We start from the raw sequence: 60,948 nt of genomic DNA on the forward strand, positions 1-60,948 counted from the left end.
TTGGTCACGAGGGTTACAAAAGATAAAAACAGCCTGGTCCTTAAGGGGTTAACATGCTAACAGAGGCCTGTAGAGTCTGAAATGTAACTCTTGTTTTTTTCTTCTCTGAGCATTGCACGGTCTGACCTTGGGGTGAATTACCTGGGATTTCCACTTTTGGCAACTTTAAGTGTTTTCCACTTTTGAATAATCTTTCTCACTGTAGAATGATGCACTTTAAATTGTATGGAAATGGCCTCCCAGATAGATGGGCAGTGTGATGGAGACCCGTACTCGGACTGAGTAGCTCTGCCTTCAGATGAAAGCTTAATTGCTCAAGGGATTAAAACTTCCTATTCCCCCAATCACTAGCTGAGTCCGAGAGGAAGCCGGCCCAGAGTTCCATAGACGCCACCACATGCTTAATGTACCCTCAAAAGAGCAACTTGGTGGGGCAAAGGGCGTCCATAGCGACGTTGTTCCAATTGTTGGCAGGCATCGCCGCTGTTCCTAGCCGCCGCACAGTTCCATGAATTTGCGGCAAGGTCCCGGTCAGGCGCATCGAGCGTTTCCTGGCTTGTAGAGCCCCCACAGCCAACTAGTCCATGGGAGTCTGGTTCCGGCAGACCAGATGGGGTTTCTCAGTCACCCTGTGCCCACCAATGAGCACAGGGTTACTTAGACATAAGAAGGGACTGGGTAGGTAAGGAGTTTCCCCAGAAATCCAACAGTGCCCCCCCAACTCAAAGATACCCCCACAAGTCCCCGGCTTTAAAGGGTTAACGTGACAGGAAGCAAAATTCTTATGTAAGCAGTAAGGTTGTCTTCACACCTGGTCTTGTTTTGTTGAATAAATCATGACACAGCATAATATGTCATTTTCATGCAGAGCCTGTGTTGGGCTAACAGGGGTTTGGCATTGGAGGGATTAACCTAGCCAGATGTCTTTTGCAACCAACAGCTTGCCCTCTTAAGCCACTCAGACTGACCAACACCTTGTACATACCAGAGCCCTTCCATAAATTCAGTCAGGTTCAGCCTCAGTGACCATAAGTGGTAACTCCCCTATGATATGGAATTTAGGGTGATTGTCTTCTATGCTGAGTTTGGGTCATCTTGAGGACACCATGGGATCTGTCAATCTTAACAAATGTTAATACCGTATTTGCTTGATTATAAGGCGAGGTTTTTTCAGAGCAAATGAAAAATACCCCTCGTCTTATAATTGGGGTCGTCTTATAATCAGACCTCAAATAGGTCTGACTATGAGACGACTAAGATCCAGCTGCAGGGGACCTGGATCCTTCTGCCCCCCCCCCGCCCCACTTACCGGTACTTTTGAGTCCCCGGTGTGTAGCTGGGGCAGGGGAACTCTGATCTCTGACAGTCGGGGAAGGTCTGCGCGATGGACGCAGACAACCCCTGCTGCTAGCCACGCCTCCTTCTGGCTGCAGCGTAAGTGCGTGGGATCTACACGCTGCCCCGGCTACATGACAGGGAAGTCAGAAGCACCGGTAAGTTTGGGGGGGGGCGTGTAGTGTTAAATGGGGGGCATAAGGCATTTCTGGAGGCAGAGTGCTCTGTGAAATGCCTTTTAACCCCCTTAATGCCACTCTGCCTCCAGAAATGCCTTTTTAACCCTCTATATGCCACTCTGCCTCCTGAATGCCTTAAACCTCCCTATATGCCACTCTTCCCCATAATATGCCTTTTAACCCTCTAAATGCCAGAGTGGCATATAGGGGTATAAGGCATTTCTGGAGGCAGAGTGGCACATAGGGGGTCAAAAGGCATATCATGGGGCACAGTGGCATATAGGGTTAAAAGGCATATCATGGGGCACAGTGGCATTTAGAGGGTTAAAAGGCATATCATGGGGCACAGAGGCATATAGGGGGTATAAGGCATTTCTGGGGCAGATGTGCATAACTGGGGGGCAGGTTGGAAAATAGAAGGAAATAAAACCAAAATATTTTTCTCAGTCATAGCTTTTATTAAAAAAAATAGTTTAGATGAATTAACATTTACTGGTAAAACTTTTTTCTAATAGGGTCGTCTTATATTCAGGCTCTCTTTTTTTTCCTAAATTAATATTCAGATTTGGGGGGTCTTCTTATAATCAGGGTCGTCTTATAATCGAGCAAATACTGTATGTAGTTTGATACTAAGGGCTAGGCCCCTCTCTGTGACAATGGAGGGGCGGAACATCACACATCACATTGACTGTTTTTTGGAAAAGCGGAGAACCTTTCCTGGAACTTTCTATGGATTTGGAACATCGCTGAAAATCCTCTAACTCAACAAGGACATTGAGGTTCCCCCAGATGACCTTTATGGGTTTTGAATAATTAGGTTTTTTTGTATTTCTCCTTGTTTTATTTTTACAAACTGTATCATATAAATTATCATCACCTTTGTGCATATAATTTTTGTACATAAGCATCAATTAGCTGGACTTACCATGGCTAACATGGTAAAAACCTTTTGACCATACAGACATGGGGAAGCGATAGGGAAAAGGGGAGAATGAGAAGAGATAGTGAGAAGGAGGGATAATGAGCAATAAGATGCAGGTCAAGAAAGAGGAGAGATAATGAGAAAGGTGAGATATTGGGAAAAGGTTGAGTGATAATAAATAAGAGGGGAGATAGGGGGGAAATAATGAGAAAGAAGAGAAATGGAAGTAAAGTGGGAGAAAGATGAGAAGGAATGAGAGAGATGGTAACATAAAGAGGAATGGAAGAGATGAGATAATGAGAAAGGGGAATACAAAAAAAGGAGAGAGAGAGAGAGGGGAATGATAAGGTAAATAAGAGGAGAGCTAAAGAAAAATTGGGGAGAGATAGAGGGAAAGGGGAGTTTCAAAGAGAAGAGGGAGAGATAAACAATAAGGGTATAGATAAAGGGAGAGATGGGCAGAAAGAGAAGAGATAAAAATAAAGAGGAGAGAAAATGAAATAGGGGAGAATTTATGCAAAAGGAGAGTATATGTTTTGAAAATGTGTAAGTTAGAGTAAGCATGTGTAAGACCAAGCAAGTATGTGGATGCAACAGCAAATGTAAGCCAGGATGTTTATGTGTAAGGGTAAGTATGAATGTGCTTTTGTATGTATGTGTCAGGACTCAGGTGATCAGGTCGGGTAGGAGCCCATGCCCATACTTGAGGTTCAGTCTGTAACCCACGGTGCATGATTATGCAAACAAAGACACCACAAGCAGAAATCCAAGTAATGCAGTGTATTTTATGTATATAACAGGACCAGCAAATAAGGGTAATACAATCTAAGCAAGAAACCAGACGTATGGCAAAATAAATACCGGTAATAAGTCTTTTGGCAGGGAGCCCGCTTGGAAGGGCACGAAAGGCACACAGCCCGCTTGGAAGGACACAAAGCAGGGAACCAGGAACAGTACAGGTGCAGAGCCACAGCAGAAAGGTCCATAGACTTCAATACAAAGGCCCTGACTGAAGGGCAGGGCAGGTTCATAAAGGAAGGGTAATCCAGGTAACAAGGCCCAGCTGGATGTGTTAACTAGGGCTCAACCCAGGTAAAAAGGCACACCTGAGTTCTGAGTGCTCCAGAGGGCGGCCACTAGTGGTAGCAGATTTAAACGCCACAGGTATAAAAAAAAGCCATGGTTCAGGCAGCGAAAAAGTGGTTCCTGACAGTATGTGTGTATGGGCAGGCATATTTGTTTATGGGTACACATTTATAAAGGTGGAGTATATGTGTGTATTTTGACAGTCTATCCATTACTTTTACTAATTGGGCCTAAAGGGTATAGAATGAATAAAGGGTGCAATGACCGACTGAGAGGACTGTTTGGGTGTATGTGTATATACAGCATTTCATAGTTGCCCCTCAACTGTTTTCCTGTCCTACCATGTGACTTCCTGAATATGATTGCAGGTAAAGTTAAAGGGTCAGGTGGGGGTCAACAGACAGGGACAGGTGCTTCTTCAGAACCTTGCATGGGGCTGGTAGATTTCAGTGTTTTACGCAGGAGATGGTTATCTGTGGCTGCTACACTCCTTTTGGTGCATTCTACAGTAAAGGCTAGGTAAAAGGTCTGCCTGTCTGTAATGTCTCTTTACGCTCAAGGAGACTGAAGACTAGACTTATTATTATTATTATTATCTTTTACTAACAAATGCAACATTGGACAAAAGAAGCAGAAAACGGATGTGCACAATGCAAAAATCTTCATCCATTTGTTCGCCATCACAGCCGCCATTTTAACTACACGAAGAGGAGAATCTTGCCATTTTAATTAAACTTCTTCTTCGTGTTTATGAAGGGATGTGGGATGGATTCCGTCGAATACGAAGAAGGCAAAGGACGAAGTTTGTCGAATACGAAGATTTTCCCCCCGAAAACAAACATAAAAATTAACACATACTTTCCACTTAGTGACTAATACAGGACTAATACAGGTAAAATAGAAGGTCCTTGCGAAATTATACAAAAAAGCACTATGGATTCTGTAAATCAGAATATGATGAAATCCTCGAACTTAGAATAAAAATCTGAGAGACCAAAAAGACCTTGCAGTACCTTTTGAGAAGAGTTCAGTCTTTAAATTGATGGAAATAAATAATGCAATATTTATCTAGCTCATAATGGAATTCAATGAGGATGCAACTGTTTTAAGAATCTATATAAGGTTAATTAGCTTGACTGACTGCAGGAATACTAAGTAAACTAATATCTGTTGCAGAGTTCAGCAGAATCCAAATGTCCAGATCAAAATGATGGTACCAATGGTGTGAGAAGGAAGCCAAAACAGAATAAGAGTTAAAGCCTCAGAAAACAATATCAGCTGGGCATTGGGAATAAATTATCTGGAGCCAGAAACTAATGTACCAACAAGGGAAGCTACCAATAACTCAACTAGACACAGCTGCTTCAGAAACTGTGCAAGGATGACAAGACCGACAGAGCCTCCTGGTGGCAACATGGGAATGTGAGCAACCTCTCAGAGTTACAGCTTTTGATCCTGTAGCTCCTGGCTGGACAAACAGCTTTCCCCACTATAGCCACCTCTGGCTAGCCTCCATCGTGTAAACATTAGTATACGACACACATATATTAACAGCCATGCACAATCACGTTACCTCTTGTTGTTGGAACCTTCTTTCTCTAAAACCTGGCTAGTCTTATGTAATACTGCTTCTGTTGCTGCTCTTTTGGTAGCCTCCACCTCACTCACATTCACCAACTTGATGCAAGAAAGGGTGGTGTAGGCTTCCTGCTTTCCCCAAATTTCACTTTCAACATATTCCCCTGCACCATCACTCTCCTTTGAGGTTCATGCAATCCAGCTATTCAAACCTATATATACTGTTACGTGTAGATGTCGTATAACACCCCTTTCTTGATCTTTCTTGATCATTTCTCATCATGATTCATGTCCCAGTACCTCTTTAATATCCCTTCTTTAATCATTTGAGATTTCCCAGTAATCACAAATTTGAGTCTTGTAGACTCTGAATTTCTCAAACAGTATACTAAATCCCCTACTCACAATGATGGTCGCAACCTTGAATTTTTTCTCCCCTTCCCCACTCCCATCACCACCTTTTATCATGTTCTCTCGCTTTTCCTCCTACTCCAATTCACATCCAAACTTCTCCTTCTCTCTCTACAACGCCAACCTTGCATGCGACACTGACCCAACATCTTAGACATTGCTCCTGTGCTGTTGAACATAACTGGTGGAGGTCTCATTCCGCATTTGACTGGCTGCACTATACACGCTACGCTGCATGATCAGAAGTATGTGGGCACCTGACCATGACAGGAACTGTATACGAACTTGTTGGATATCCCAATCCAAAACCATGGGCATTAATATTGAGTTACCCCTCCATTGGGACATCCCCTCCAAAAAGGACATGCTCTCCTCACCCTGACCAGATACTCCCGAACCAAGGTTGGCCCCAGATAGCTCAGAACCCCAGCTATGTACCACATTTTTCTGTCCTAGCTCCACAGGGCCCCTAAATAATGACCCCGGAAAGAGTGACATTATGTGCATATGAGCATTGCTGGCTATGCAGGCCAGGATGTCTAGGCAGGGTATTGTGTTTTTAACTTAATCATGTTCTTATCTGATTTTCTTCTGTATGTAAACTTGTACGTTCAATAAACCAGTTCCTGCGTCGTTTTATATAGATATTTTTCATGGCTCCAGTGCTGAGGAAGCAGCGCGTGATTGAGATGTCTGCCAGGGTACCAGCGAGTTCATCACACGGGGGTCCTGTTTCTGTTGGATCCGAAGGTCTTCATATAAATTACCGTATTTGCTCGATTATAAGACGACCCTGATTATAAGACGACCCCCCAAATCTTAATATTAATTTAGGAAAAAAAGAAAAAGCCTGAATATAAGACGACCCTATAGGAAAAAAGTTTTACCAGTAAATGTTAATTCATTTAAACACTTTTTTTAATAAAAGCTATGCTTGAGAAAAATATTTTGGTTTTATTTCCTTCTATTTTCCAACCTGTCCCCCAGTTATGCACATCTGCCCCAGAAGTGCCTTATACCCCCTATATGCCACTGTGCCCCATGATATGCCTTTTAACCCTCTAAATGCCACAGTGCCCCATAATATGCCTTTTAACCCTATATGCCACTGTGCCCCATGATATGCCTTTTAACCCTATATGCCACTCTGGCACTTAGAGGGTTAAAAGGCATATTATGGGGAAGAGTGGCATATAGGGAGGTTTAAGGCATTTCAGGAGGCAGAGTGGCATTAAAGGGGTTAAAAGGCATTTCACAGAGCACTCTGCCTCCAGAAATGCCTCAAACCCACATTTAACACTCCCCCTCCCTCCTCCAAACTTACCGGTGCTTCTGAGTTGGGGGGGGGCGCATAACACAGGAGGGTCCAGGTCCCCTGCATCTGAGCCCCAGGTGCTTAGTCCGGGCAGCATGTAGAGCTCCACGCGAATCGCGTAGAGCTCTAAGCACCGGGGACTCAGAAGCACCGGTACGTTGGAGGGGGCATAACACAGGAGGATGCAGGTCCCCTGCATCCTCCTGTGTTATGCCCCCCCCTCCAACTTACCGGTGCTTCTGAGTCCCCGGTGCTTAGTCCGGGCAGCGTTTAGAGCTCTACGCGATTGTATCGTGTAGAGCGTAGAGCTCTACACGATACAATCGCGTAGAGCTCTACACGCAGCCCGGACTAAGCACCGGGGACTCAGATGCACCGGTAAGTTGGGTCGGGGGTTAACACAGGAGGATCCAGGTCCCCTGCATCTGGGTCCCCAGTGCTTAGTCCGGGAAGCGTGTAGAGCTCTACGCGATTGTATCGCGTAGAGCTCTACACGCAGCCCGGACTAAGCACCGGGGACTCAGAAGCACCGGTAAATTGGGGGGGGGGGATTAACACAGGAGGATCCAGGTCCTCTGCATCGCTGCGGGGGATCTGGATCTTAGTCTCATAATCAGACCTATTTGAGGTCTGATTATAAGACGACCCTGATTATAAGACGAGGGGTATTTTTCAGAGCATTTGCTCTGGAAAAAACCTCGTCTTATAATCGAGCAAATACGGTACTTGCGGTTTGTCCAGGACAGCCCTGAAAAAAAAGTCCCAAATCCAGGACCTCATTATTTACTGGAAACTGCTGAGCCGGTGGTGGGGTTCAGTGGAGCCAAGGGTGCTCCTTTAATATCATAGCCCAATCTAACAAAGCTAGAACCCATACAAATCAATTATATGCAGTTGCTTGAGAACATTATCAAATGGTTTTTAAGCAAGGAGGGAGAAACAACTACAAAAGGTCACAAGATAAGTGATTAATTAGAAGAGTAATAACATGAAAAAGGGATATTTGGCCCACAAAATTTAAATGAATAACAAAGGATGAAGTTAGAAAGTGGAGGATGGACCATACAACCATTTCATTTTTAAATAAAAAGGAGAACTTGGCATACATGTATTGGAATAGATCCACTATTCATTAAGCGTTCTATGCCTTTTACATTCAAACTGAACTTTATTTGGATATATAAAACTGACAGAGCAACATTTCATCAAACCCCTGCTGACCTGTAAGTTTGACTGACACAGTAGAAATAAAATTAACAATATTATTTCCCCTTCTCATACTGCTGATAACTGAAGTGCAAATGTATTAAATAATGTGTAAGACCTACACGCGTTACTTGCCTCAACGGGGTAGAAGCATCCATAAAGTATAAACCCCATTCCAATAACCAAAAGACAAGCATCTTTAGTTGGCAAGTGATGACCACCAGACCCACATTTGAGATGTGTAGATGCTGACATACTGGTGTATTAAGTGTGTACTATGATTCAGCAGGAAAAAAAACAAGGTTACTATATACACACACACACGACACATCATTCTTTATGTAGGGCTCTGGCACAAGCTCCAGATGGTGATCAGATTGGGCGATTTTAGGATTACAGAAAATATCCACGGTTCAGTTAAGTCAGCGCTGCATGTTCCTGGTTGACAATTATTTAGCGGTAAAGAAAATCAGCCTGGATGTTTGCCCCAATCTCAGCCTCCCATTTGTCTCCGTTGTTTAGCAGTTTCTCCTTGTTGTACAGAAGTTCCTCATGAGTTTCTGTGCTGAACTCAAAGTTGGGGCCCTGTAGACAAGAAGTACAGGGCTCAGATAACAAATCCACAACCCTTAGTTGTATCTAACTAAAAGGATTTGGAACACTTTCCCAGCAATTGGCATAGAAAACAATTACACTGCCTCTCTTACAATATTTTTCTTCTACCATTTTATGCATGCGCCAACCATACTTTGTGAGAGTGTTGCTCTTTGTTGGGCAGTTGCCATATAGTTTCACCAAAATGTATGCCAGTCCCAACTCATGACATACACTGCTCCATCTAAATCGAGCTGGGTTGTTTTTGTTTTTTTTTGCACAGCCCTGAACATTTTTATTTTGTCATAGACTGCTCCTAGATGGGAGGTGGACACATGCTTTAAGCAGTTTTCACTACATCAATCTGTTTTCCTCCTGCCTCCAAGCTAACCCCTAGTTTTTCTGTAAGAGATACTACACACTGCACAAGATCCTAGTTAAACATTAACCTGATAACGCCTCCCTTTTAAACCTGCCATTGTAAATACAGCTGTCCCCCCCCCCCATAACCCTGAACATTTTAGCATTAAAATTGCACTACATAATATAAGAAAACTGTTCTGCATTTGTATCATAATATGCTTGCTTCAATGATGAGTACGTTGTCTGTAAACTCCTTTGATATTTCACTGCGGCTGGAAAGATGTTACTCTCTTGCGAATGTTGTCCTGTACCACATGTGCCGCGTGGTCATAAGTGATTTGGAGATAGCATTGTTACATTTTCTTATGAACAGATGCAAATAAACAGATTTAAACAGAAAGAAGAAAGCCTGGTCAACTTGTGGTTATTGTAAAGTCTGAACACTGACAGCTGGAGCCATTGCTAGAATCTCGCCTTCAAACATAATTCCAATGAATAAAGACCACATTTCATTCAGTGGATTCCAATGGGCTACTACAAGAGGATATACTAAAGATTAACAACATTAACACATTGCTACATCTGTGCCAGCATGTCTTAGAGAGTCTCGCTCTTGTGAGTTTATAATCTGCGAGGGAATAAGACCAAGGTAAGGGAATGTTAGGTCCAAGGATTTAACTGTAGTGATAAGATGTGCAGAAGTCAGAGCTGTGCAAAAAAAGAACCGTCACACCACAAAGGAGGACGACAACTACAGTTTCTACAAGTTTTGTTTTTTTCTTTATGCAAAACGGATATTACTGAGCTCTCAGAGTTTGTCAGTGAAACTAGAGAGTTTTAAACCTGAGGAACAGCAAAGGGGGACAGGAACCGCTAATGTACTCACTTTTGTGGATTTCCACCATCAAAGACCTTTTGTAAGCAGATGCTAACCTTAATGATGCCATAGCGACATCACTGCGGCCCTGCATTCATGTCAGGACTTCTGAAGGGGGTTTCTAATTAATGCACCAATGTTTCTGCTAACATGTACAGAGCTTTAACCCCTTCAGTCCCCTATGGATGCACATGTACGTTCTAAAAACATCATTCAATAAAGCTCTTTAGGACGTACATGTACGTCCTGAGTTTCTTGCCGTGGCAGGAAGATGACAGCCTTGTCCCCCTGTGAGTATTGCTGGCTTCCAACTGACCAATCATTTGTAACGGCTGCTGGAGCATGATTGGGCATTCCCTGCTGGGAGAAGGTCCCCTGCTGAGATATCCTACCGCAACACACACACACACACACACATTCCCAAAGCAGGTCAGAGGGATTGCAAGAAAGAGTGAAATTATTTCTCTTGCCACAAGTTGAAGGAGAAAACATGTGCATAAAATGATGGGCATAAAAACATTTTAAAGGTAAGGCCCTAACCTTACATCTTAACAAAACCCACATATGGTGAAAACAGATCTGGGACTGAAGGTGTTAAGCGTACTGTCTCTGCACTGTGTTCCACATTAATCTACCATCATGCAGGTTAAATATTGTGTTCTTCCCATTCAAAGTGGCCATTGCTAACTCAAATCAATGCCTTTAAAATATCCTACAGAGATGATTAACGGAATTGGTATCAGTAAATAGAAAAAGGAAGAAAAAAAAAAAAAAGCATCAGACTATTACCTCAACAATGGCATCTACAGGACATGCTTCTTGGCAGAAACCGCAATAGATACACTTTGTCATATCAATGTCATATCTTGTTGTCCTACGGCTTCCATCAGCTCGTGGTTCTGCCTCTATTGTGATTGCCTGCAGAGATACAGACATTGTATAGCAAAAAACCTGAAGAAGATCAGTGTTCTCAAACATCAATTCAAATCCAATATACCTGAGCAGGACAGACTGCTTCACAGAGTTTGCAGGCAATGCAGCGTTCCTCACCAGATGGATACCTGCGCAACGCATGCTCACCGCGGAAGCGAGGACTGAGAGGGCCTTTCTCAAATGGATAATTTATGGTAGCTGGCTCCCGGAACAAGTAACTGAGAGTCATTCCTAAACCTAGAATAGGTAGAAAACGGTTATCACCAAAACAGACATGTATCTTCTTGACAGATTTATGTATGCATTGACATCTTAAGCACGGTTACCTCTGAACAGCTCCGTCCACAGCAAGGTCTGGGCAGCCCGGTCAGTCACCGACTTCAGATCAGTTGCCTCTTCCCTAGCATTGACATATTCTGGGGTGCAAAGGACATGCAACATGTAAAAGTGCCCAGCACTGGCGCAAACCAAATTATTAATTTTGCACATTACAACAGATGTACCATATTTAAACAATGTCTTCTGGGAATAACTTGAGTAGCTAAGGGGATGGATGAATCCTTCCAAGATTTATAAAACAAAACTTATTTTCTTTATTCCAAGAACACCAAATGAAGCTGGGTGGGGGGGCATAAAAAAGAAGAATCCCAGCAAATACCTGAACAGAAGGTGACACTGAATAAACTGAGCCTTATATCCACACGTAGGGTAATATAACTTGAAACATTGTGAGTGGTATCACCTTCTCTGCCCCTTTTTCCCCTTGATGTTTTGTAACAAATTACTCACTGTACGAAAGCGTTGGTGGTGTTAGACTCAGTGGCCTAGCCAGTATCTTACAGCAGGGAGTGCCTAGGGGAAAAACAAATACATATCCAATGAATACAACATTTGTACATCCCATCCCCTCTAGATATTAAGCTTGAGCATGTCCCTCTTTATTGGTTTGTCTTAGTCTGTCTAGTTTTGTCATACCATTTGAATGTATGTACTGAAAGAAGCGTAAATTGTTGACACTATATAAACAAGAGATAAACATAACAGCAATGTGTGGGTTGCTACAGTTTGTCAAGGTTCGGTATGTAACAGAACCAATGCATCTAAATACAGCCGAGAGTGACGTCTGAAATATCAAAGCATGTTTTTTCTTTAATCGTACAGTTTTGCAAGAATGTTGCTGGACGCATCCCCAGAGCCAAACAATAATGTCCCTTAAAACGGTATTATCGTCGTAAGGAACGTCTACAAATGCATCCCTTTCTGTATCCCAAATTGGTTAGACAGCCTTTTTAACAAAAGAAAAATCGTGAATCTCAAAACACAGACCTGTTTGCTTGGCAGCGTTATAGATGAGACGTACAGACAACATCTTCGCAACTTCTGCAGCAAAAAAGGACAACACTGAAGATTAGTTAATTGTAATGAATGCATGTTTTGTCAATGTTTAAAGGGACACTCCAACCATCATATGTGCTTTAACGCATGTGACAGCTGTCTTGTATGAGTGTGGAAGGATTCCCTAGAATCCCACAAAAAACATTTGCATTTGACATAAATGGTCTCAGCGCAAGAATCAGCGAACAGCAGAGGCCTTATTTATTTTTTGAAGAATGCACACAGACTTATTTAACACGCATCCTTCTTTATTGGGGCTGACAGAGAGGGTAACCTGCCTCCTCTGCGGGCTGACCATTCTCACCAGTGATTGGTTGCTTGAACCTGCCAATCAGTGCCAGAAAAATGCACAGATTGAAGTCAAGGAGGGGAATTTGCAGTCTCCTCCTTACATTTGGAAGGCAGCATCATAAACATGTGAAGGTACCTCTCAGCTGTCACATACATTATAGTGCATTTAATGGCTGGGGCATTTGAGTAAATAAGCCGCCAGCTTTCATAGGTAGAGTGCAGGACGTGTCAATGTTCTCAAAACTTCTCATGAAGTAATTACATGGTTAAGGCTCGCAGTAAACCGGCATTATCAAGTACATGGGTCACCATATTCTGGCCATGACAGGTCGACAAATACAAAAGTGACTACGCGGAGAAAAGACCGTCATTCCAAAGCTGTCAACCGTTATACGGTAAATACAAAAAGCTGTGGGTTCACTGAGCACAACCCTCTCATACACAACACATAGGACGTACCCGCAGAACCTCCGGGCCGCCGGTGTGCGCACGCGCCCTAACCTATTCACTTTGCGTTCCACTGAGCACGTCCTTTGCGAATTGGAAACGGGGTTATCGCCTTACACGGTTAATTTCCTTACACAACTGCGTGTATGCAACAGAATCTCAGAGAACTAACGTATCGCCAATTTACAGCCCTAAAGTCAGTCGCTAACGGGACTTACCTATGAGTCGGTAACGACCTTGTGCACTGCAAAAGCCACTAGGGCCTAGATGTAACCCTATTGGCTTCTGCCACTGTCGCTTCTCTTTGACAAGCTACGTAACAACACTACATCTGCGTTTTCCATTTGCTAAACCATAACCCCACCTTTTTTAGTGGGCCGAACCAATTTCTCTTGATGTTGATTGGATCGCTTACCACTCACTTTATTGGCTAATTGCGTTGTACTTCAAACGAGAAGGTTTTGCGCTTTAAAGTTGAGACGTACGTATCGCTATTGTAACTTTATACCTGAAAACAGGCTAAAGTGACTATTAAAGCTATAAATACGTTTGCTGTGTGAGGAAATCTTAATACTAGTATATTACTAATAAATAGTTACAGGTGAAACACTCTAAATTATGAACATTGTTCTCTGATAGACCAATGCAAAAAAAGAAAAGTAAAAAAAAAAAAAAAAGCCCAAACACGTTGTATCCTCCTGTATCCTCGTGGAATAATAATAATAAACTTTTTGAAAAAAAATAAATAAACGAAATATATATATATATATATATCAAAATTAAAAGAAAAGGCAGTCGGTTTGCAGAGCAAGGGGAGCGATGCAATATTTAGATTAAATAACAAATCTTGGGGATGCTAATGATTTCCGATAAAGTGTTGACATGTTAGTGAAGTTCCTTCAGGGTAACCCACAATATGCTACCCGGCGTGTACAGAGAGTAACCTACCATATGCTACCCGTGTACAGAGGGTAACCCAAAATATGCTACCCGGCGTGTACAGAGGGTAACCCACCATATGCTACCCGTGTACAGAAGGTAACCCAAAATATGCTACCTGTGTACAGAGGGTAACCCACCATATGCTACCCGTGTACAGAGGGTAACCCACCATATGCTACCCGTGTACACAAGGTAACCCAAAATATGCTACCAGTGTACAGAGGGTAACTCACAATATGCTACCCGTGTACAGAGGGTAACCTACAATATGCTAAATGTGTACAGAGGGTAACCTACAATATGCTCCCCCTGTATAGAGTGTAACCCACAATATGCTACCCGTGTACAGGGGGTAACCCACCATATGCTATCCGTGTACAGAGGGTAACCCACAATATGCTACCCGTGTACAGAGGGTAACCCACAATATGTTACCCATGTACAGAGGGTAACCTACCATATGCTATCCGTGTACAGAGGGTAACCCACAATATGCTACCGGTGTACAGAGGGTAACCCACAATATGCTACCCGTGTACAGAGGGTAACCGGCAATATGCTACCCTTATACAGAGGGTAACCCATAATATGCTAAACGTGTACAGAGGGTAACCCACAATATGCTACCGTGTACAGAGGGTAACCGGCAATATGCTACCCTTATACAGAGGGTAACCCATAATATGCTACCCGTGTACACAGGGTAACCCCCAATATGTCGCCCGTGTACAGAGGGTAACCTACAATATGCTACCCATGTACAGAGGGTAACCCAAAACATTTTTTGCATATATTTCCTTTTTTACTATTCATTTGTTTACTGGTCATGGTTGGCATTTTGTATTTTCTGCCTTATTGTCATTTGCTGAGCATAACTTGTATACATTTTCATGATTTGTATAAAATATATATTATAATGCATAATAATATTCATTCTGAAAAGCTGAGCCAAGTCTGCCTGATGTTCCCCTTTTCTAGGAGCTCAAAGTGGTTGCTGACTGCTGTATGTAAGCGATTCACAGGGTTTTGCGGCAGTCCCTCCCTCACGTGCCCCTTTTCCTCATTTCTCCTCCTTCTTATACTATTCACCTCCCATTTATTTGCTTCCTCTTTTGAAACGGTTGTCTGGATCGCTCTCTAAGGGGATAACAACTTGTGAGACAGGTCTGTCACCAAAAAGGTAGGTAGCTGCAAAGACACACCTGTGGAAAATAACCAAGAATTGCCAGAGACAGGTAACCGGAGATAGTTTGTGACGTATTTTTGCCAAAATGGTGCATGTCTATCTGTGTGTTAATTGTACAGGCAAGATTTTAATATGTTTTGTTCTGTCTTATAGTTCCCTTGGTCTTTTGGAGCCACGACTCCCATGAAGCTCAGCAATCATCCTAACAGAAAAGTTGTGTGGTTAAACGTTAAAGGAATTACAGTGCCACAGCAGCCAGAGAGCGATCTGTTTGCAGTAAGTGTGTGTATTTATGCAGTATATATATATATATATATATATATATGTGTGTGTGTATATATATATATATATATATATGTCATTATCGGGACTAGGCAAGGATACTTGTTAGCACCCCTGCCCCTTATGTTTTTTCATTAGATTTGCCTTGCTGTATGACTTTAGAGCTGTAGGACACACTTATACACTTGCACCAAACATTCTGAGCTCCTATAAAAGAGTGATATCATAGAGGAAAAGGGGGTCACGTTTGGGTCCCAAAAGGGAGCTTCTGGTAAAGCAGCCCAGAGGCTGCCATCAATTCGGACCTGTCTCTCTAAAAAGAATACTCCACTGTGCAACTGTATGGCTGATGCTAAGATCGTCCCTGGTACTAATACTAAATGTAAAACCTAATACTATTTATTTAAAGGCACATCGCATGCATTGGCTGTGATCGATATGGCTCAGGTCTATCACGATGCATCTATCAATGGGGTGGCAGCAGATGGTGCAGGGGTTCTGCAGCTGGCAGATGACACTCCTGTCCTGGATGGAGCCAATGCACAGGTATGTCGAGGGTACAGTTAGTGTCCTGCTAACCAACACTAAGAATCTTTGTGCAAATGAGTGATGTTTAGATTTTTGGAAGTTGCAAGGAGATGCCGTAGTGTGAGGCCATCAGTTGAAGTACAGCCAGTGCAGCTATGTGTGGCTCAGGCTAGGACCCCCACAGTTTTGCACTGATCTACTCCCCCTACCTTGAATACTGACAGTTTAAAGTCCTTGACAACCCTACTGAAGAATAATGCATATTAACCCCTTCATACCCAGAGGTTTTTGGTACCTCAAAGCCCGGAGCAATTTTGCCATATTACTAAGGGACATCTTGAACATGTTGTTAATGCCAGTGATGTCACAATGACATCACTTAGCTCACTTTATTATTATTTATTTATTGTATTATTTTAGTCTTTTTTAAATGTTAAAAAAACACTTGTGATCCCCTTGCACTGATCACACTGCATGGGGATCACAGTCTGTGATCAGAGCCTCATTTGAGTGATTGGATATCCCAGCAGGGTCTACACAGATGACATTCAGTGTCCTCCGATGACCTTCCGGGTGACATACGCAGTGACGCGACCTGGAAGGGAATGCCCGATAGCGTGATCAGGCATTTAAAACTGTAACAGCTTTCCGGCGTTTGCGCCGGAAGCTGCTACAGGAGATCGGGCAGCAGAAAGCCAGCAACGCTGGCTTCTGCTGACAGGTGGGAGTCCAGGCTGTCAAACGAGGGCAAGAAGGGCAAGACGTATCGGTGCGTCCATATGTGTTTTTTTTAATGCGCTTTATGGACGTACCGGTACGTCTATAGGGGACTGAAGGGGTTAAAGTACTATTTGATAGCTTTAATATTCATTTCTCAAAAAAAAAAAAAACTTTTTTGACCTAGAAGCTACAACTGCCCTCCTCCTCCATGGTCCAATGATTCTTGCAACTAAAGCAGCCAATCAGTGGTAGAAGAGCAGTCTTATTGAAATCAGTGTGAGCTTGCTGCGCATGGGGGGTCTGAGAATACACCTACCCACAGCATTTGCCAGGATATCTCTGGAGTGGACCGAAGGCAAGTATATCACCTGCATGCAACACATCTTCTGCATGCAAAATAGCTGAATATGGGACCTGTGCATATAGAGGGAATCTGAAGAATCCCTTCATGCATTTGCAAAAGGACATCACAAAAATTTTAAGGGACCACTCAGCTATCATATACATTAAAGTGAATATGATGGCAGGAGTATCTCTTTTGGACCATGAGGGAAGGAGTGGGTGGCTTATTGTTTTGCTAAACAGGAGGAGCCTTTGAAAATATCTTTTTCTTGGAAGAAGAGAAGTGGAATAGTTTGTTTTTAAAACTTGGGGGAAAAACACAACCATCTTTTTTTAAAAATGTGATTGGGGGATTAATAGTTTACACTAATACTTTACACTATTACAGGTTGAAGAATTCTTGGGCGAGAGGGCGGATGATGATGAGGAAGCAGAGGAGAAAAGATATTATCGACGCAAGAGACTTCTGACAGTAAAAAGTGTTGTCTTTGCAAGTCTAGGGACAGCCATAATATATGGGGTGTATTTAGGTAAGTGATCAATAGACACATCAACACTGCATGCTGTTTACTATCAGGGCCGGACTGGGAATGAAAACCACTCCTGGAAATATGTGGACACCAGCCCCAAACACACACACCAGGACAGGCTCTGCCACACCGACTCCCAAATACACACCAGGACAGGCTCTGCCACAATGACACCCAGACACACACACACCAGGACTATTGATTAATGTGTCCTCCCACATTTGTGCGTTTATGCCCTAGCCAACCCCCTCCCTTGTGTAATGATGCCCCCACCCTTTTTGTATTGGTTAATGTGATGCCCCCACTGCCATGTGTATTCCCCCAGCCACCCACCCCCCCTGTTTATATTGATTTTGTAATACCAAAACCCAGCCACCCCCCTCCCTTGAATATGGGTCCGCTTTCCTATGACCCCTAACTATTTTTTTGTTAATACTTACATTTTTGTTTTTTTCTTTTTTCTTGCTCTCCTCTGATGTGACGACCCTCTCCTTGTCACGAGGAACTCTTCTGTGACCCGCCCCCTTGAACATCACGTCTTCAAAGCGGCCGCCGGGCTGCGAAGTTCAGAGCAGCCGTCGTGCTGCTGTAAGACCGCCTCCGCCTAAAGAAATTAAAGCGACCGGCGGAGGCGGTCTTACAGCCGGGCGGCCGCTTTGAATGTTGGTCTGCCGGCCTACAGACCGGCCGGCCCACCAGGAAATTTCCCGGTACCCCGGTGGGCCTGTCCGGCCTTGTTTTCTATGCCAGAATCTAAAATAGTTTTGACACATATTATGTTTTACAATTCAGGACACCAATTCAACTTATGTAACAGTGGTTTGCTTATTAAAATAATAAAGTCCAGTCCAGGACTGACAATTATTTATATGTTTAATTTCTGACAAATCTTTTTGGTTGAAACTGGTTTTATATGAGCAATGAAAAACTGTTCAAACAGTATATGAATTGTTATGCTAGTTTTGCAGCATTCCTGAGTCTTAAAAGGTATACCTTCAAAGCAAAAGCTAGCTAGTTTTCTTAAATTAATCTAATGATGCCTGAAGTGGTGTTAATCATCTTTTCTTTTTCATTTAAATTCGGTCTGCACCACTGTTAGTAGTTATAGAGGGGTAGACAAAACACTAAATGCCGTATGCTCTAGGGATTTCCACAACCCTTGCAAGGACACTAATGTCCGTGTAGGAAACTTTATGCCCCTCCAAACAAAGGTGGAGTTATCTTTTCATCAGTGCCCCATGTAAATCTCTTGCTCATGGTTAATAAAAACATAGAGTGCCCCTGTCTGCTAATACACATGGAATCTGTATTTTGAGTAATTTATTTTTAGATTTATGGTTTTTAAGAGACTTTGTAGTCTAAATTATGTTTATTATTAGGTAAACAAATCAAGCTGAGTTTAATGCAGTTGCACTAGTTAAGATGTTAGTATTGTAAATATTAGTAAAAGATTTTTAAACACAACTATATATTCGGTAGGACTCTTGCAGATGCAGCTGATCTTGCATTATGATGAGACGTACCGTGATGTGAAATATGGTAACATGGGATTGCAGGATATCGACAATAAGATGCTAATGGGTATTAATGTGACACCGATTGCTGCATTGCTGTATACACCAATCCTCATCAGGTCAGATGCCATTTCTGTATGTTGTATGTTTAATCATGTTCTCTGTGGTATTGTATGTTCGATGTGATAACGACTCTGCATTTACAAGCATTGACTTTGACATCAAATGGCCAATTTAGTCTGCCCATTTTTCCTGCCGTGAAGATTTAAACCTTAATTAGTCCTGGGTATTTGCCATACATTTGGGATAGCAATACGCCTATCCAATACAGTTTTAAATTTACTTACTTTATTAACAATTGCTGCTGGAAGGCTGCTCCATAAATCTAGCACTTAGTATAGTAAAGCATCCTTACATCTAAGCTTTTGATTCTTAGTTTTAGATTATGACCTCTTGTTCTGGCATTTCTCCTCCTTTGACGCCCCTCCTATATTTTTGGCTGTGCAGGTTCTTCGGCACTAAGTGGATGCTGTTCCTGTCCTCTGGTATCTATGCTCTGTTTGTTTCAACCAATTACTGGGAGAGATACTACACACTCGTCCCTTCAGCTACAGTAATTGGAGTCATGATTGTGCCCTTCTGGGCATCAATCGGTAATTATATCACCAGGTAAGTCGGGAAACATTATTGGAATGTTAACTACCATGATCTGTGTTTTCTGACTTGGGTGAGTCTAAGTGAGAAGTTAACTGTAGTTTAACAGTCCTTGTAGTGTGGTTTTTGGATTACACTTCATCATCATGTGTCGGACAGTACCCTGTTTGTCCATGTGTCCGAAACATTTGCCAGCTATTAATGGTTTCACTTTTTTGGGTGGTGAGATCCAATGTTTCATTTCTGAGAGGCATTGCTCACTATCAAATGATTAAAGAATAGTTATAAAGACATACAAAAACTAACAAAAAAGAAAAAAAGACTGTTAAAATATCCATTTGTTCAAAGATCTAATAAAATAAAATGAATGTAGACAATGGTGGGAAATTGAATTGTCCCTGTTATGGACTATAATCAGACCAAGGGGCGAAAGACCACAACTCTCAGCTAAAAATGTATAATCCCAAAACTAAGACCACTGAGGTCTCAACAAAATTAACTAAGTACCACACTTCTCTGTCTCAACATTAGAAACACAGGGCAGCATTATAAATTATTGAGTGGTGGTCTCCCCCCCCTTGGTCTTTTTGGGGTGTTTTTGCATGATTATTAGGGGTATTCATACACTGTATACCCTCATATTCTACTAGGGGGGTTTTGGGCTACTATTTGTAGTTATAAAGACAAAGTATTTTCCACTTGGTATGTAGCTTTGATGAGCTGACTCAGATGCCTAAATTTGCCAGTAAATGTCATCTTAACATCAGCTTTAAGACAGGAACATGTATACGGTACTGATACATTAACAGAACAGAAACTGGAAGAATTTGTGTCTGGTTCCTGTTTTGGCTATTTTTACCATAAACACATCCTCCTAGTTCAATCTGCTCTCTCCAAAGGAGGAACCAAACCGAGTTAACAATTGCCTTTATCCTGTATGGCAGGTGTCATGTAGAGCAGAGTTGCTCAACAGGTCTGTCTATGCATATTTGGGTAGGTTCTGAAGACCAAATAGTGTTTAGAGGTGCATAAGAGACTGGAAAGTCTGATATACAATACTAGACTTTGCAAATAGAAAAAAATAATTCTATAAATAGCAGGATTTGAGTTATACACTTAAAGAAGATGTAGGTTCTGCATGTAAGAATCAATTAGCTGTTGACCCAGATAAGTCACAGTACAGCCAAGGATGAATATTTTGGTAGCTGTGGAAACAATATAAGTTATATCGCTGGCTTGCCTACAACCCTGTCAAAGTGTTGGGGTTTGCTATGATATGTAACTTAGTTTGCGGAGGACAATAACTTCACACAGATATGCCACTTTTTGCCTGCCTACATATACAGTCTACATAACATATAATATACGGCATGTAAGATCTAAGAAAGGGTCTAGACTATGCATTCCAACACCATGGCAGTGATGCACATGATATGCACATACAGCTTTTTCCACAATAGGTGGGTGATGATGTCATAGGGAGTTTCTTCACTTTTTCCTTATTTTGAGTGTAATTCAGGTTGTTGCAAATAAGGTAACTGTTTTATTCCTGTGTAGCTAGATGTGTGTGTGTATGTGCACATAAGAGTGAGGGTTTGTACAGCCAATGCATGAAAACAATTCTGTGCATGACAGTAACTGTGTGTATTTACAGGATGGCTCAGAAGTACTATGAGTTTGTTAACTATAAAGAGCAAAATGTGAAGGAGCAGAATAAGTTGCCACGAGGAGCCAGCCACAAATATATCATCATCTTCCAAAGTATCTTTTACTCCATCTTCCATGTAGGTTTGGAATACCTTCTTCCATCTTTACCGTACTAAACTTCAGATACAACGGGGCTGTTAATATTTCGGCTGAACTGGTTCATTTGTTGCTGTGATGCAAACAACTTTTATTGCTCAAGAATTGCGGCATTGCATCCTTGCATCTCATTCTTTTCATTGAGTAATCTTTCTTCTGAAACTATTTGTTTCTTACAGATAAGTTTTGTGCTGTCCCAGTTTCCAGTATTTTTCTTTCTCAGCAATTACCTGTATTCATACAACCACACTCTCCACAGTGTAAATGAATGTGGTAAGTGTGCAGCAATCAGAAAAAATCAAGAGATGTGCTGTCCAATGGACTCCCTAAATCTGTGTCTCTTATCTCCATTCCCTCTCTTCAGGAGCCTCCATAATTCATGGGATCCTTCCTAAATTCAATGTAACGGTTCTACACACTCTGCCTCCCAGTTTGAGTCTCATTTATGTGGAGAGCACACTCATGGGAGCTGCCCTGTTATCAATGATACTAGTAAGTAAAGGAAAAAAATGTCTGCAGGTATTAAACACTACCAAATAAAGATCTATTATCTACTTCCTCTACTCTAAATATTTGCTTTGTGTTTCAATTCCCCTCTCAGATCTTGGCCCTCTGTGGTTCTGCCTACCGCCCAACTGAGGAAATTGATTTGCGCAGCATAGGTTGGGGTAACATCTTCCAGCTGCCCTTCAAACATGCCCGAGATTATCGCCTACGATGCTTGGCTCCTTACTTCTTGTACAGTGGATTTGAAGTATTGTTTGCCTGTACCGGGTTTGCACTGGTGAGTATGTACAGCTTGAAATGTAAACTAGTCACTAATACCTAATGTTATATATTCTCAGACCTTCACAGTGGAGACATCTGTAAAAAATGTTTTTTTTACTTTTTGGTTACCAAAAACTAATTGTGGTTCCCTGCTTTTTCAACCAAGGATCAACATTGATTGCAATCACACTGAGAATGTCACATTTAGAAGGCGTGCATTTTTCAAATTGGAATGTTGACATGTTGAAAACTCTGTGTCCATGTCCTACTTAGGAGATCTATGAAGCCAGCCACTTCAATTTACCCCCATCAAACCATATATTTTGGAAAAATAGACACCACAGGGTATTTTAAATGCTGGTCTTTTAACTCTTTCTGGGCACAAATTCTACCACGAGCCTTTGTCAATGTTTGCAGTAGTATTTTTTGTGTTTTTTTTCCCCACACACACATTCTTTATACTTTATGGAGAAATTTACAGCCCCTGCTATTTGTCACTGCCAAACAACATGCCAATATGTGTTCAGCAAAATCTTCCGGGTACAGTGATAACACTCGTGCATGGGTTTGTCGGGTTGTTTGGGAGAATAAAAGGCATTTTTCAAATTGGAATTTTGACACGTGGTCATCCAGCCCCCACGTGTTATTTGGGACATCTTTGAAACTGACCAATTAAAGTTACCCCATAAAATCCATATATTTTTGAAAGCTAGACACCCCAGGGTATTTCGAATGCTGGTATTTCCATGCACATTTTACCACCAGCCTTTTGTCAACATTTGCTGTAGTATTTTTTTGTGTGTTTTTTTGTTTTCCACACAACAATTTCAGGTATGAATTTACAGCTGTAGGTGCATGTTACTGTCAAACAACATCCCAATATCTGTTTAGCAACATCTCCTACATGGGGTTATCTGTTTTTTGGGAGGTAAAAGGCCAGGTGTGCATTTTTTTTGGAACAGCCTGTGCCCATGTTCCATTTTTGTGACATCTTCGAACCCAGCCAATTCGATTTACTCCATCAAATCATACATTTTATAAAACAACCCATGGGCATTTAAAATGGCAATATTATAACTCTTTACATGGGAGAATTTTTGTGAAGATATAGCATTTTTATATAGATATGTATATATATATTTTTTTTTCATTTATTTATTTATTTTTACATTGATGGTGACATCAGTGGGGAATTATTTTTACTTTACTCTTCTCCATCTACACCTCTTCACTTGGACTATCCAGTCCATCACCAAATCCTGTCTTCTCCTAATGTTTCACTCCCTCCTCAACCGACTAGTTTGTAAGCTTGCAAGAGCAGGGCTCTCATCTACTCATCTCCTTTTGTACCAGTTTGTTATTGTTTTGATTTAAAATTTATCCTACCACCTCTGATTGTAAAGCACCAGTGGCGGAACTACCGGGGTCGCGACTGCGACCGGGCCCTGGAGTTCTGCCAGTCAGGGGGGCCCAAGGGGTGCCGAGCGATCGTTTTCAGCAACCGCTCGGCACCCTTCTGTCTCCTCTGCTGCCTGCCTCAGCGCTGCCCCAACTGCAGTGGTGGGAGTGTGAGGCATCTGTCTCGGGTGCCGGCGATTCACGCTGAGCGTCGGCATATGAAGTCATATGCCGGCGCTCAGCAGTGAAGCCGTGTGCACCGCGGCAGAGCAGCGAGACAGAGGCCTCACTCCCCCACCACAGGACTGCACAGTGAGAAGGGGGTAGGGAGAGGGTAGATAGTGAGAAGGGGGGGTAGGGAGAGGGTAGATAGCCTGAGAAGGGGGGGAGAGGGGGGGTAGATGGTGTGAGAAGGGGGTACATTGGGTTGGGGGTGGGGGGCCTTAACAGATTCTCGCACCGGGGCCCTGAGGCTTCTAGTTACGCCCCTGTAAAGCACTACATAATGTGCTGCCGCTATATCAATAAATGTTATGTAATCTAAGACAAGATCAAGAACTGATTAAGCAGGAAAAACATGCAAACAAGATTGGCCAAAAGATTCTTATCTCCTATAAATTTCAATGGTTATATGTGATGCCACTGGAAAATATTCTTTATTCCATTATAGATGTCTTTTTATTATTATTCCCTCACTTTTCATATTTTTCCCTTTCAGTGTTATGGAGTATGCGCTCTTGGATTGGAGACACTTCCATATCTCATCACTGCCTATGGTCTTTCTAGTTCTGTCTCTTCCTTTTTTGCGCTCAGCATGCTCCACCTCCCAAGACAGGTACCCTTAGTTGGCGGAGCCTTACTTCATTCCTGCATCCTGATTGGACTGTTCTTCTGGAGCCCAACACCCAAACTGCTGTCCCAAGGACCCATATTGTACATAGTGGCTGTGCTGTGGGGGATGGGGAGCGCCATGAACAAGACTGGTCTTAGCAGTGAGTATTGTTTCATGGGGCTGAAAGGGGAATGTATGAGATCAGGTGTGGCTATCGGCACTGTGTATAATTGTGTGGAAAAATAGTGAAGGCCTTGTAAGAACATAGGGTTAATGGATTGCCAGGACAAAAGATAATAAGAAAAAAAAATGAAGAGCAATTGTAGGAAAGTTGGAGCAGTTGCCTTGGAACTGAATGTTCTTGTATACTGCTGTAAGTCTAACATCCAGGGTTTTATTAAAATACAAGTTGCTCTTATGTTGAATACAACTGCTGAGGACAAGTGATACCTTTGGACATTTCTTCCATAATGTATTTTCCTGCCCGCCCCTCAAAACTGACATTTGAGTAATTTTTTTTTCTTAACTGTAGTTATAATTGGGATGTTTTATGAAGACAAGGAACGGCAGGACTTTGTGTTTACAATTTATCATTGGCTTCAAGCATTTGCTATATTCATTGTCTACCTGTGGTCTTGGCTTCCTATGAAGGTGAGTAAACTAAATGCAACATAAAACCACATCTGACAAAACAAACAATTTTGTGGCAGATAGTTAAAGTCTATCTTAACCTTCTGTTTTGTCTTTCAGGCCAAATTGGCCATTATGTTGTCTTCTGCATTAGTTTCAATACTTTCCTACTTATGGATGGAGCACAAGCTTCGCAACAAAGTGCCATATCGTGTGCCCAAAATACCAGCCCCACGCCACAAGGTTAAAGGTTACCGTTATTTAGAGGAGGAAAATTCTGATGAATCTGGATCAGATGGGGAAAGTGAACAGAGCAAAGGGGAGGAGAGTGACGCAGATGAAAATGGAAGGGAACCCATACGCCAGAGGTGCAGAAACTCAAACAAGGAACAATGCTACGAGCAAGCAGTAGAGGAGGAGTGATCAAAACATCTGTAATAACAATTACTCCTAGTTTCTGTGTGACAATATCCGTTACCTTTTACGACCTACAGTGGTAGTTTTGTACAGAACAAGTGTATCATCATGTGTATATACTCTCCGTTGGTGCACATGTGGTGATTGTTCCACTTCTATGAGTTTGCAAAAGAATCACGCCTCATGCATATCCCTCAAGTGCACAACATGCTCCACAAGTACATATACTGTTCAACACATCACCCAGAGTTAAAGCTCTCTCCCGAGTATGCCTGTATGACCGTTCAGATACACCTTATCCTGTTCTGCAATGTTCTGCACACAATTTGAGTATAACACAGATTTAGCCATGCATTCAATTTGAGACATTTTTATGACATTGCATTTCCTCTTTTTGAAATTACAAGTATATATATATATTTAGACAAACTAGAACCGCATAAGCGTACTAAGAGTAAAATAAGCAATTCTACAGGTATGTGTAAATTAATAAACTATAAATATACTTGAAATGTAAAACATTCCTGTGTAAATAACTAAAGAATGCATCACCAATCATAAAAATTAGGCATTCTGAATTGTTTGCAGTAATTAAACGAATAGAACCTGGCCTAATTGAGGTATTCTGGCCTAATTGAATTGTACAGATCCTGATCACACAATAACAGAGGAGGTTAAAGCACCTGGTGCATTGTAAATACTACAACTATATGGATTCTGTCCATTTAATAAGGGATTAGCCATGTGGTATATTATTTGTTTTGTTATACTTAAATACAGTATGATGATTGTCTGTTATAATATAGTTATAATAATAGGAATTTAATTTGGAAGTTTTTACCTCTCGTTACATCTTTGCATCTTTTCTGTAACAAAATATTTGAATATGATTGAATATGATTCATTTTATATGTTTTGTAGTAAAGCAACATGACATCTCAATGAAAATAAATCTATCTTGGTTATGAATTTATGTAACCTCACTCAATAGATTAGGTGTTTTAAATGCAAAAATCTGCCCCTCTTAAAATGCAATGCAAATGCATCATGGCATTTATTTAGAACTGTAAAAAGGAACTGTGTAATGCCCAGCGCTGGTCCCAATACTCTAGGTCCCTATACCTTATCCACGATGTCCTTTGCTATGTTAACACACAAGAACATGCAGAAGTGGGCACCAAAGCGACATATGATGCCAGAAACTCTAGAGCTGGTCAGAAGTGCCCTAACATCACCCTTGGGAAAAATACAGAAAATACATTCTGTTTGCCTCACTCATGTCTGACAAGCAATGCTTGTTTTTTTAATGTCACTTAATGTTTCTGGGAAGAGAGAAAACCATTTTCAAAAGAAAGACATGTCTATATTGTAATTATGCCATTGCAAGAATATAGGAATTGTATGTAAGATACTTGAGACCAGTAGGCTTATCACAGAGAAACATATAAAGGAGTCTGGTTACACCGCCATAAAGCTTTTGTGTGATTAGAAGAAACTAAGAATTATTATAGAGGGGCCCCTTGTCCCTAAAATTGTTTTGTATATTTGGCGATGAGGCAATCCTGGAAAAGACAATTGGTTCTGGAGAGTCGATGATAGGTAGACAATGTAACTGCCTAGCATTCAGAACGGCTTTCAACTGTCATCCACCTTGATTACACTCTGCTGCCATGCATTTACATTACATGCCACCTTGTAGTATGTCAGGAGCAAAGGATGTTCACCCCCCCCCCCGGATACCTGTCAATGCAGAAAAGCAACTCCAAAGGAGATACATTTGTGCATGGCCCAGAGCTCCAGGACCCCAGCCATATAGGGTGGACGTTATGGTTGTGGGTACCGGGCCAGGTGGTGGTCTCTGTACAGGAACAGTTGAATTCTACCACGCCTGCACAAGACAACTAGACTTTTGAGACTATGATTGCCAATGGCCATCTGCCGCAGTCTTAGCTTTGCACTTCAGAGCCATCTGGACCGGTTGTAGTTATAAAGTTTTCAGAGCATATACAGTGTGGGTTCATTCATGTTCCTCTTTATGAAAGATTGCTGCATCATCAATTGGAATATAAGTGCAAACGATCTTTACTAATCATTTTATGGGCATTGTGCCTATTTCTGCTTCATGGTATTCTTATTTGTGTACTAATGGTTTTAAATCTCAAAATGCAACGACCTGTCACAGATGATGATGTGTTTCAGCACTGAATAAAGACTTACGCTGCGTTAAAGGTCTTTTGTCGCCATCACGGCAACGGGAAAGCGCTGTCAGTTCATTGGACTCCATGGGCGGCGCCATCTTTGAAGCGGGCAGGGCAAATGTTTGCATTAAGACTTGCTTTAGAAAGGTGAATGCAGTACGTTTTTCACTATGTCGGTCAATATGACGAAAGTCTTCATTCTTCTCGAACCTGTATGTCAAAGATCAGCAGGACGTCTGAAGGTTAGATTTTGCGGCACGTTTAAAGCGTTTATATAGCCTTTACTATGGCTGACTAATCGTTTTAAAACTCAAAAATGCAACGACCTGTCACAGATTATGACGTGCCTCGGCACCCTTAGTTACTTTATTTTACTGAACACTTTATGTTTAGCGGATGTAATTAAAGGTAACGCTGAGCTGAAAGCGCAAATATTAAATTAACCATTTAAGCATATCGTTATATTTTAATGTCTAAGTATTGATATTTCACCCTTGCCAAGACAGGGTGAATTGGGGGAGGGGCTACGTGGGAGGGGCGGTGCTTAGTATTTAGAAGCCGGCAGGAATTTTTCTGAGCTGGTTTTCCTTAGTGTTAAAATGCCGAAGCGAAGTAAACAAAGTAAAGGACACATTTTTTTATTTTTTTTAAATAACACTTTTTGTAATAACTGCATTAAAATGAGTGGCACTAAAAACTACATATTACCGTGTTTTTATTTATTATTTATTATTATCTTTTATCTATATAGCGCCAACAGTTTACGCAGCGCTTAATACAATACATATATTCAAGGGGTATGACAAGACGAGAAATGACAGACTAAGACAAACCGATACATTAGGTGGAGACAGCCCTGCTCGCAAGCTTACAATCTTGAGGGAAATGGGGTGGCAAACATAAGGCACAGAGAAAGGGTGAGAGGTAGTGTGGTGGTTGTATCAATGACAAGGAAGTTCTAGAAGTGAGTTTTTAGATGGAGGGAGGGTGAATGCTGAAGTTTCCTTGGGCGTAGATTCCAGAGATATGGGGCAGCTCAAGTGAAATCTTGTAGACGGGTAAAGGAAGAGGTAAAAAGTGAGGAGGAGAGCCTTAGCCCATGGGAAGAACTTAGGGATCAAGTAGGAGAGTATTTGCTAATGAGCGCAGAAATGTATGGAGGAACAGTGTTATGGAGAGCCCTATATGTCAGTACCAGGATTTTAAATTTAATTCTAAAGGTAATTGGGAGCCAGTGGAGGGTTTCACAGAGGGGGGAAGCAGAAGAGGAGCGATGTGCAAGGAAGATAAGCCTAGCAGCGGCATTTAGGATAGACTGTAGAGGAGAGAGTCGAGACAGTGGAGTGCCAACCAAAAGAGTGTTGCAGTAGTCAAGACGGGAAATGATAAGTGAAAGAACCAGAGTTTTTGTGGATTCTTGGTTGAGGAATGGGCGGATACGAGAGATGTTTTTTTAGGTGCAAGCGGCAGGATCTGCCGAGGAACTGAATGTGAGGGATGAAGGAGAGGTTTGAGTCAAGGATGACCCCAAGGCATCGGGCCTGGTTAGTAGGAGAGATAGTTGTGTTGTTAATGGTGATAGCGAATTCAGGGAGTGGAGTGGAGATGGATGGAGGGAAGATAATGAGTTCAGTTTTAGAAAGATTACGTTTCAGGTAGTGTTGTGACATCCATGAAGAAATAGCAGACAAGCAATTGGTAATACGTGACAGGAGAGATGGAGAGAGATCAGGTGAAGACAGGTAGATTTGGGTATCATCTGCATATAGATGATACTGGAGGCCAAATGAGTTGATTAGTTTTAACACCCAAAAATAGACAGCTCTGTTGGGGTATTGCTAGAGCACAGCATGGCCACCAGCCCACCTTACCAAACAACCACCTTCTATGTGGAAGATGCGATATTTCAGACCTTTATTAATTCAGCAGTTCAAAAGGTCTCTCTAACCAGCCATTCATTCCCATTGACTGCAAAGCAGGACGGTGGGAGAGTCACCGGGGACAACACTAAGATCAGACCTGTTTTGTGAAAACTGGGGCTGTGGGGCAGGGAAGTATCTGGCCTAGGTGGCGGGTCCAGGGTTGTAGTGGTCCACCTGCTGCAAAACCAGGGTACTGATGAGGGTGATGAGATCAGAAATATCCCCTGTAACAAGCCCATTTACACTATGGAGGCTATGTCCAGGTGACAGAACAGCTGGTGTACACCAGCAGGACAGTGTTGCAGCTGCCAGATAGAGCGCACTCCAGCATCTACTTCCGTCTGCCAGAACAGCTGGAACATGCTGCAGGCATATGTTCCAGCTGCTGCAAAGCTGAAACGTTCCATACATGGTGTTCTGACCGCAGGAACGTTGTCCACCGGAACACCTAGAATACATTTCAGGAGTAGTGTTCTGGCTGCTGGAACAGCTGGAATATGGTGTTCTGGCAGCAGATTACACTGTCCACAGCTAAACAGGGATATTGTTCAGCTGGGTCATTTTCCAGTGATGCTGCTTCCGGGATGGTTGGAACATGCTATTGACTGAAATCTTTTGGAGATGTGCTTCACCTTCTGCCACAATACTGATAAAACTTGTAGTCCTCAAAACTAGGTGCTGCAGAGATGGCATACTTGCAGGCATATGTATTTATGCCTAGAGTTTGTGTCTTTAGGCTTATTATGGAATTTTACACCATCCTGATGTGCCTGTCTTGTGCTATATTCACTCTCAGTCTCTAAATGTTTCCCTACCTCTGCTGACCACTTCTGCATCTCCGCAGACATAATCTGGCGCAAACTTCCACCGATGTCCCCTATCCTGATCTTCCATGGATGGGAGAACATTATTGAATGCACCAGGATTTTGGCGAAAGTTCATCTTAGAGGAAAATTGTGGTGCTTTCTGTGATGTCCTCTCACCTGATAGCAGGGTCGGACATAACCTGGAGTGAAATTGCAGCATCCTAAAATGAACTTTCTCCCACCCGATTTGAGGATTGGGCAAGAGGAAGTCACTAGAAGCACCGCCCTAAGTTCTGTCTAATCTTTCAATTGGGTGAGCAGATGTCGCCCAAAGTGCCACCATTTTGCCCTAAGGTGAACTTCTGCCAAAATCGTAACGCATTGTAACGTCCTTCCATCGAGGTTTGCGCCAGGTTATGTCCGGGGAGATGCGGACGAAAATAGAAAAGAGGAGATGAAAAAAAAGATGCAAAAGTAGTCAGCAGGGAATCATTTCGAGAGCGTGAGAGAGTGAACGAGAATGAGAGTGTAAAGTGAAAGGGCCCACAAATTCTGAGCATTTTGGTTTGTTTTTGTCCGCTTCATGGGGGGGGGGGGCATCTGGCCTTCTTTTCCTGGCTTCATATGCATCGCCAAATTTGGTGATCGCCAAAATTGTAACTAATCTGCTTGTCTGCATACATACATATACATACTGTATATATGAGTGCTTTCAGCATTCAGCCCCAGGAGCAAGTAACAAGACTGTAACCTGTCTGGATGTGGAAATGCAAGTAAAAGTGACTGTAACGGGTTGACCAAGAGAGCTGTAGTAACTCCCAGAGATCACCTAGATGTATCCTCCTGTTGTCCCCGGAATCACTTCCAGCACCAGTCAGCATGCGCACCTTGGAACCCTGCTATGTGTACCAATAAGTAGACACACAACTACCTTGAATTGAGTACAGCAGGAATGAACAGTTTATTGATATAAAACATAGACTCGTATATCCACAAAACTTCATTAACATAAATTAACATTCATAAACAGGTACATGTAGACAACCCAACCTTTAATCCCCTTTAGCTGCTGAATCTCCCCCTGGCAGCCATCCTGTTAATGGGATAAGTTTAACAATGGAGTTCCTGCCTGTTTGGCTGCCAGGCTGGAGCCATCTTTGAGTACCTTGCAGCCCCGTATGACAGCTCATTCTATCACAGAGACAGAGAAATGTTTAGCCACAATCCTTAAATAAAAGCAGCCATGGGGCAACTGTCCCTTTGCCAACAATTTCCTGACGTCCTTAATTTATATTAATACCAAATGCTCATATGGGTTTTAGGCATGCTTGCATACTGATCCTTACATTATTGTACATTTGCCTATGGAATGTACTTTGAGAACAATGGATGTGTTAGAGCAAAAGATGGATGGATTCATATGAAATACTGGTTTTAATGACATGTTTACCTCACACAAAACTGTTCTCATTCACGCCAAATAAGTTTAGTTAAAATAGACACCAAAGATGTTCCTCTTAAGTTTTCCATTTATTTTTTCATATGTTTTTTTCATTTTTTTTTTTAACCCTCCCTATCACATTACAATTCAATACATTTATTTCATTACAGAGAATCCATTCTTCAGCAAAAATCAGTCACTTCCAGCCGAACCAAGCAAGGGGTTTTTCTTACTTGCCCAATTATGACTTTTCTCATGAGACAGAGCAGCGATGCCGAGAAACCCTAAGTAGGACAACTGTACCCAAAGTAGCATCCGCGGGTGTTTTGGTTACCTTATGCAGCTTAAAAGGGGTTCCATCGTTCCTTTATACTTTACGGTCCTCACAGCTACGGGGGAGACATAAGGGAGATGTCAGGTAAGTTAAAGGAAACCTATTTTGTGGATTTGAGGGCTTAATGTGAAGGCAAAGAGGATGTATAAATTAATTGGAGGAAGGTCAAGAGACAAATTGAAATGGATTGGGAATGGTCTCGGGATATAATTTTTGTTTTGTTTTACAGAAGTCAGTAAGCAGACTTCTACAATATATCAGAAGGTACATGAGCAATATACAAACCATGCGTACAAAGCCCATCCAACATTAGTCTTTTATGGCCAATCAAGGCCCATCCGGATCTCCAAAAGTGTTCAGTAGGAGGGCAAAATGCAAGGCCCCTTTCAGTCATGATGAACATAGGAAGTGTATTGTAAAACCTCTCTTTCATGTTTCCAGGATAGCTTTTTTTATTATGGCTCATATCTTTCTGAAGCTCAGCCTAATATTAATAGCAATTTGTATGAAATTTTATTATATTGAGATTTTATTTTTCTTTGAAATTTTAATTAAGTTTCCCAGGAGGCAAACGGGATGCTTCAGACAGGGACATTGTACACACAGCACTGAGAGAAGCACAAGAAGAACTGGGGGTGACACTGAGTCCAGATTTAGCATGGGGACCCATGAAGCCCATCACTGATTGGGTAAGCGTTTGTTAAAAAATGTAACACAGCTCCAGCTATAGGTTCTATTTGACCGCAGTGTCTCTGTTTTCTATGCTGTCTGAAAATCAATTTTTAAACATTTGTTTTTATAGACTGGTATGGTAATTGTCCCGGTACTGGCCAATATAGGGCCCCTGGAGGATCTGGCCCCAAATCCTAACCCAAAGGAGGTAAGTAGAACAAATGGGTTGCCCAGAGTTCTATCTTGGTTACTTAACTATGTTCTTATCTGGCCTTACTTCTTCTTCGTCCAGTGTAGAGGTTCTAGATGTTGGTCTTGTCTTATTTCAGATCCTATACAACAAACAATAAATGGTCTAGCTTTAGACTATTATTTCCAAAACTTTTTCATATGGACCATACTGAATTGTTCTAATTTATATAATGGTTTTTGGTATGTCATTGTGTGATGTATATTAGTTAATGATATGTGTGTGTCTAATCATTGATAATGCCGCATTGGTTGTTCAGATGGTGCTCACATGGAGGATACGTATCAAGCATAATGTTTGATGTATCAGTGCTCCAGATATATTTCACTTGTATCTTTCAAGTGGTGTTGGGCCTTCATGTCCCAGCTTCATTCCATTGTAGCCCCTGGGACTTGAATGGGGAAAATTGAAACTGCCAGTGAGGTCTTTTCAAGATTCTTTACAAGATTCACAGGGATCATTGAAGCAAACAGTATCTTCTTCGTACTCCTTTCAGTGAAACAGCCAAACACGATGGTCTGCCAAATTTGCAATGCATGCACAGGTGTTAGAAATTGAGTAGTGAGGGGACCGGGGGGGGGGGGTCGTTGGGGTGACACTAGGTGGATGCCAACGGTGCACTGCCCCATGGAGCTAGAGTGGTACTAACAGCTGCACTTTTATTTCAGTGCAGTGTCCTTCCATTCAAGGACACCACATGAGGCATCCCTGTTTAAACCTCACTGGGGTCTGTGTGTCTTCTTCCTGTTGGCACTCGGCCCTGATAGTTTCACATCGAGGCACTAAAAATTTCTAGTGGCAGGGCAGGTTAAATTCACGTTGTAGTAAAAAAAAAAAAAAGTAAGGAGAATTCTGCAGCCCACGGGAGGCTGGAACTGTTAGATCTAACAAATAGATTCCTGCATATATGATTATTAAAATTGATCTTATCTACAGCTAAGTCACATCAACAAACACAGTCTGCTTAAACTAATAATACACCATTAGTTTTCATGTCTTTATGGAACAACTGATATAAACATTATAAGGCGAATTACTTCTCCAAAAGTTAACTGGATTCAGCAATGAGCTAACGTCTACTCCAATCGATGAGGCGAGATGTTAGTCAGAACTGCCTTATAACATATATAAAAATGTTCCTTAGGAACAGGCGTCGTCCAAAGATGACTACAAGAGCACAGGATGCTCAATGAGGTCAAGAAGTAGTCTTCCGTACGTAAAACAATAAAGAAAAACAGCGTTCGTGGGAATGAAGGCAGAAGTCCACCACTGTCCAAACAAACCATTGCTGCATGGCTGACATTCATAAAAGAGCACGACTATTCCACAGCGCTGCTGAAAAAGGCAAACTTGAATTTGGAAGGAACACACAATCCTATGTATGGACAAAAAAAAAACCCACCAACATCAAAATCCCAGCTGTAAAGTATGGTGGAGGCGACATAATGGTTTGAAGATGCTTTGCTGCTTGAGGGCCTGGACAGCTTGCTATGATCTACAGAAGTTTATCGAGGCATTTCAGACGAATGTGAGGCTATCTGTCCGCCAGTTGAAGTTGGATCATACCACAGGACAATAATCTGATACACCGTAGTCAAGAAAGGTTTCAGCAGAAGAAAATACCCGACTGAGATGCTGCAAGAATATTTCTGAAGGTTTTGTAAAGAGCAATAATCCAAAATCCCTCCTGCTATGCAGGTGTGCAACTGCTAGAGACATTTGGTGGAGGTTATTGCTAATAAAAATATGAATTGCACTGGGAATGCTTACATGGTGTGTTCAATACAAACAAGAAAATGTAGGTTTTATGGATTATTCGAAGTAGACGGTGTCTGTTGTTGTGACATGACCGTCCAATCTAATGATGAACACATCCAAAGGGTTCATGTACTTTTTTGCTGTAACTGTACATTTATACTTTATTTTTTTACAATTAATTTTGTGCACCAGCCTTCAAAACTGGCATTAAAAATGAGGTGAATCTCATTGGCAACAGTAACTGTAAAACAGCTGTCATATAGGTAAGGAGAGCCATGCTCAAACTGGCTTGCTAGAACAATGATAGGAGCTTCTTATACAGTATATATAGAAATGTTAATTCTCCTCTCACTTCCTTGAGATTCTGTAGATTTACATGTACCATTTGTTCATTTAACAGAGCTAATGACTATTACCCTCCTCCCCAGGTAGAGTCTCTTCTCACGCTGCCCATTTCTCTTGCTTGTACGGACGCAGCCCGTGGGTACACAAGTTTCCGTCAGCACGGCCGTTACTCGTACACATTACCAGTTTTCCGCCTCCTGGGATACAAGGTTTGGGGACTCACGGCAATGATGACAGACTCTGCACTCTTACTGCTGCTTCCAGGCATATATCGCAGTGTTCTGCATGGATCTCGGACTCGTTAATAAACATGCATGTTACTGCTTAATCCTTACCTACAACCTTTACCAATTCTGAACTATGAATAATCTTAAACATTAGCATCCTTTAAACTGCAAACACTTATAATGAACTTCTTATTCACAGAAATGATTAAACCAAATTTCTGGTTTATTAACACACAAGATGCTACATGGTAGTCATGCGTTATGTATTCTTATAAATAACGTCAATTGTAAGAGCATTATCGTGTATATTCTCAGCTGCTGGCCTGCTCCCTCTTAGCTGCATTGAATTGTCTCATCCGTTCCTCCAACTCTGGGCGGAAGTGACGAATCAAACCCTGAAAAGTAACACAAAACAAATTATTCTATGTATGCAGCAGGATTTTTTGGGGAGGGCACAGTTAACAATACTACTACATATCAGTGATACTACTACATACCAGACATGTGCCAAACATCACATTTTCAGTTTGTTTTTGGCCCCATTATTTTCGGGTAACCAATTACGTTCCCTGGTGCCCACATTCACTCACACTCTAAGTGTTTCTCTACCGACTACTTCTGCATCTTCTATCGGTTATCATCTCCCTTCTCTTTAATCTGCTATCTTTGTCCACATCTCTAGAACTTCCACCAAAATGATGGTGCTTCCGGTGATGTCATGTCCCCCAATTGGAGCATCGGGGGGAGTGACACCCAGGTGCATAAGGGGCAAAATGCTGTAATAACTGATTGTTTTTTTATTATCTACACTGTTTGTATAGTGTATGTCACTGTCACCCCCTGAGGCCGAGTACACATGGGAGACACCCACCTGCCTAGTCCCCTCTTATGTCTAAGTCACCCTATGCTTATTGGGGGGCACAAGGTAAACGGGAAACTGGTCTGCTCTAACGAGACTCCTATGAACTAGCCAGCCATGGGGGCTATCTATATATGCACAGAAATGCTCAATGCGCCTGATGGGGACCCTAGCCAGAACTGTACAGCTGCGACAAACCGCGGTGATACCCGCCCCCGGATCAACTCGATTTTTGGAATATAACATCCTCGGACCATGAGCTCTCCCTTAGTACCCCGGGATTGGCACCGCTCTCTCAGGATCACCTCGAAATAATGACTCTTTGTCAGGTGGGTAGTGCTAGCCATAGAACTGCATGAAGGCGGCGGGCTTTCTGAAAGTGATGGGATTATACTCCTAATCCAGTTATGTTTCTGTATATAAACAGCTGTGCTTGTTCCAAATAAACTCGGTCCTGTTTTCACCTCAACATTAGTGCTGTCTGATGCTTGGGATGGTCTGCTACAATAACTCACTGTCCTTTCCAGGATAGTACATGCACTGAATATGCTAAACTACGGCTAGCCAAAGCGCCAACGCAGATCCGGTGAGGCGGCATCACCCTTCTCTCTACAACGCTGGTTTTGTTTGGAGTTTAAGGGGTTTGGTTGGTGTCCCTGCAGGAGGAAGTGTGTTCTGGGGGGAGTACCCTGTCGGGGTGCAGAGCATCCTGTCACACTGTCATCATTTAACCCTATATCTGTGTCTACGTCCATTATGCTGTGTGTCGTTACGTAGTACAATGAGCGTGTCATTTTGCGTGCCCTGCAGATTTCTAAATGGGATATTTCTGTAATCTGGGGATGCACCTGAAAACATTTTTGTGTGTTTTTCAGGAGTTACATATAGTCTGTGCAAACAATCCTACCAAACATTTACGCTACGGCTTCCTTTGCCAGGGATTGGTGACCAACTGGTTGCATGATAAATCTCTAAAGTGCTCCCAGTGAAATACCCTGGTCAAAAGGCTTCAATAAAATTTCAAGTTTGGAAAAGCCAACACGCATGTTCCATCTTGTGCCCCATTAAAAAAACATTACAAAAAATGCCCCCCCCCCATTATTTTATTTTAATGGATTATTCATACTAAATGTTGGACTATACATCGGATAATTGTATCAAAGGAAGCTATATCTATCCTTGAAAAAATATATAAATTTGTGTAGGTGCATGAAAAATTAAAAAGGATAATCTTGGTTAAGGAAACAGTGTAAAAATGCTGAAGTCTCAGTAAAGAGGTTAATGTAGCTTCTATGCACAACTATTGCTGAAGCATGATGATATTACCTGCACAGGCCATGCTGCTCCATCGCCCAAAGCACAGATAGTGTGTCCTTCAATCTGTTTGCTTATCTCCCACAGCATATCAATCTCATCCACACGGGCATCCCCACGACACATACGCCAAATTATTTTGTTCATCCAGTCAACACCTAAATAGCAAAGAGAAAAAATGGTGATGTATTAAAAAGGTAATTTGAACAGAAACATTAGAAGAGACCAGCAATGAGGGGAAAAAAAGGTTTACCTTCCCTGCATGGTGTACACTGCCCACAGCTCTCATGCTTGTAGAATTCTATAAGACGAGCAATGGCACGGACAATGTCGGTCTTCAGAACAATGCAAAAGAAAATAATGAGCAGCCTGTGAGTTAACCATATCAGACATTAGTTGGCGCATGTTCCTAAACCGGCTAAAGAATAGCAAAGGTAAAATGCCACCCTTACATGATTCACGGTGAGAACTTCCCAAGAGAAGAATAAGAGAAGTAGGTAAATACCGTAGGCACAGCACTTGAGCTTGGTTCCAGGGATAGACCACCATAATGGTTTTCAGGTTTCTCAGCACTCCAACCATTTTTGTTACAGCATGTGTTTTTATTTGTTGTCCAGATGTTAAAACAAATTGCACACATTTTTCCCGGTAATCCGTTTTATTAGCTCATTTATCCGGAATCTACCTTCTGAGGTCAGGTACCACCAGGCCCGGACTGGGACAAAAAATAGGCCCGGGCATTTCAGACTGAGCAGCCCATTTTTATGAAAAAACATATATGTACATACATATACATAATACTTGGTCATTCAACATGGGAAGCCTGAAGCCACAATTTAGTACAACTAATCCTTTAAAAAAATATTATAGAGTAAATAACACAATACCTTATCTTTTCCACTAAATGATTTCAGGGCCTTGAATGTTTTGTCCCCTGAAGTCACTACAAATTCAGGAGGGCATTTTATCTCTGGATGAGTAAAAATGAAATAGTTCCTACTGTAAATTAAGGAAACAGATAAGCAAAACACACACACCAGGACAGGCTCTGCCACACCGACACCCAAACACACACCAGGACAGGCTCTGCCACACCGACATCAAAACACACACACCAGGACATGCTCTGCCACACTGACATCCAAACACACACACACACCAGGACAGTTAAAAAAAGAAGGAATGGTTCAGCACTCAACTCCCAGGAAGCTGGGAGCTAGCAGGAAAAAAGGGCAAAACAAAAACAGAAAAGCATAACAAAAATAGCAACGTTTGGCCGAAACGTTGCTTTTTTGTTTTGCTTTCTTTGAATAAAGTCGGTTAAGACGGTTTCACTAAGCCTGCCTGTGGCAACTTTGCCACCAAAACAGCCTGCCTGTGGCAACTTTGCCCCCCCTTACACATCCATGCTATCACACACACATATTCATTCACTCTTTCACAAATATTTATTCACTCATTCAGACATTCATTCATACATTGATACTCATTAATTCCCTCATTCAGATACTCATTTACATATATTCATTCACAAACATTAATTCACTCACTCCTTCACATATACTCATTAATTCATTCTTTCATTCAATCTCACATACTCCATACAGCCTCCCTCACCCCCTTACCTGAACTAATGATGTACGCGCCGCTCGCAAACTTCTGCAGATCTGCACAGGAGAAGCAGATGTGCAGCAGGGTCATGTAACGTACGTGACGTACGTCACATGGTTCCGTTGGATTCCTGCGTCCCCCTGGCGGTAGAAGAGACGCTGCTCACGCGCGTCTGCCAGGTAAGTAGCGGGCCCGGTCGCAGTTGCTGCTGGCTTAAGGGGCAGGTGCCCCTTTTGCCCTGCATTAAGGACGGCCGCATAGGCCCAGTCAGTCCGGTCCTGACTGGGCCTATTTTAAAGGTAGGGGCCTGGAGCTGCAGCTCCATTATCCCCTAAATCAATCCGGCCCTGCCACGGCCTGGGCTGGCCCGGCTGTGGCCCTGCCCTGGCCCGGCCCACCGGGCAAATGGCCAGTCCGGGCCTGGGTACCACTGTCACATGTGTGTATATGCACTACCAATGCATTTACCCCTTACGGATGGATTCACAAATGAACCCAGAGAATTCAGCACTTTGGCCCACAGGAGGGGTTTAGACATAAAGTATACGTTTAATACTACGAAGGGGAACTCCCACCACATTTACACTTTAATACATATTACAAAAAAACCAAAACACTAGCCCTCAAGATAAGCAATTAAGTCACATGCAACATAACACGCAACCCAATAATTTAATTGAAGTCCAAAGTCTGGCTGAAAAAAAGGACACAAGTGTGGCAAAAACACTTTACTGTAGGGTCACACAGAAAAATACAAGAATGAGGGACAAAATAAATAAGCAATGAGAAACAAAAGCAGTGGTTCCCCTTTAATTAAAATGTGTTCAACCAAAAAATATCTTTTGGTCCACTGAGAACCAAAATGAGAGCAGGCACAGTGACACACGATATTGAATGTCACTCTTAATGGGAAGCGAGCAGTGATGAATTTCATTCCCTTAAAAATACAACAGAACTTACCGATTTATTCATTACAATAATGGCTGCTGTCCCAAGACCGGTCTGAGCTTGAACAAGAGCATCAAAGTCCATAAGAACAGTCTCACATACAGATTTTGGGATGAGGGGTGTAGATGAGCCTCCTGGGATTATCGCAAGCAGGTTATCCCATCCCCCTATGACTCCACCTGCATGAAGGAGACAGGCACACATGGTTACCAGATGACCAAGTGCAATAATGTACAAGGACACCACTTATTCTACCACAGATGCTCAGCCAACTTCCTAACAAACATTTGTGCTAAAACCAAGGGAGGTTTAACGACTGGTGGGCTACACAAACATTTCACGTGCTTAGTGCAGACTGAATTACTCCCTTGGGTGCACCTGATCGGGGTTCCAATACTAAGCTGCAATTCAGAGCTCATAAACCCGATATCTGCATACGTTCTTATGTAAGGAAAATATCTTATTGCACATTTATTCTTTGCACAAAATAAGCTTGCTGCGGTGATTTGTCATGTGAACCAGTGCGAGCTTAGTTGAAGAGGACATCTTTTATTGAACCAACATAAAAAAGCAGTATCACACCATCTTTTGGGACCTCATAGGCCTCTGCTTTGGATGGAAACAAACCATATTTCATACAGTATAACTATGAAAATTAAAATTTTAAACATTTTATATTTATAAATACTGATTTATACTGTAAAACTATTTCATACAGGGGAGGTAAGGAAGAAGAGATTTTTCACATGAAAAGTGCTAGTGATGTAAGGCAAGACATTTCTCATTTACTCCGTCCTTCAGTCCATACTCCACCTAGTCACCTACTCCCTTATTATGATGCAATCGACTCTACTGCAAAAATGTCATACTGATATCCAAACACGTTTAGGCACCCTTGTCTTCTACCATTATTAGTACCTGCATGCCTCTCAATCAGCTCTTTCAGAGGGATAGACATCTCCTCCTCAACAGTACAGGGATTGTTTACGTGACCAGATATGTTGAATAGTTTAGTTCCAGAATTCCTTTCACGACCAAAGCTAGCAAACCAGCTTCCACCACGCCGGCAAATGGTAGGAGCCACAGCAACAGTTTCCACATTAGCAACTGTTGTTGGACAGCCAAACACACCTAAAGAAAATAAAAAAATATATATTATATGAAGATACAAATACAAGTATATATTTATTATACTTATTGACAGTCTAAGTACAAAGTACCTATTAATTAACTTGAGCAAAAGCAAACTATTCTGTATGGGAAATGGGACAGAGGAGTTTGTGTCAAAAACAAAGACTCCATCCACAAAATTGGTAAGAAAGCGGAAGATTTTCGTACCAACATCAGCTGGAAAAGGAGGTTTCAGGCGGGGCTTTCCCTGCTTTCCTTCGATACTCTCGATCAGAGCAGTCTCTTCCCCACAGATGTATGCACCAGCTCCTCTTACCACAAAGACATCAAAGTCGTATCCCGAGCCACAAGCATTAGTTCCAATCAGCCCAGAGGCATACGCTTCTTGCACAGCTACCTGACCAAATGGAAGAGACATTTGCAAATTGAGGTTTACAGGAAACTTTAGTATAATAACAACAAGCACCTTACATTCCATTTCATATGCTACGTTGGTTGTTCTTATCTATCTCATTTGTACACACCTGTAAGTTAGAAGCCTCGTTGTAGAATTCACCCCTAATGTAGATATATGCTGCTCGTGCTCCCATAGCACGCCCAGCTACCAGACAACCTTCCACCAGTTTATGAGGGTCATGCCTCATGATCTCTCTGTCCTTACAGGTGCCAGGTTCCCCTTCATCTGCATTTACCACAAGATACTTGGGCCTGAATAGAAGAAGATACTTGATAGTTCTACATCTTTGTTTTAACCGTTTATTAGACAGAAATAAAAACAGCATACACATATAAAAATTGCCAATCATGTTGTTATGTATAGTATATAAGCATAGATTGTGGGCATAACTTGTCTTGCAATGAGCTCAGGTTGTTTGCTAGGAAGTAGAAGGAGATAGATCTGATATTGACACATTTCAAAAATAAACCATTATATGATGATGGAAAAGTTAGTGTCTTATTTTCTAATTTTTGTTTTTCTTCAATCGAATACAGAAAAAAAGGAACAATTCAACAACCCGCATTAACTAAACTAGAATTTGGCCTGTGACATATCAACTATAGATTTTTATGGTGTGTATATCTATCTCCATCCACTGCTAAAATTGCAGTTTCAGACGAGACGGTCTGTAACGGACAACCCAAGACTATCCCAAACAGATTCTCTTCACTCCGGAAGTATTTTATCTTTTCATACTACTGTTACCAGCGATACAAATTTGCCTCGGGAGAACCGCATTTGGGACAATTTCCTGATTCTCTAATACTTTTCCGGAACTCCCTCAAAAGGTGAAGGACACGTGTAGGGTCCTAATTTCGTTGGAAACAGCTAAACACAATACTTTACAAATATACAATATTGTATTCATAATATCAGAGGTTGGAAACAATGATAATACCTTTTCACCCCAGGATGGAAGCTACCACCACCAGTAACTGTGTGAAAATATGAGGGGCTGATCATGGGCTGAGTGGCAAGGCCTAAAGTGGCAGGTGTAAAGGCATAGAGGCAGGGGCACTCTCAGAAATGTGGAATCGGCTGGTCAGATTGGAACATGGAGATTAGCATCCTTGAGTTCTGCGGAGCATACGAAGCCCTCTTTTTATTTTTTAGATCTATAAAAAGATGAGAACCTCCTAAAGCCAGTTTGTCATTAAGGGAGTATGGTTTATCCCTGGTGGACTTGAGACTGCACCTGTCCCCCTTGAGGACAAATCCACAGAAAGTAACTTGATCCTTTGAGTTTGCGGTAGCCTCAACTAGTTTCCAGTAGCTTTCTCAAGAAGAGATTCCTGCTCCACCTTGAAGAGGTCACAAAAATCGAAAGGCATACTCTAAAGCTCTAGCTGACCTGACTTCTGGGCACTCCAAAAGACACTTATTTTATATATGCGCGCGCACACACAACGCCAAGAATTTACCCGCTTGTTATAGTGTATACATTTAAAGGGTACGCATGTATTTAACAATAGAATGGATTAAAATGAACTGTTACATTAGTTAAAATTAACTGCAGATCGTATAATTGTGTAGCAAGTCAGGTGCCTGCACTCCACCTAGCTAAGGCTTAACCAGGTCTGAAGTAAGCAGTTGGCAAGTCAATGGCCCTCTTTGAAGCTCTACTTTTTATCAAAATAACTTTATCCTTCTCATTCAACTTCAGCTCAGGGTATTTCCTTTTCCAAGAAGCTTGATGAACAGGAAATGTTAACATTCATACCCTGCCAGCAAGCATGGATCGTATTTCAGAAACTAACTTGCCACGTCTCTGACAGGAAAAAAACATGAATCCTCTGTATATTCTCCACCCTTTTTCAATTATACGGGCTCTTGAGAAAACCCTTCATGGTCAGAAGGGGGTGAAGGTTCCTTCAAAGTGTATGTGTACCCTGTGGATTTCAGGTTGGTCAAAGGCTCTGGGGATAGATGTCATGCATACTCATAACATTGAAAACAATTGTAGATTAAGTTCTTGCCAGCACTAAAAATACAGCAGCAGTGGAGAAACCTACTCCAGCATAGGCCAAGACAAGGATAACTCTCCTGTTAAAAATACGTATGCAATGGAACACGCAAGCTAAACCAACTGATCCAGTGCCACAGTACCTTTTGATAAGTGGTTATGCAAGAAGAACAAAAAAAAAAACCCAAAACAAAAGCAACAAGAGAGAGGTCCAAACACTCTGGACGGGTAAAAATATTGTCTTCTGGGTACCGAGGAGGGATTTATAGAACAGGACAGAGTAATACACATAAACTAAACAAGGAACCCATATCAAGTCCATAAGGAACAAATTTACCTGCCATCAGAAGGTTTATTCATAAAACTCCACTTGAGGCCCGTTGGGAATCCAGCTCCACCCCTTCCACGTAGACCTGAACTCTTTATTTCTCCAAGAATCCAGTCCACTCCCTTCAAAAGAATCTCCTTGGTTTTGTACCAGTCTCCACGGCTCTGGGCACCCTTCAGTCTACAAAGGAAGTTTGGATTGTTAAAGTGGAATAAAATGTCCACAAAATGTAAGACATAGGATGTGAAAGAACTTAACGTAAACTATAGTAGTCACCTCCAGTCATGACGCCCATACAAATTTGTGAAGATTCGATCGTCATCATGCAAAGGTCCAAATTTTGTTTTCTTGGGGGCCTGAGTAAACAAGAAAAGATTCTAGTTTAGTGTCAGAGAAAAACAATGTTGCCACATTCTCTTTAAAATCCTGAACTTTCTGTTAAAAGGTTTGCAAGGCTGAGCTGTTAGTGGGCAAGCAGGTGCTCGCTCAGCCCAGTACACCAAGAGCAAAGGACCATGAGCTTTAGCTGAGCCACCTGAATCATCCTCTTGTAGTCAAGTCCAGGTTGGCATATGCACAGCCTGATGAACCACACAATTACCAGGCTCATCACCCTCTAATGCCTTAGATTATGGAGTTTTTCTATATATTTATATATATGTATATATATCACCTGCTCTGGACCAGTGGAGTTAAACCTGAAAATTGCTAGAGCTGATGTAGGTGGAGGGACAGGCGAACGTAAGATTTGTCTGAGCGAGAGCATCATCTTGACAATTGATAGCCTATAAAAAAAGCAGTACAAACATAAGTAAATATTTAGTGTTTTAAAGGGAATGTTGGTACGTAACAGTATAATAACCGACAAGAAAATCTTGGTAAAAAAAGACAATCAAGACAGAATCACAAACAACCATTATTTTGGTTTTCACATACTCTTGCAGTCTCATATAGAAAACTGGAACTAAATTTCAATCATGAATGCATGTTTTTGTACATCGCATCATTACCCTGTTACTTTTCATTTGAACTTTTCCCAAGCCAGCCTCTATGTTGGTAAATGCAACATAAACTTCAATAAGGATTCAATTTGAATTAAAGCTGCTGTCCCCCTTAGAAAAGGATTTACATGATTAAAAGGACATTTAATGTCCTGGTCAACATTACCAACACAAAAACATACATTAAAAGGACATGTATAGGGGTAGAGGGAGAATAAAAGCCATTTAAGTTTAGGAGAAACTCCAGAGCTGTACACAACCCATCTGCTATCCAATTTTCCCAACGGTTTTGGCTCAATGAAGCAGCCAATCACTGGCAGGAAGGAGCTGCCACTTGCGGCAAATCAATAGGTGGGGGTCCGCGTTACATCCCCCAGAAATGTCACTGGCATAAAATGCAAGCCAAACACATCCAAAAGTCAAGGTGCTGGGGAAACAGGAAAACAGTCCAAGAAGCTGTGGAGCAGGGAATTGCAAGTAGCCCCTCCAAGCATTTGCATGGGGTAAAAACAATACTTTAATGCATTTAATAGCAAAATATTGCTTTAAAAAAAAAAAAAAGATTTTTGGGAAGGGTAAACTTTTAGGCTGTCGTGCACCTTTCCCTCAGTGGTCTTGTTTATGTGCCACATCTGGCTTCCTAAAGCAGCAAATCAGTGGCAGAAAAGTAATCAATGCATGAACATGGACACAATTCCCGCAAAAGAACCAAAAATTTATATTTAGAGCCGAGAAAAGAATTATCAACTTTTGATAATGCATGGCATATAATAATGACATATAATATAAAGCATTCTTTACATGTATTGATTTCAGCAGGGGGGAAATCAGAATCCTCCTGAAAATACCGGTAATCAACATTAATTTCAAAGTGGATTTAGGCTAAGGACATGGGACCAACACATTATTAACCCTTTTGGTAAATAAACAGCTACGGGACACTAATGTAAAAAGATCAGAATCCAGATATGAAAAAACATTTTCCTATGGTAATGTACACGATTGTTATGTAACTGTTCACGTTACACAACGTAGGCACAGAGCAGGGACGAACGGCGTTAACTGCACACACTAAACATATCCGTACCCGAAAAGCAGGGTACACTACCGGCCTAAACGGTCAATTAGGTAAACTATACCGTAGGAACTATTAATTTGGGCTACAGAAGGAGCTGTTCGCTTTTTGTTGCGTAACACATGTAACAATATAAAATAAAAACAATATACCCCCCAAACCTCGTGTCTGACACCCTGCCATCACCCGGTGACCAGCAGTGAACTTCTACTTCATTAATTACTATATTATAAAACATATAATAATGTCACCTTCAGCAGAAAACCCTGCAGTACAAGCCTCCTCCCCTTCCGGTTCCAATGACCTGCTTATGTCAGAGTTCTAAATACTTGATACACGATACCCATTTGCTTCCGTGTCTCGTCACGTGACTATTTTGGTGACGCTAAGCGCGTTGCTATGCACGTCATGTTTCTCTTAAAAGTATTTTATGTGATCGAATTGCGTTGTGAATTTCAGTCTTATATGAAGTTATGTAAAGTGGAGGACAGGGCACTTTGAGCCCACAGGGTACGCCCGCTAGTTGGCCCATACAGTTAACGTGCCCACGGTGCCGGTCTCATACATCCCAACTGTCCATCTTTAGGACCCAAATCTCTCTTTACTACACTTCAGCCGCTCTTTGCTTGGAGTCAATATGTTTAATGTTCATATATATATTTCCATATTCATGTATGTAAGACATTATTTTATAAGAAACGTTTTTTAGAAAAATATTAATATATATATATATATATTATCCACAGCCTGTATAAATATGAAATAATACCAAAATATATTTGTTCGCTTGCCTTGATTTCAAATCCACCTCGTATTTCTATAACATTTTCATTTACTTTAAATGTTCTATTTTTCTTATATCTTTCTTTTACTTATTTTGCCTGTCTCTCTGGCTCATGATCATGTACTGGCTTGGGACAGATGTGGCATAATTTCGGAGCACTGCGCAGCCAATGCTTAAATGTGTGATTTCCCCCCCATAGTTTAGGGTATTCAATAAAATAGGTTTGATTATCATGAATAATGTATAATGCCATTGACTACAGTAGACATATCCTTGTGAAATACATATCGGTATTACCTTATGACACTTCCATCATAAATAGAAACTAAAGGACTAATCTTTATTACACACTTTCTTATCCTATAAAACATGTACAAGTTAAAAAAGTACGGTAGAGATTTATGTTCTATAGGAAAAGCAATGCTTGCACAAGATGGCATAGTCTAAGACTATTTAAAACCTTTTTTTTTTTTTTTAAGTTGGTATTAAAATGTTGTGGTGTAGTGAAATGTGTAGAGATTATTACAGTGTGAGAATTTAGGCATAAGGCTAAAGCACAAGATTAAGGCTCAAACTAGGATGAAAGTCTGCCATCAAATTTGATTAATCTGTGAAGATGAGTAACAATAGAGTGGTAGAAATGGTGCTTATTTGTAATATATCCTTCAGCCAGCTCCAGCTCTGATTTAGCCAATGTAATGGGTAGGGTCTATTTAGTACTTTATAACAGATGTATAATTCATAATATTCTGATCTCCTCCGCTGTAGCTTGGTGTAAATGTATGTTAACGTGATGTAACATATTGTGGGGGATACACAACTTCAAGATGTCCACGTCAAAGCAAACCCAGTTGTGGCATGGTAATGTACACAGTAGGCGCTACTTTACATATGAAAACAAATTGTTGTATTGCACTGGAAACCCTACAGACTACCCAAGTGTGTAAAATGTTAGTTTCTCACCCAACTGGAATAGTAATTAGAGGAAGATCCTGCTAACACAACATTTTTATTGTGAACTCACTGACCCCAGGGCAATAAGAGATGAGATGTGGCCACACACAGGATGCTGAGGTGTGTTAAATGTCTGGGGACACATTGAAATTAGCTTGAATATGTCAATTGGCCATGTTTGCAGACCAAAATCAGACACTATTTTTAATTATGTGCTTACTACATTTCAGTTTCATTAATAAGTGTATAAATATTAAATATTCATTTTGGACAGTTATGTACTTTCTTTTTCATTCTCACATTCACTTATTACATTAGGAAACCAGCAAAATGACAAAATAAAATATAATACATAAATACTATACTCGTATTTCTAAAGTACAGTTTATTAAGAATGTAGTTGAAATTGTTGATGAACGAATGTTTGAGGAAAACACAGTAATGAATGCAATAATGAGCCCTTTCCTTGCACTCATTTTTTTAAATGCCAGCCACTGGCTGGGCTGTAATGGCACTTCTATTTTAATGTTTTCTCTCATTTTTTGTTGTGGATGTGTGCCTATGTATTTTGCACACAATGGGGTCAGGATCCCTGAATACTGAGCTTTTTGGTGGATGAGCTCACAGTTTTGGCCACCATTACTTCTCCAAGACTCCTAGGAGGACAAACAAATAGATCTGGAGTTCTTGGTACTGCTTTGGATTTGTTAAAAGAAGATTAATACTCTAAAAGCATAAAAGACAAAGACTAAAAGGTATGACCACAAACTGCAAAGAAGGTAGACTTGCAGGAAGACATTGGGGAAGCATTTAAACCAGTACCTAAACATGGCAAACATCTATTTACCATTTGAGTTCACCTACAAACATATGGCGATGCATAATAACCATTTAGCCCATCTTGTCTGGATATTTTCTCTTGCGTTAAGGACATTAATCTGTCCATGGTCTTGTCTTAGATTCCCTCACTTCTATACGTGGGAACTCTCAGGGTATGACTTGATTGAGTTTATTCAAGAACATAAAAGGTAAACTGTGATGCAAAGCAGAACACACACATCAGCAGCTTAACCTAGTACATGCAGGGTTGGCATCTGTATACTGGCAAAAAACAACATTAGACCTGAAAGCAAAAGTCATGCTAAGTACAGAATCACATCATTCAGCCTGTGACAGCCTCAAACAGTGACCTCTTAGGATGAGGCCAAACCACAAAATGTCATTAACACTGCACATTAGGTGCCAAGCATCTACTATGGCTCCTTCTATGAGAGTTTTAACAAAGCCTGTGCAAAAGAACATTACCAGAACAGATGTTCCCGTCCGCTACAACGCACTCTGGGTTGTGTCTAATGTTGCACAGCCCCCTAGTATTCATAAATATCCTTTGAGGAGGCCTCCCTTAATGGCCAGCCATGCCATGTCTTTGTGTCTATTAATTGGCCTACTAGATGCCACATTGGTCCAGACTCTATCTGCTGTGGCATCATGGAGCCCTGGAATCTTGGCTTTGATGAGCTTATAGATTATTTTAGGGGACCACAAGCCTGGTTTTATTTCCTCCAGCTGATGTTCCTTTACAAACATAGAAACATCCTGGAAAAAATGATGGTGTGTGCCCGTTGTAAAAGATGGAGCTGTCCCACTAGTCCAATTTCAGGCTAATCAGAGGGGAAGCAAGTAAAAACAAAACATGAAGTTCCTGGGAGAGCCATTTGTTGTGATTTGTAGGGTTACACAGTCTTAAATTTCATTGGTTAACACATTTGGCACCACATAGAATCTTCACGATGGGCTAATTAAGGATTCATATTTTAAGAGTCTCAGGGTCAGCTCCTTTAGACAATTGCCAGGTATGCTCACTTTTATATCTACCACTTCTACTGAGCGACTGTTTCACTTACCTACCACCTGGTCAGTATTGTAAAGCCTCCTTACATTACTCCTTAAACGTCCCTCTTGTACTTTGTTAAATCCCTATGTATCTGGATGTTTCTGTTTCCTCTCCCTCTTTCTCTTCCAAGCTCTATACTGAGACCCCTTAGTACTTACTGAAATTAGTTAATCTGCAAACCATTCACCATTTTAGTGGCCCTCTTCTGAGCCCTCTCTAGAATGTCAATATCTGTGTGGATATGGGGTGTCCAGAACTGTACACAATACTCGAGGTTAGATCTGACCAGAGATCTGTAAAGTAGCATAACCCCCCTCTTTCTACTACAGACCTTATCAAAACCATTAGGGGTCTGGTTCAGCAAAACACTGAAAACTGGGACGTCATCCTGAGCAAGGTCAAGGAGAAAATTGGACTATGGAGCACAAGGACACAACGGAGCAGATTCCATGGCTCTCTGGTGCCCCAGCAGTGATGATTAGACTAATGTGGCATGGAGCAGGCTGACCAATATTTTGCTTCATACATTCATGGGCATGTTTTTTGTGCACGTATGTTATTTTATTTTTGCAGATGGGTCCCCAGAGACTTTTTTTGGGCAGAGGGTGCCATCTGGTTGCCAGTCCTCATCCATCCATATGTGAGGGTTTCTATCCCTATGTGGCCCTATCACACTTGTAGCACTTTTCACCTTACTTTGCATGACAGTAGTCGTCCAGAGTATGAGATATATCAGGCTTGCAGGGGGGGGGGGGCTGCTTGATTTTCTGATGCACAGTTGCATTCCCTGCTTTTAAGTTCTCAGAAATAATAATTCCCAAGTAATATGGGTAATATGTGGTACGCATAATTGCAGTCTCTTTAATCCATATATTCCAAGTTTTTAATTACTCCCGGCAATATAACATGCCTGCCTACCATGCTGCAACCTTGACATCTACTCATACTAGTTATCAAAAGATGGGAATCTTACTTGCCTCCCTCAATCCAGAGGTATGCTAGTTCAGAGATGTTAGTGTTATATGGAGGAATTTGTCTAGCAAAATGTTGTCAATTATCGGTCCTATGTCATCATATTGTCATATACCCCTAACACTTTTCATTTTTATGACAGATTGGCTTTTTGAGTTTTCAGGTTTCATTCATCAAACGACACTTTACTTGCTGGTTATCCGGTCCTGTCCAATGCAAGTTCACCAATGGAGAATACGTAAAGATACAGCAGCACACAAAGTATCCAGTTATTGTGTAAATGTTCCCTAAAGTAGTGTTTATATGTGGTAATGCAATTGAAACATACTTAAAATAGAGGAAATGATTGGGACCCATGTGATTAAACAGTTTGAGGAAATAAAACAATGAGAAGTCTGCGGGGATGTATTTACTTACCATACCAAAAAGTTCAAATGTTTTATGCGGAACAATACAACGAACTAGCTGTTAAAAGTGGCAATCATGCCGTTTACATTCAGAAATAAGTAAATCAATAAATTCCCACTGTGAGCCTGGGGATTAGTAATTCCATAGACTCTCTGTATAGTCTCTAAAATACTCTATAGTGTGACCCATCAGAATAAAATGCCTTTTTATGCCTTAATATCTCTGTGTACTGTCCAATTATTCTCCACATTGGTGGATATAATTGGGCTCAGCTTAAGGAAACAGCACTTTCATTGCCATGCTTTTAATACTAATTTAAAATGTTTCTATATAATTTAAGTACTGTAAAGTTGTATCCTTAGGTGTTACTATGTGTACTGCGATACGTTGTTTTCCCAAAAACATCAAAAACGAAAAGCTAGCGATACACGGATCCCCTCCCTGGTACCATATTGTCTCTGAATCCACATTTACATGATTGCATAGAAGTTTGCAAATTAGCGAATAAGGCCAATCATAAACCCTATGTTCCCTTTTATCCACTTAGCACATACCTGCTTATCACATCACGTGAATCTGCATGATAATGCCTCCACACTTTTGCTGTCTCTGGGATACTTTGCATTAAACCAATTACCCTCATGACATATACTTGTAAACAAATTTACTGGAAATGGTGTAAATTAAAAATAAAATATCAGTACTAAAAGAGACTTGGTTATGCTAAAGAGAAATCGGAGTGCATGTGTGTGTCATCCTGTTTATATTACAGAAGAAGGCCAGTGTTTACAGATAACTTTGACTCTGTGACCTTAATGCACAGGATGTCTGCATATCTCACATCTGTCTTCTGCAGCCTCCTTTTTTCCCAGGATATTATGACAGAGGGTGATAATTGAGTTAGCATCAAACTGATGGAGTCCATCCACAGGAAAAAGCTACACAAACAGACAAAGGCCATTTTGGTAGGACTTTAAGTTAGATGGGGGCAGTCTTAAGGTGGGGAGGAGATAAATACAAGGAACATTTGATGTGTGCTAGAACAGCAAATGTAAAGATTGATGTAAAGGACGCTAAGGCACAAGAAGACAGAGGAACAGAGGTAAATAAGCCAACAAGCTGAGAGACATTTTTTTGACATGGAGAAGGATATTCACAACGTCACCATTTTCACTGGGATATCAGACTGCGATTATGATGAATGGGAGCCATCGGTTGGGCTAATTCCAGCTGCCTATCTTCTGATATTCTTCTTGGGAATTACAGGCAATGGACTAGTGCTATGGGCAAGCCACCGGCGTAAGGGAAAACCCAGAACAGCTGACTCTTTCATCCTGCAGTTGGCACTGGCTGACCTTGCTTTTGTGGTAACGCTACCACTATGGGCTGTCTACGCTTCTCTGGGATACGACTGGCCATTTGGCAAATTTGTATGCAAACTCAGTGGATATCTAGTACTGGTCAATATGTATGCCAGTGCCTTTTGTTTGACCGGACTCAGCCTAGACCGATATATTGTCATTGTGCTGTCACAAAAACCTGGACACCTACGCTCACCATTCTCCAGCCCACTGGCTAATCTGGCTACTTGGACAAGTGCGGGTCTTTTTGCCCTTCCTGCCCTTATCTTCAGAAATACAGGACAACCAGATGAGCCATGGGACAACAGAACAGTCTGTTATATGGACTACGTAACTATAGACAGTAGTGGTCAAACCCATCTGTGGGAAGCAAGTCTTGGGTTCTCTTCCACACTTCTTGCCTTTGTGGCTCCATTTTGCATCATTCTGTTCTGTTATGTTGGAATTGGGCGCAGAGTATCTGGACACTTTCGCTTGCCTGTAGTGGCCCATAAGAAGCGCAGGTTATTGGCCATCATGGTGGGCCTGGTGGTTACTTTTGGAGCATGTTGGGCTCCATTTCATCTGTTAAAAAGCATCTACGTGTTAATGAATGCAGAAGTGCTGCCTCTAAACTGTGCTCTGCATGTTTTCCTCAATAACCTACACCCATATGTTACGTGTTTAGGGTATGCCAACAGTTGCATGAACCCGGTTTTGTATGCGTTCCTAGATCCCAGGTTCCGAGGACACTGCAGAAAACTGCTAGGATGTACTATCAACTACACAGGACAAGGGAAGCATATGGAGGAGAGGGGACTCCCAGAACATGGAACTAATGGTGCAAAGATATCTACTGAAGAAGAGATGGAAGGGATTAAGGAATAATGATAAATAGATTAACTAATAACAGACATATTTATGACGTTTAAGATATGATTTTGAAGAATCAAACAAGCGCTACAGGGGAAGTTCAGAAAAAAAAACAACACATCGGAGCTTGTGTGTTGGATGAATGCATGCAGATAAAAACAAACAAAAAACAGGATGCTTTATTTTCTCTTTCTTCCATGCATAGGTTGTGAACTGCATAAAATGCTTCAAATATAGCTGGGAAGATGAATTTGTACTGATAGAAATGTGGGAATTGTCAGATCATCCAGTTTTAGAATGTTATCTGAAATATTTTTGTTCCATTTTTTTTTTATTTTGTGATGACTTTTATTTCCCATTTATTTGCATTGTTTGGCCGTTTAATATAAACTGTTTCAGCATCCAAAAACTATTTCTGATCACAAAAAAGGTCACATTAACCCAAAATATGGAAGCACTTAATGATCTGTGTGGTTGTTGGGTGTTGAAAACCATCGGGGCTAGGGGGAATTGTAATATTTTGTATATTCTTTGTAAACAAAAAATGTTTAGTGCATTAGCAGAGAAAGGCAATCCCTAAACACTAAGAAGTATGACTCCCACGATGACAGCTACTGAAATGTCAGAGATAGTCTATGTGTACCGATCTCACGCCAAATATTAAAGTTTTAGCTGTTTCACCCAGTGTTTAGGTTTTCCTGGATAGGGAATGTAAATACACTCTTTAGATATGTGTGTGCATGGGTCTATGGGATTTGTAATTTTCTTTTCTATTAGTGAAAAATAAAGGTTTTTTTTATATATAAATGATACAGGTCTACTGTCAGTATATATACTAAATGATATTAAATTGAATGTAACGCTCTCTATTGTACAGTAGATATTTTTTGCTTAGCGCTGAAAAGGGTAGATTTATTAAGCCGTACCGTGTTAGAATACGCGTATTTCCTGTTTGGATGGACGTGGAAAAACATTTTATTACAGAGCTGCTCTAAAAATAGTTACCTCCATAATGAGGTAAGAGCTTCACTGTATATCATATACAATATTTTTTTTTTTATTGTATGGGGACTATTCAAGAAAGTTGCACTGTAAAAAAAATGTTATTGGAATAATACATAAAACAAAAAAAACACTTTAAAAAAACACAATTTATCTTATGCACACAATTCACTGTAAATAATCATAACAGGAAATACCCCATATCCCAGGTATTTTTCTTCCAAAAATTCATATAATTCATATTAACGTACAAATGTGTATTAAGTTTATATTTTCATCAAAACATCACCATTCCACACTATTTGCAAGGGATCGCTGGTCATAGATCATTGGACAGCTATTTAGAATAATAGCAGTGCACAGATTACAATATGAGCAGATGTAGATCAACCGTAAAGGCAGGGCCAGCTAAATCACATATAGGCTACCTGGGCAATTGCCCAGAACACCAAGCACCGGGGGGTTCCGCTGCCAGATGCCTGCATGGAGCAGGGCCAGTTAGGGAGACCTATGATCTCCGTGTTCGCTACCCCTAATTTTAATAAGAAAATAGCTATTTGAGAGACAGTACATCCCACACATTATTACGCAAACTCTACATTATAGAAAAAAAAACACAAGCTTTTTTGTCTGGTACATATCAAAGGGAACAATAAAACAAAAGGATTCAGATCGGGGGTACAGACAAACGCACCACAGTGGACTGGTTAACATACACCATGGGCAGGCCAGCAATGGACATATAGAGGTCACACTTATGGCATTTGGCGATTGCTGGCCTTAAAGCGCCAGAGACACATAATCATCCCCAAACAGAACCTGCGCAGGACTACCAATGGGAGAACAGTGTCATACACACAAGTAGGGAAGTAAACTGTCCGCCCTTTTAAAAATATTACGTTTTAATACTTCATATGCATTTCTACCATGTAATATGGTATGTAATATCACTTACTTGGGCTTTATGTTCAATCAACATGTATAAACTATCACATATATTAGGGAGGTTGTTTTTTTTTTGTTTTTTTTTTAATGTGCCAGTTTTTAAACTTTTTACACGTTTTTCTTTTTCTTTAAATTAGGGATTTATGGTTAGGTTAAGTTGTCCGGAAAATATCTGTATGTATATTGTTATTATTTTGTAATTATCTGAATAAAGAGGGTAGGGCAGGAGAGTGTGGTTCAAAGCCAGTCTACCAATAACTATGGTGCAAACGTATAAGTTATTTACATAAATAAATAATTTCAAGCCCCTTCACTTATAATGAAAACATTTCTGTTATTAAACCCTTTGTTTTAATATTCTCAACCAGGTATCTCATCTAACCACAAGGACCACCAATGATCACTGATTTATTATTATTGACTATCTAATCTATTTGACCAGAGCTGTAGATAAAATCCGTACTGTTGGTGGTCCATAAGGACTGATTTGATATCTAATCGTATTCGACCGGAGTTACAGATACAATCAGTACTGTTGGTGGTCCATTAAGGCTGATTTGAAAAGCCTTACATCACTCACCTTTGACCGCGCGTTCCTACAAGGCGATGAAGAGATTACCTGCTTTGGAGACACCTCTGCAACATATCACTGCTAACTTTTATCTCTTTGAGGGTTACTGGTCTAGCAAATGTTATGTATGATCCAACCAGACCATTTGGTCGCTAAAACAAATCTATTTAACATTGATAAAATTGTCTTCAGAGGAAACCAACAAGTTTGCTTTTCAAGATTTTATCAAGGTCTATAATGGTTCTCCCTAGCAAAATCTTTGCAATTCCCTCTACAATAACGTGACATCATGGTCTCGATTCAATGACCTCTATCTCAAAAAACACAGTTAGCAATTGAACAGCCTGAATGTTCATACATTCTATGGTACAAACTGCACAGAAAACGCTACATTAAAATCATAGAAAACCCTTCCCTTAAAGTGATTCAAAAAGACCCAACTAAATTAAATGCAGACACTATACAAGAACCAATTAAACACACTGCACATGCGCAGTCAAAATAAACCGTACCAAGGATCTTTTACTCTTTGAATGCTGACATGTTATGTACCTTACTAAGCGTGTTGAAACCCCATGACTGTCAAATGCACTGCTATCCATCTGCACGCATGTCACAATCACATAAAAGTGTAAAATGTGTAATAAGGTCTAAGCATATTTATTTTTATTATTCATTATTTCTTGCTTAGCATTATCTTTTTTAGAAATAATCCATGCCAGCTGACACCATACATTTCATAACAATGATCGTGGGCCGTGAATAACGGTCGGCATGAAAATTACATTATCTTCACCAAGCATCAGATGCCAAAAAGAATGCATTGTATAACCTTTTAGTTCCAGTTTAATATGTTATCAAATCGCCTCTAGTGTCTGTTGTTATTTTTCTAATTTACATGGGAGTTTAGTAGTTATCATTCACAGAAGGTTCCCAGCACCTGGACAACATAAGTTTTTGTTTTCTCATTAAGCCTCATTAAGTGAATTAGAATTAACTAATTAATAACAATAAATTGTTAAGTGATTTCCAGTGCTATATACCAATACATGTGTATGTCAAAGGGACACTCATGATGCCTATGATAACTGCATGGTCCCTTTAAATTTTCATGGCGTTCCTTTTTGCAGAATCCCCCAAATGCATTTCCCTTTTCCTCACAGCCTATTAGGCTTGCAGCAGATGCTTCAATGGGTAAGTAGGACCACAGAGGAGGAGAGCAGCTGCAGCAACAGGGCTGCAGCTTCTAGGTCAGGTAGTTTTATTTTTTGGTTTGATGAATGCATATTAAGCACTCTTATATATGCATTCTTCTTTAATGGGGCTGTTAGAGACATTAAATTGCCCCTTTGAGCAGCTCAACAAATTCAACTATGCATTGTACATAATTAACACTGTGCCCTCCTCGCCCATGAAATATGGTTCATCTTGAGATCCAGAGAATAAACCAAAATACATATTGGAAGAATGACTTTTTTTGTAAAATATATTCTTTAGATGAAAGAAAACAAGACTTTCTGAAAGGAGTAATAATACTTTAATAAATTATCGCAAACCTTTACAAGATAATCACCAGAGATATTTCTGATAAGGAGCTGCCTGTTGCATTCTCTGCCTGGTCAGGAGTCTCTGGTAAAATGGTATCTTTAGTAGTCTCCGGACATGCCTCTGTAATCTCCTCTTCCGTATGTGTGGGTGCTATGTCTGGAAGTACAGATTTACAAAAAGGGGGTTTCTGACAAGGACTGCTATGATCGGTAGGATCTATTGGTATTGCATCTCTTGGCTCTGGATGCTTGCGACTCCTGTGAGCAGCAAGGTTGTCTCTCTTCTCAAAACGCTGACCACAAATATCACACGGGAACTGGTAGAGAGAGTCAGCATCATGTTTCTTCATGTGCCAGTTCAGGGACGCTTTTTGTCTACATGTGAAACCACAGAACTCACACCTACAGGGAAGTACAGGAAGTATAAAGAGATGGAGATAGTGAACAGCATTTGGAATAAATCAGAATCTACAACAGTCTCCTAATCCATACTAAAGCAAGTAACTATCACTGGATACTAAATGATCCTGTTCTCAAAGCATGCTAATACATGCTATTAATGTATTAAACACCATTATTTACTCATATTGCCGTTTTACGATACTTTTAGGAGCAGATGTCACCTAGGAAGGATACTCTCATCTTGTGCTGTTGCAAAGAGCAGTATCCTGCCCTTGAAAGAGTGAATTTAAATTTTACAGAACCCCAGAGTTTTTATATTTTTATGTTTTAACATATTCTTTTGTGTTTATTTTACATAGTTAAAGCAATCGGCGGCCCTTGTTCCATTTGGAACACCAAAACACACTTTCATGAAAATGATGAAATCAGGAGAAGAAATGAAGAATATGAAAAGATTTTTAAATAATAAAATACATCAGGAGTAAATAAACAGCGATGGAAAATTGATGTATTATACTCACTGAAGGGGTTTCTCCCCGGTGTGAATGCGTCGATGGATTATGAGGTTACTGTTAGTACGGAAAGCACGGGCACAGAATTCACAGATAAAGTCCCGACGATCTAGGAAAGACAAATAAATAATGTCCATTGGATACAAATATACCTTATCTGGAAATTCATATTAGTGCGGGTAAAGAAAACCAAGACATGCTAAGCGTCAGCCCTGTTATAGTTCAAAGTATTTTAAAGCTGGCATTGTTACCACTGTGCTTCTTCTCATGCTCCTTGAGGTGTTTCTTAAAGTTAAACGACCTCCCACACTTTGGATCAGAACAACGGAATGTGCGCTGATTCACGTGCTGGTATTTCTGGTGGTGCTAAGTAATACAAAACAAAAAAAAATGTAATTAACTTTCAGCTCCACCTCCCCCAAAATACAGAAATCCAAGGTGCCAAATATCTCCATTACCGCATTTCTTCCATTTGGTTTGTATATCATTTTCAACTGTTACCATAACTTAAGTCACCCCAATTGTGTCCCAATCTTCTCAGGATGAACCCCACCTTTAATACTTACATTCAGATATTGCCGCTTAGAGAAGATTTTCCCACAGTCAGCAAATTCACACAGAAAAAGTTCCTGAGGATCAGCCTTCCTACAGAACAGAACTATATATTTAATATTAGCTCTAAAATACTAATACATAGCAAATGTAAGGCATAGACTAAAAGAAATTGCTATTATAGTGTGAGAAACAAAAACAAACAGTCTTAATGCTTGTAAAAACAACATAAACACAACAGTATGTCACTGTATATCACAATTGTCACAGTGTCTATAATCAAAGGACCCACCGTACTGTAAAAAGTGATCAGTGCGTGGTTAAAAAATCTGTGCTAATGACATCTTAATACGGTTAAAAAAACATAATAATTTCATAGATTATAATAAAGTCCAGAAGACTGAAATCCATCAACTGAACCTGGATAGGTATTGTGTTGATAGATACAGTGCTTTTATCTACAATCTATTGTACGTGGCTGTCTTTTATTTAAAATGATTTCATTTATATTTTTGACAGTATTACTTTCTTGTGTTATTTTTTCTCTTGTGATTTTGCGAATTAACATTGTGTGGAACACTGATGACTGCTCTGAGCTTGAAGTTGGAGGATTAAAACAAGGAAGACAGCTGTTGCTCAGATTTTGTACATAAGATAAGGCTTTTCTTGCAACATTTTAAACCACACACTGATCAATATTTGCAGCTTGTCAGTACCGTGGGTCCTGTGAATACAGACAGTGCCTACAACCATTTTTGAGATACAGAGACTTTTCCGGTTGGCTCAGGTTGTCTATTAGGTTTTACAAGTATTAAGCCTGTTAGTTGTTTTTGTTTCTCACATTATATTAGCAAATACAATACAGAGACAAGAGTAAATGCTAAGTATTAATACTTTTGTGTAGAATTTTAAGACACCAGAGATGAGTAAGAACCAAATTGATCAGATAACAATATGCATGTATTAGAGATTGTGGGGTTTTGTATAAAGAACAATTCTGATGCAAAGAGATAAAATGGTTCATTGAAACCAAATGAGTGTGTGGCACGTTGCCTTCATACATAATAACTCCCCTTTAGGCAATCTATTAGACAGTGAGAGATGTACTATATTATTTCAGTATACTGTATGTCAAGATTATGAGTTATGTATGAGGTCATAGCGTAACAATAACATACATGCTGTTATCAGTGACTTGCTTTATCTTCTTATTGCAGATTTGTTCCACCTCCTCAACATGTGTCCTGGTCCTGGTGAAGATACAAGGGAGGACAGACTGTTGCGCTATGTCAGATCACCAAAATCTATCTGCATGCAATAACTAAAGGTCACTCTATTCACCTGGAATGGCTCTGTACACTGCTGTCCATAGACTGACTTTTTACCTTTGTGCTTCCTGAACTTTCTTTGTGGCTACAATTTTGGGAGAAACCAAAGTAAAGTCCAATCAAATACAAAATGCTATGAAAACGAATCCAAGTTTAAAAGGCGTATTGATCATTTCAAACCATTTTGCAATTTTGCTAGCACAGCTAGAAATTGCCTGTTTTTTCCTAACAAAAATTCTTGGGTATTTGTTATCTACTATGCACTCTACTATTTGCTTGGCCTTTAAATTTGGACATCACAACATGATATCATTATTGAATCCTATAGCTGACTTTGTATCTACTCCATCCACCACTGTGTTTTAGGATGAAGCTTAATATCAGTTTCATAAGCTCTATGATGATAGAACTACTAATACAGAAACATGATTTGTTGGGCTCATCTAGTTTGCTCTCATTTTACCTACTGTAAAACCTGAAACTTTGGTCCTTAGTTGTGTGTAATGTCGAGAACATTTTAGCCTCATAACATGCATTCCTTCTGCACACCACCTCTTGATGTACTGATACTGCCCTTGGTGAAGTAATCTTAATCTATAATGAATGCAAAGCTCCCTGGAAGGCTCATGACATTGTGAGGACCTCCTCCTTTCCTACGGTCTGCTCCTGTACCATATACATTTGATTTTAAGTTTAGCATACCT

At 40.8% G+C, this 60,948-nt stretch overlaps 5 protein-coding genes across 5 annotated transcripts; 3 read left to right on the forward strand and 2 right to left on the reverse strand.

The window, feature by feature from the left end:
- Positions 1-8,485: 8,485 nt before the first annotated feature.
- LOC149298874 (NADH dehydrogenase [ubiquinone] iron-sulfur protein 8, mitochondrial-like) lies at positions 8,486-12,168 on the reverse strand. The gene is made up of 6 exons (XM_089486998.1): positions 12,126-12,168; positions 11,589-11,651; positions 11,126-11,215; positions 10,864-11,036; positions 10,656-10,784; positions 8,486-8,617 (listed from the first exon to the last, which is right to left on the reverse strand). Exons 1-6 carry the CDS (start codon positions 12,166-12,168, stop codon positions 8,486-8,488), a joined length of 630 nt encoding a protein of 209 aa, XP_089343124.1.
- A 3,612-nt stretch (positions 12,169-15,780) lies between these two features.
- On the forward strand, positions 15,781-25,484 carry LOC149298875 (protein unc-93 homolog B1-like). The gene is made up of 11 exons (XM_089486747.1): positions 15,781-15,888; positions 17,321-17,462; positions 18,942-19,095; positions 19,484-19,645; positions 21,285-21,414; positions 21,613-21,706; positions 21,798-21,925; positions 22,035-22,217; positions 24,318-24,591; positions 24,964-25,082; positions 25,182-25,484. Exons 1-11 carry the CDS (start codon positions 15,781-15,783, stop codon positions 25,482-25,484), a joined length of 1,797 nt encoding a protein of 598 aa, XP_089342873.1.
- Positions 25,485-32,256: 6,772 nt separating this feature from the next.
- On the forward strand, positions 32,257-35,509 carry LOC149298876 (mitochondrial coenzyme A diphosphatase NUDT8-like). The gene is made up of 4 exons (XM_089486748.1): positions 32,257-32,263; positions 32,744-32,868; positions 32,982-33,059; positions 35,288-35,509. The coding sequence occupies exons 1-4, from the start codon at positions 32,257-32,259 to the stop codon at positions 35,507-35,509; spliced, it is 432 nt and encodes a 143-aa protein (XP_089342874.1).
- Positions 35,510-35,742: 233 nt separating this feature from the next.
- Positions 35,743-44,850, reverse strand: LOC149298877 (NADH dehydrogenase [ubiquinone] flavoprotein 1, mitochondrial). Its single transcript, XM_089486957.1, has 10 exons — positions 44,758-44,850; positions 44,361-44,440; positions 44,094-44,264; positions 41,819-42,002; positions 41,502-41,691; positions 41,082-41,294; positions 40,176-40,342; positions 37,858-37,939; positions 37,617-37,762; positions 35,743-35,826 (listed from the first exon to the last, which is right to left on the reverse strand). Exons 1-10 carry the CDS (start codon positions 44,848-44,850, stop codon positions 35,743-35,745), a joined length of 1,410 nt encoding a protein of 469 aa, XP_089343083.1.
- Positions 44,851-52,311: 7,461 nt separating this feature from the next.
- On the forward strand, positions 52,312-53,400 carry LOC149298878 (apelin receptor-like). Its single transcript, XM_089486749.1, has one exon. The coding sequence runs from the start codon at positions 52,312-52,314 to the stop codon at positions 53,398-53,400; it is 1,089 nt and encodes a 362-aa protein (XP_089342875.1).
- Positions 53,401-60,948: the final 7,548 nt, after the last annotated feature.

Source organism: Sceloporus occidentalis, unplaced genomic scaffold (genome assembly GCF_023333645.1).
Source record: "Sceloporus occidentalis isolate IW3139 unplaced genomic scaffold, rSceOcc1.0.p SCAF_30, whole genome shotgun sequence".
Classification (NCBI taxonomy): Eukaryota; Metazoa; Chordata; class Lepidosauria; order Squamata; family Phrynosomatidae; genus Sceloporus; species Sceloporus occidentalis.

What these genes read in the sequence shown, in the direction of transcription:
- LOC149298878 (XM_089486749.1), top strand. Translation starts at nt 52,312, where the DNA reads ATGGAGAAGGATATTCACAACGTCACCATTTTCACTGGGATATCAGAC.
- LOC149298874 (XM_089486998.1), bottom strand. Translation starts at nt 12,168, where the DNA reads ATGTTGTCTGTACGTCTCATCTATAACGCTGCCAAGCAAACAG. An exon ending in AAGCAGTCTGTCCTGCTCAG is followed by an intron (nt 10,785 to 10,863) that starts GTATATTGGATT and finishes GTATCTCTGCAG; the next exon opens with GCAATCACAATAGAGGCAGA. An exon ending in CTGTAGATGCCATTGTTGAG is followed by an intron (nt 8,618 to 10,655) that starts GTAATAGTCTGA and finishes TCTTGTCTACAG; the next exon opens with GGCCCCAACTTTGAGTTCAG.
- LOC149298875 (XM_089486747.1), top strand. Translation starts at nt 15,781, where the DNA reads ATGGCTCAGGTCTATCACGATGCATCTATCAATGGGGTGGCAGCAGAT. An exon ending in TGGATGGAGCCAATGCACAG is followed by an intron (nt 15,889 to 17,320) that starts GTATGTCGAGGG and finishes ACACTATTACAG; the next exon opens with GTTGAAGAATTCTTGGGCGA. An exon ending in CCCTGTTATCAATGATACTA is followed by an intron (nt 21,926 to 22,034) that starts GTAAGTAAAGGA and finishes TTCCCCTCTCAG; the next exon opens with ATCTTGGCCCTCTGTGGTTC.
- LOC149298876 (XM_089486748.1), top strand. An exon ending in TGAAGCCCATCACTGATTGG is followed by an intron (nt 32,869 to 32,981) that starts GTAAGCGTTTGT and finishes TTGTTTTTATAG; the next exon opens with ACTGGTATGGTAATTGTCCC. An exon ending in CAAATCCTAACCCAAAGGAG is followed by an intron (nt 33,060 to 35,287) that starts GTAAGTAGAACA and finishes CCTCCTCCCCAG; the next exon opens with GTAGAGTCTCTTCTCACGCT.
- LOC149298877 (XM_089486957.1), bottom strand. Translation starts at nt 44,850, where the DNA reads ATGCTCTCGCTCAGACAAATCTTACGTTCGCCTGTCCCTCCACCTACA. An exon ending in TCCTTTTCCAGCTGATGTTG is followed by an intron (nt 41,295 to 41,501) that starts GTACGAAAATCT and finishes TATTTTCTTTAG; the next exon opens with GTGTGTTTGGCTGTCCAACA. An exon ending in GAGCAGCATGGCCTGTGCAG is followed by an intron (nt 35,827 to 37,616) that starts GTAATATCATCA and finishes GTTACTTTTCAG; the next exon opens with GGTTTGATTCGTCACTTCCG.